General features: G+C 46.8%; 1 protein-coding gene across 1 annotated transcript; it reads right to left on the reverse strand.

Moving 5' to 3' along the window:
• Nucleotides 1–19,406: 19,406 nt before the first annotated feature.
• On the reverse strand, nt 19,407–49,204 carry fgfr2 (fibroblast growth factor receptor 2). The gene is made up of 18 exons (XM_068741064.1): nt 49,075–49,204; nt 42,867–43,124; nt 42,559–42,633; nt 38,930–39,099; nt 37,204–37,327; nt 34,459–34,649; nt 33,244–33,388; nt 32,229–32,240; nt 31,512–31,705; nt 30,267–30,406; nt 28,027–28,148; nt 27,091–27,201; nt 26,414–26,604; nt 25,779–25,901; nt 24,047–24,117; nt 21,323–21,460; nt 20,674–20,779; nt 19,407–19,571 (listed from the first exon to the last, which is right to left on the reverse strand). Exons 1-18 carry the CDS (start codon nt 49,187–49,189, stop codon nt 19,407–19,409), a joined length of 2,451 nt encoding a protein of 816 aa, XP_068597165.1. The 5' UTR covers nt 49,190–49,204.
• Between the last annotated feature and the right edge of the window lie 12,030 nt (nt 49,205–61,234).

Genomic DNA, 61,234 nt, shown 5'->3' on the forward strand with positions numbered 1-61,234 from the left:
TTTTACAGCCAAATTGTCTTCAAAGTATACACTCTGGACTGGCTCTGCACTGATCAAATAGTGATGCCCTCCAGTGCAGTCAGGGACAAAGAAGCACAGCTGAAACTATCCATAGGGCAGGGTACTACAAAAACACAGAAATAAACATATCATCTTGGCCATCTTCTCTAAATTCTGTTCATTCAGCATCCTGTCAGGAAACAGCAATAACTATATTCAATGTATCTCCAGCTATTGGGTGAATTGATGATTTGTTGGTGATTCTGGAAGAGGAAGCGCTGACTGAGATACATTTGGGGTGACCCAGAGAGCCTGGTCTGGACTAGACTCTGGAGAGATTAGACTTGCACCTCTGCTTTTTGTTGATGATGTAGTGCTGTTCTGTTCTAAGGCAACGGTCCCTGTGGATTGTTCCTTCTCAATTGGAGGTGAGCTGTTGTCTCCAGGAAGAGGAGTTTGCTGTTTTAACTGTGTGTGCATCTTGTGGTCATCCTCACAATAGATAGAAAAATCTATGCACAAGTAGATTGACACGGCATGGACGGAAATGCTTAAGGCCATTATCTATGGTCAATAACACTTAATGGGGCTCGAGTGTCTGTAGGGAGGTAGGCGGTAAGGCTAATGCCTCGTCACATCAAAAGCAGCCAGTTGACATGATTCAGGTGTCTGGTTGGGATGTCTCCCTTTGGTTGTCCGGGCCTATTCAATAGGGAGGAGACCCTGGGGCAGACCAAGAACTCACCGGCCGGATTGCAAATATCATTATAGTCCTGGATCTCAATAATATGAAACCTTCAGGTTCATGTGTTTAAGCACAATTCTGTTCAGAGTTGTTGGCCCACTTGATGCCCTTTGAAGTATGATGTCTTCAATTCTTACACATGGTTTTGGAAAATCTTGATTGTACAGACATAAATCATACGATACTCAGCGTGCATGTTATGTGGGATCAGTAAAAGTTTCATTTGCTAGCGTTAAGCTTCATGTGGATCGGCTCTCCCTGCGGTATACCAAAGCTCTGTGGGCATAACTGCTGTTTCTTAAATGAGAGACTTCGACTTTCGTCTAACTGGAACAACAAGGGCTCTGGTCAGAGTTAGAAGAGGCACAGGGATGCTGCCTTTGAGAGGAAGAAAGAAAAGAAAAAGTACATCCCGATCGTGAAATGATACTAAATCAAGCTGCAGGTTTTAATGGAACAGATGAAGCAATGTGGGGGAATTTTCTGGTGTCTGTAAAAGAAAAAGTAAAAATCAAATCCTGCTCAACTGGCTACTGCCTTCACATGCGAAGGTGGATGAAGCTGTGGACTTTATAAAGTCTCTCTTGTGTTTCAGCAATATTAGATGGGGGGGGGGGGGGTGAACATGCAGACTCAATGCAGTGATGACCAGGATGCAGTTTGCGGAAGTTTCTAGGGGCACGTTAAAACCAGGATAAAAGAAAAAACAGATGTAAGGGGAACATATCATCGGATAACCGTCCATTGGATACAACGAACATGCGACTGATAATGGAAAGACTCCACCAACAAAAAAAAAACAACAACAATTCTAATAGAGGAAAGCTGGCACAGACGCGGAATGGGAAGCACAAGAGAGCATGGAGGAAAGAACTTTCACAATTAAACAGCAAAAACAAAACCTACTCAACCAAAACCATGACACTGTCATTAAGTCCTTGGCTTTAAAAAAAAAAACTCAATCCAGATATCAACAGGGAATCAATATTAAAAGTTCAAGTTTCCGTGTTGTCGGGCTGCTTGACTTCATTGTCTTCCTCTACACAATTATTGTTTCCTCTTTCTGCTCCTCCTATGTGGCTGCCAGCCTAGTTTCTGTTATTTTAATGAGGCCACAAAATTTCAAGTTCCCCTGAAAACACTAGCTGGGTCACTGTGAAACATGTTATTGTGCTTTTGTGTGTCACTGAGAAGAGAGATGTTTGCCTTCGGCCTTAAAGGACACAATAACCGAATTCAATGAGGCCACGCCGCCCTGCCGTCTGGCCATATGCAAACAAGGACCCTGCCAACACCTTTGGATGAGCTCTGGTCCAATTCAATAACAGCGGGAACTGTGGCAGATGTTTGTTTGATTTTAACATAAACTCCATCCTTATTACCCTCGCCGAAGCGGAGGCGAGGGTATTGCAATTGGGTCCGTTTGTTTGTTTGTTTGTCTGTCTGTTTGTCTGTTTGTCTGTCTGTCCGAGCGCATAACTCAAAAACTAGTAACCCAATCGACTTGAAATATTTACACAAGCAAGGTTCTCTCCGTGGCTCGGTCCTCCCCGAGAATGGCGTTGATCCGGATCTGGATTCAGATTCTAAAATTATTTTTACATCTGGAATCGTGCCTGTGCTGTAAACTGTCACTTTAAGAGGGAGGGAAACGAATGGCATGATGGGAAAAAGAGTCCATAAAGTGTCTTGTAGTACGTTCCGGAGCAGCAAGCTAGAGCAGGTTTGGCCCCTCTGATCCGGAAGCCCTGTTTACTGTCTCACAAGATCGAATAGTCGATTGGAGGCGAGGGTCTGCAATCTCTGATTGTCGTTTTCTAGTTTAATTATGTATTTGGGAAGTGCTAATTTCTACCATTCTATTTAATTAAAATAATGAGCAAAAATATTCATCCATCAATTTTGTTGTAGACGAGACAACTTCGATCGTCTCGCCCACAGTCGCTTTATCCGCCTTACGGGTCACGGGTGTTGCTAGTAGAGCCTATCTCAGCTAACGATGGGAGGCTGAGGTAGGATTTGTGTGTGTGTGTGTGTGTGTGTGTGTGTGTGTGTGTGTGTGTGTGTGTGTGTCTATGTGTGTTAAAAATGCAATGTAGACACTGTACAGACTGGAAGCCCAGTCTAAATTATTACCTTTTACTTATTCACCTTTTACTTCTGGATATTAAATGTTTACAGTTTTGTTTTGTTTGTTTTTTTTGCTGTGCTGTCTGCACCTCATCATAACAGCTCTTCTCAAAGATCTAACGAATCGATAATGTTCGTGGTGAATTTTAACAAGTTTCTTTCATTCTGTCATTTTAAACTGTTCCTCTTATTAGTCCCTCCTGACTGAACTGTTCTAGAACTATCTAAGTACAGCCCGGAGAGCGCCAGCAGAACTGGCGCTCTCTCCAGGGAGAACATGGCTCAAGAGGAAGACCGTGCAGCACTGAGGATGGACGGTGAGGGCTCTGTTCCACACTTCTCCTCATTCTTCATCCCACAGTTCTATCTGTGACCAATCTTCCAGCCATTACCAGATCATCCGTCAGCAATAATGCCAAAGAGTGTCTGCTTTTTTCCCTTGTGGCGCACACGACTGCTATGACGTCATTGCTGTACACGCACACAAAAGCACACACTGACTCAACAGCTGCCATCAGATACATCAACTGAGTTATTTTCATGTTAATCATAAATACTTTATTGCCTCTGGTTCCCTCCTCACCCCTCATCAACCTATCCACCCGCCATGCTGCCTGCTCTGAAAAGCTCTGATTGTCCATTTTTGTTCAGCCCCCCCCCCCTCACTCCGAGACGGGCTCACCACCCAGTTGTGTTGTTATCTGATGCAATGGACCATTGGTCACCTCTTACCCCTTGAATGAATCAGGTCTCTGTTAGTTGACCTGACCATCATCCAGTTGGTAACCTAACACTAACCCAATATATTGCTGCTTCAGCCTCACTGAACCTCCGCCTCTGGCTGTGTGTCTGTTTCATGCAAGGAGGCTCTGGTTCAATAGCAGATACAATGGGGTGATGCATTCAATTTCAGTTGTGTTGATGCATGTGTCTAGGTCAAGTGTAGCTTTGGTTGCTCATCTCTCCAAAGCCACAAAAAAAGAGTGATGTTACATCAGCAGAAACAGAAGAATAAATGATAGATTCCTCTAAATTAACTCATATTTAAGAATTCCCTCCAAGATATTCTGATGTAATCCTGTCTCGTCCTGAGAAGCGATCGTAATCCTTATTTATGACTTCTCAACAGGGCTGCAAATATTTATCCATTTTACAAATCCAGATTCCATTAGGGGAGTAAACATAAATATATATCTCTCTTAAGCCTATTCTATTAAATCAAACAATGTGATGCTGACAAAGAGTTCAGCTAAGTGGCACCATATGGTCCACAGAGAGTCTCTGAGCTGTATTGTCAGCAGTATGCAGCCTATTTCTGGCACCAGCTTGGATCTCATCTGCCCCTCATCCCCAAACACATTGCAGATTGTGCTCCCACCAAACTGTGCCGGTTAAGCCCTAAATACAGGGCGGTTCGTAATTCATGTCTGTCAGAAATTAACTGATATGTTTAGGTTGGTGGAAAACATTTATTAAAGAGCGGAAATGATGAAAGCTTTGTTTATTGTAGGTGTCAATGATACACAAATGCCTCACACACACTTGGGTGATAGCCCCATCCCTTTGTAATTACGTTTATATTAGCACTTACAGCCAGCCGGTGGTGCAGAGGAGGGCGAACGTTTTTTCTTTGCGCTTCGTTTCTCTCTGCTAATGATGCACAGCACGTTCATGTAAATAAGTGTCAGTTTTGCAAGACTGTGACCAATTTATATAAGGCAGCTGTGATTGAATCTATCGTCTTTCCATAAAGGTTTGGTAATCCGTCGTGGTTCTTAGAGAACCATATGGTAAAGAGAAAGGTGGTATCATACGTATGCGGCGAGCATTTGGAAACAGATAACACAAACTGAAACTGCTACCTTATCGGGGGGGGTTGTGTGTCCGAATGATCCCAGGGGTTATGTTGTCGGGAGCTTTCTGCTCCTGGGGTCTTCCATGGCAAACAGGTCCTGGGTGACGGGTCAGGCTAAGAGCGATTCAAAAGTCTACCCCCTCCATCGGGTGCTCAAGGGTTCGTGGGAGGGATGGCGCAAGCGAGATTGACAAATGGGTCGGCGCAGCAGCTGCAGTGAAGCGGTCATTGTATCGGTCCGTCGTGGTGAAGAAGGAGCTGAGCCAAAAGGCAAAGCTCTCGATTTACCGGTCAATCTATGTTCCTACTCTCAACTATGGTCATCATGAGCTCTGGGTTGTGACCGACAGGACAAGATCCCGGATATCGAAATGAGGTTCCTCCATAGGGTGGCTTAAGACCATCACTGGTGTTAATAGTTTGCTGGGTTGTTTGTTGTGTTGAGAAATCTTCCTTATTTATTTTTTTATTACTACTATAGATCATTTCTACTGGTGTGAAAGATTTGATTCGGTGCTTTAAATACAGGAGGATGCCTCAAATGCTTTCTACCAAACTTGACGACACTTTTTAAGTGATTTTTTTTTCCCCTTTCGGTTATTACTTATTAAGCTACTCCTGAAATCTTCTAGAGGGGGTGATCACAACATAATACTAAATATCAGCAATCTAGAACTGTTACACCATCAGCCATCTCAGATGTGGAATAACAACGATGCTGTGTTGCACCTTTTTAATGTTTAATCCAAACTGTGATGCAGGCTAAGACGCAACAGTCCTGCATTGAGCAGGCTGTGCGATAGCGTCTCACTCAAGGCCACTCCAGACCATGTGGAAAGGAGACGGTGGGGATCAAACCAACAACCCTGCCGGTGGACATCTCTCCATCACAAGCCACCCTGGCCACTGTGCATGTAAAATAAAGGACACACAGAGAATGGCTCCACATACAGCCACTGGTTATAAAAACTGAACTAGGCAAGTTTCATTACGAATTCCATATGTACGTTAGAATTCAATTACCAAGACTGGGTCCGTTACCAGCTCTGCAGCTTTTGGCACCAAACTGTCTGCACTCTTTACTTCAAAGAGGGTCGGGAGAGTGAAAGTTAGACGTTCCCCGTGCTCCATTTTGTCTGAGCAGATCACATCTGCAGCCTGAGCCCTAACCATCAGCACCCGCCCCCCCCGGCTCACCCAACTTAATTAGGCCATAATTTTACTGTATGCCACAGTGTGCAGCTATCATGTGCATGGGGAGAGGAAGGTGGGGGTGAACTGGGATTTAGAAGTGGTTCCAAAAGTCCCATTAAAGGATTTCAGCAGTTCTCCGGGGTTCACAGTCATTCATCACACACAAATGTTGTGTGTCCACATAGGTCAGCGATCAGCGAATGTATTTAAAAGACTAACCCTCCCCCCCAAAAAAAAAACAAATCTGCAGCTCTGATTTTAAAAATATGGTGATGCCATCAGCTGTGAGAAAGTGTTTAAAGGCCTCTCCTATAGTAGGACACTGCAGTGAGTCCTACTGCTTGAAGAGTGCGAATATGGGTGGATAGATGAGCGTTGTGTGCTTCGTGCCGTTTTCACTGGAGATCGTCCAGTCGGTTTATTCCTGATAGAAACAGTGTGACATAAGTGTGTGCACTCACGTTCACTTTTCACACTCTCACACATTGTTCAACATTGAGACACACATTTCTTCATGCTAACAATTGAAATTATGCAAGCACACAACAAGGTATTTTCTCATATACACGCAAAAAAACGCTGGTTCATCCTATCTTGTCGGCATTACTCAGCAGTTTATTTCTAATGAGTCAAAAATACCGATGAAGTGAAAGAAGCCAAGACATCGCACCACAACGAGGAACGCGTCTTACCATTATTATGCAGTGTAATTCTTTCAGACGCAGCTAAATACCACACTGAAGCCACACCAGCACCAATTTCGGTCAAAATTGTGTCTTTTAAAGTAGTCAGACAATAAACAAGGCAGTAAATGACACCAGAGTTAATCGAGTATAATTGCTGTTGATAGCCCCTACACTTAATGAGTCTTATACATTGCATTCTGTCACAGATGGAATTTTACACGGTGTGAATTCAGAGCCAAGAATTCCGCACGTGTACGTGTGCATCCATATCATCCATGCATATGTTACTGCTTTTAATTTTCAAATGGTCACACATATTTCACAACTCTTCCTGATCTACACACGAGGAAGACCGAACATTCTTCATCATAAATATTCTCACATATATCATGTTTTTGTTCTAAAGCAAATGTTAGCCAATGACTGCTCATCTCATTTAGCATGTATATCCATCACAGTGGAAGACTTCCTTTTGCCCGGCTACGGGTCGGTCGGCTCTTCATGACACCTCCCGAATTTAATGGATTACATTTATCAATCTTGATTCATACCCAATGCATGCTCATATTTGTCTGAACTGTGACTGATGAAACACTGAGCTCCTCCCTCTCTATCCGATTATTTATGTTTTAAATATATGTTAGTAATCCCTCTCTCTCCCCCTCTGTTTGTCCCTCTTTCTGTCTCAGTCTGCAGGTCCTTCTATCCGCGGTGCTGCAGAACCTGGACCTGTGGCCCTCAACACTGATGGGCATCGCTAGCATTAGCATATCTCTCTCTCTCTCTCTCTCTCTACCTCTCTCTCTCTCTCTCCCTCCTTCTCAATCCAGCCGGTCAGACAGATGGCCATCCACTATGAGCCTTAGGTTCTGTCCAAGGTTTCTGCCTGTTAAAGGGAAGTGTTTCCTTGTCTTCGTCCCCAACGTGCTTGCTCTTGTGAGTCAGGTTGGGTTCTGTCTTTCCCTGCTACTCCTGTAAAGTGCCTTGAGATGACTTTCTATTGTGATTTGGTGCTACAGAAATAAAATGGAATTGAATTGAATTGATGAGGATTGTTACGATTATTAACTCTTCTCTGAATGAGTTTTGTCTTTCCCTCTGTGAATCCGCTCTGCAAATCCATTTATCTATCTTTGTATCTGTGGATGAAGACAAAAGAGGCGGTTATTTATTACTTGTTATTGCAGGAAGGTCATGTTTTCATGTGTGCAGTATCGCTATCATATGTGGTGGGTGTTTGCTATTAAGAAAATGGACTCGTCCACTGCATTTTCTGTGGAACTGCTTGTTTGGTGGTTTTGGTTTTGGTTTTGGTTTTGGTTTTGGTTTTGGCGCGGAGACGTTTACCCTCAGGTATTTGTTGTCAGCTATTTTGTTACAACTGCAAGGGTTCAGAGCGTTCCCAAGCCCGGGACACAGTGTGTTTTATTATCTGGACTCAATTTGGTTTCTGTCTTTATGTCGATAGCCATGAATCAATGCAATGGTGAGGGGGGGAAAGCAGAATTTCATCCAATGTAACGCACTATTTGCTTTGACAATGTTCATGTTGTTAAAGGGGCCTTAAACGCTGGAGTCATTTCTTGACATTCATTATGTTATTTGTTTTGACAACATAAAACTGCTCAGATTTTCGCACAGGAGACATGGAGGTAGACAGAAAATCTGTGGGTAAATGCGTAGAAAATGCATACACACACATTCACATTCCTTTAGTACTGCTGTTGTGTCAAATACAAACATTGTTTGAGCTTGCCTGCCCTTTGAAAACGATTCCGTTGCTTTGTGAAAGCAGGGTAGTAAAGAGAAGCATGGCATCCCTAAACTGAAGACTGAACCAAAGTATAGACGTACAGACGGAAATACAGTCGGCCACTTTATACACAGTTATATTTTACTTGAATAATGCACGTGGCGTTGTACGAATCCGATTTTCTGAATGTTTTTATTGTTCCATTCCTTTTATAGGGTCGTCTCCCCATGGCCCGACATAAACTCAGGAGAGGCTGCTGCTGCAAGACAGAATAAATCCCCCAGCTGAACACTAATTGCATGATTTAAAGCATAGTTGTCAAACACCTCCGAGAGGCCCCCACGTCGGGCTCGTGTGGACATTATACAGGCAGTCCAGAATCAGGACAGGAAGAAAATAAATTGTGGGAGAGAATGTAAAGGTGGAGGAGGGGGGGTAACGCCTTCCTGATTAGATTGAACAACCAAAGGCCCTCCTTTCCGTCCGCTGTTTTGCCATGTGGGTTTCCCATTTAGTCCCTCATGCCACATAATACAATCTGTGCTGTGACATATGGATCCCTGTACCGTGTGACCTCCAGAGCCGGTATCACAGCACTGTAGAGGGGATTGAGAGTGTACAAATAACAAGCCTGTCAGCATCCCTCTGGCCTCAAGGGACGCTATTGGTCAGTTTTATTGGGGTGACGACTGCAGTCTTAAGGGAATAAAACGGTCAGTGGAGTCACATTTCAGAAATGTTTTAGCATCAATTAAATTAAAATAATAAGCTTGTCCTATATCTATAGTTTGAAAAAAAAAACATTCTCCAACACATCAACATATGATTGCTTTGGTGATATCAAAGTAGTGGCTATTTCTTGGAACATAAGCGATGGAGAAGTTGACAAACCTCAAACGATGGGTTTCCATGGAAACAAATCTAAAATTCAAATGATCAGAAAGTTCAGCTGCGTCATACGTTGGTTTATAAGTGTGTAAAGTTTGTTGCCGCTAGAATGCTTAGTTTTTATTTGTGCTCCTCTCTTTCAGAGCCTATTTCCACAGAAACAACAAAACATTCCGTCGTTAGAGCATGCAGTGTGTGACACTACTCGCTGAGGTCAATGCATCGCCGTGGTTATTAGGGACAGATAGATGCACCCCCCCCATGTGTTAAATGTCAGGGCATAAAAAGACAGAAGAGAGAATAAAATCAAGAAAGCCAGTTTAGAGAATTTCCCATTTAGCAAGCTAAAACCTTCTGGAGATGCTCTCTTGTCACTCGCACTAAGTGCTGGTCCTGCAGGCGTTCTAAAGCTCCCACAATCCACCTCACCGCACACGTGAGGCCTGGAAAGACCATAAAGCCTTTTTTTTTACAAGGTGGCATGACATAAAAAAACAGAGAAAGAGGGAGGTAATAGTCGGGTGGAAAACCTGTCTCATTTGCACTCCTTCGCTTTCTATTGTTTGCGCTTGTACTGTCTCCTTGTATGCGTATGTGTGTGTGTGTATGTTTGAAAGAATGAAAAGGTGTGTGCAGTTGTGTGCTTGAAGCAGCGTGGCCGGCTGGAATGGCTGCGCTGGTGAGCCGCTCCTTGTCTGCCATCACCCATGTCCACTTACACACTCTGGGCCTCAGTGGGAACGAAGAGGGGATTACGGCTCTGACTGATCCTGAAGGGGCAAACACTTAACACTGCTGTAAACAGCAGGGCCGTCTGAGCGGGGCGCACCGAGTTGGGCTTCAGCGGGTGAAAGCTCAGAGACACTCTGACTGGTGGAGAGTAAACCACTGATAAACTAAAACAATGTTTGGCTTATGCCAGCCGCTTTCCCCCCCGACTGTTGTTAGTATTCTTGCTGGTATATGATCTGTGTATTCCAACAGTGCAGTGTCTCAAATCAAGATATTGCCGCAATATTTGATTTTTAACAAAAAATAATGTCACTTCAAAGACCTGCAGGATTTTAAAATGAATATCCAAAGTGGTACTTCATACTGTATGTACTTTTAATTTCTTTCTTGTTGGGCCTATATGAGTATTCTATCCTGTTACTGCACTTAGGCCTACTTCGTGTGCTAACACACTCACACACTCAAACTGGCTCGGCTGTGAATGGAAGCGTGTGATTTTGTTGTGTGCTGGCAGCATGCATGTTCTGCTAGCCGTGATGTTAGGCCCCTTTTTACTGGGATTACTGGGACGATGCGGCTTTGGCGTTGCTGTATGCCCTCCAAAAGCCCTTATAGTTTTCCTGTGCTTCCTCTATGCATTCCCTTGTAGCCTGGACTCTTCTGATCTATTACACGGCCTGATTCTACTACTGTATATTTCATTTTGTCTTGTACATATTCACCGATATTGCTGCCAGATCCTGGTACAATGTGAAGGTTAAACAGCAGTGACCACTTTTGTTGCTGGCTCTCTGCCCAGATATCTGCCCCCACCCCATTGTTTTTGCATTGTTCAATGTCTTGCTGTAAAACTAATTGTCCTACTGGAGAAAAATAAAGCTTAAATTGAAGTTGTTTATACCGTAATAAACTGCATTGGTGTTTTTATACACATATATATAGATCAAGCTACATCGCCATGTCTGTCGATATGATGTGTCTTGTTTGCGATTCAGACTCTGAGGTGGTCTCTGCAGGGTCTGGACATTTGTTCTTTTGTTTGTTTTTCTCTCCATTCCTATTCAGGGGGGGCTCCAAGGATTTCAACAAAATGGCCTCACTCTGGAAAATGGGATTAAAATAGGGCCTGGTCCAGGAGAACGAACACCAGCAATGGGGCTTAGCGATGTTTTTGTATGTCAGAGCTTCATATAAAAAGATTTTTGGTCCATGATTTGCTTGACTTGGGGCGGCTCCAGATGAGGATTTTTTTTTTTCTTTTTGTGGTAGGAGTTGGGGAGGGGGGGATTGGGGAGTTCAGAAACCTCCCCCACTAAAACACCCGCCACAATGTGGTTTGCATTTTTCCCCCTCATTCTGAGCGCACCATGAATTATCTCACTTTCCAGTTGAAAGGAAAACTTTTGGTTTCATCCTATATGTAGCCGTGTGGTTAAAATGCAGCATTCAGATCTGCACTATATGCATTCTAGAAACTAAATCTGAGGCCTGACTAAAGACCCTCGTCTGGCACGCCACACTTCCCTCTCCTTCATACCTACTTTTCCTGCAATGTAAAGGTCTGGATTCAAAACGTAAACACACCCAATGAAATAAAAAGTAAGTCCGAAGTCTGCTTGTCTGCATCTCTTTAATTGTGTTTGCGATAATATATATTGGAAGGCCGATTATTCCAGCTTGCCAGTGCTGCGGACGGCGCAGAGGTTCATAAACATAAATCAATCACTTTCGATGATAGTGACTCACCTCACCTGGTTCTTCGTTTCTGTCTTTCCTTCTTTACAACCTGCCAAATGCAACAGTGCACTCAGAAGCGAGCCAGAACATGCTCATGGATTTGTTTTAGAGGTTTCATGTGGTGAGGTTTCTGTCCTGTAGCCGATGCTCAGTGTGAGGCCTCTGCGACTCCCCCATGGGAACGGGCCTTAGAGTTAAGGCTCCATCGCCAAGGAATTTCAGCAAAGCCCCAATCGTTTATTTTTGCAGCCCTCTGTGCTGTGTCTCAACCAACCCCAACCAACTCAGCCCGGCTCGGCTCTGTGCAGCTCACAGAAGAGTTCAGGAAGGACTCGTCACACCAGACGGTCTCCGCCAGCAAGAGGGTCTGAAGGCCTGGCCGCTGGCCTAGAACCACAACCTCCGACAGGCTAAAGCCCCGGGTCCTTCTAAACCAGCACAAAGCACCTTTTCAGGGGCCCACTCTCCTTTGCTCTTCCCTCTTGCTGCTCAGCCAGGGGCCAGCCGCCTCACGGAGCCTGGAAGGGAAGCGCATTCACAGCAGAAACGGGCCGAGGTTCAAGCAGTGAATTCATATGTTCCTTGGACAGTTGGAGAAGACAAGACAGACAATCACGCCACGTGTACGTGATCCTATTTTATTGTGTCTTGAAGCACGGCGGACAATATGCCACTGATCAGGAACACATGATGCACATGATTCAGAGATTTGCTACTGCAGCTTTAAAGAGCACAAACCTTCCTGGAAAATGTGAGAAATGGACAAAAGTGAATGGGCCTTGAGGAGACGGATGCTAACCTGCGAGTGAACTCGAATCCTGCAGCATGTCTGAGTTCAAGCCTGCAGCACAACTTGGGCCGTTCGCCCCTCTCTGTGCATGCACGAACTGCCTCAACCAGTCTGCCCACGCCCATCATTGTCTCCGAATGAATAAAGCAACGATCCATGATGCTACTTCATTATTGGATGACTGTGGCAACTTTTGAAGAAAGAGAGGCACAGAGGCAAGAAGCTGTGGAACTATATAGGCCTTTGAGCTAAGTGATTAAGTCAGGAGCTATAATTATCCAGTCCTGCCTGGGCAGGAAGGAGCAGAGTCTTGTTGCTTCTCAACAGACGGGCAGGTATAGAGGCATGTCACTCACTGCCAACTCTTATTTAGTGGGTTCCTTGCCGGAGAGAATGAGAAACAGAGAGGGAGAGAGAGAAGTTTCCTTTCGACCTGCCCCCCCCCCCCCCCAAAAAAACTTTTAGCAAGACACAATCACTCCAATTGTTCAAGTTGAAGAGGTTGAGGGTGAACCAGGAACAAAAGAAGTGAGGTGGGGAGACGCAAACACAGGCTGAGAAAGAACCAACAAAACACTGAAAGCATATTTGAAATTGACAAATTGAGAAGTGGGGGGGGCAGGGATTGAGCTATGTTGGCTTTCAGAAAAAACAGAGGCTTTCTTAGCTGGAAAGAGGGATTCAGGTGAAAACGGAAGGAGGGTCTGGTGGTGATTTATATCCCATCCGTCACCATGGCATTGTCATGGTGATCATTTGTTATTTTGATTGTGAAAACAGGCCACCTGACAAAGGTAGGCCAACATTTGCTGCTGAAGTCTGGCAGGTTTTTATTTTCTCCGTTTAACATTAGATCTAGAAGTGTTGGGCGACGTCGGGTTAACAAGGAGAGTGTCCGTTGTTCTCAGCATGACTTCACGTTAAATACTAAGATTTGATCAATCAGTCATTACCTCCATTCTACTTCTCTCCTCATCTTCTTCCTTGTCTTATTCCACTCACCCCCCAGCTCCAGTCCATGTTACTGTATGCATCTGTATGTGAACTCCTGGGAGCTATTGGTCTCATGAACTGCCCCCCCCCCCCCCTGCACAGTTTCAAATGAACATAATTTATGGGCACTCGTCTTACAAGAGCCTTTTTTTCTTCTTCTTAGAGTAGCTGACAACGTGTGCATTGCCGTATATCTCCATTTAGTCTTTCTCCGGACACGGAGGCCAGAGAGGCAGCAAACGCTTTAGTGCCAACACCAACGGCTACCTTTCAGTAATAGACAGCACTTTCAGTGAAGCCCAACTTAGTTGTTTGCTGTTCATTATTTTTTCAAGACAGAATCAACAGCAGTAATAAAACCAAGCCACATAATAAATGGAAATAAAGTGCAGAGTTTCTGCAGTTTGACCGTGGATCCCTGGTTTGACAAGGTGCAAACAGCTGTTAGCTAAGAAAGACAGAAAAACAACAATAACTACAAATATTTTCTGCTTCTCTCATGGAATAAAACACTACTTTTACAGTAAGTCTCAACCTTCTGTCCCAAACCGCAAGCATTCATTGAATTTAATGAGCACTGATTTCAGAAATTAAAATCAATTTACAATGTAAGACATTTGCGCTTGTCAAGGAATGTTCTTCTCATGGTACCAATGCAAAAGTTGTTTCTAGGGACGATTCCAAAACGAGCAGATATTGACTGACCAAACAATTTCCCATGAGAAATGATTTGGCCAGACAGAAACCTCGGGCAGATTGGTGTGCTTCAGGATTCTTGGCTTTTGATGTCACCGATGATATCATCACTTCAATAACATTCGTGTTATGACTGGCATCACTGGGCGGGGAACACTATGACTTAATTCACTTAGCGCACACCCAGAGCTGGAAGACGTGCATCCCCATGTTGTTTTGCAATGTGGAATTCTGTGTGCAGAGTTCAACACAAGGCACTAAATGCAGCTTGTTGAACTCTGACTCGACTGTATTAAAAATGGGGCACGTTATTCCCCTGTCTCCTGCAAAGTCAACCAAAACAAAAACAGTCTGCTCAAAGATGTTGGTTCTGGCGATTCCACCGTTATCCTCCGTTACACAGTTGAGTTCCAGCACTTCTTTTTCCACTGATTACGCTCCAAGACCTCCTTCCTCAGTCTTTTAGACAGAGCAGAGTCAGCATATAAACAAACGGGAAGTGGATTCTGTGATTCACAATTTTGCAGACACAATTGCACCATTAGTGAATGTTTAGAAAATCCCAGAGGGAAACAAACCACACACGTCCACACTTGCACATGCATAGCAGTCCCACACACAAACACACACTTGACGTGTTTATCCTTCCATGCAGAACCAGACGTGGTGCCGTGAAAGGCCTTAATCAAACACAAGTAGTCCCCTCCTTCTTAGCAGCATTGACCTACCGATGAACCATCCATTATATGTGACTCTATGCAAAGGCTTGTTTGAGGAGCCAAGTCTTGAGAAATACATGCTTGGATCTGATTGGCCGACGGCAAAGAGTTTAGTGAATTTTTAGGGTGCACCCTAGAAGTCAGATGTGCTCACCCAGGAATAAGTTTGTGAAAAGAGAGTCAGCACTTTGTTAAACTTTCAGCCACCATCTCCCACCCTCTGGCCCTTCCTCCTCTCCCGGGGTTGGTGTGGTGGGGTCTTATCTCCAGCGAATGTGGGCTCCTCTGGCTTTACAAAACCCAATGTTGACATTCCAGAGGACCGAGCCTTGTGCAAACACACAGGCCTCACCAGATGTCGAGGCAAGGGAGGACCAGGCTGGGATGAAGGACATAGAGGAGGACAAGGAAGGACAGGAAGGAACAGCAGGATCAAAATAATAGATTTTGTGACAACAATGTCAGGCTACCCTACCATGTGCTATCTTCATTCTAGCTATCTTTCTACCTGGGGGGGGGGGGTGTGTGATATTAACAAGCCATATTCAGTTCAATACGTGCACTGCTGAATGAAAAGCGGGCCTGCAGCTACCACTCCAACCTGCTAAAGTCATTCAAAGCTAATATTTGAGGGTCATCGGGTTAATCTCGAGGGAATTAGGCCATTTTGGAGTAAACAGACCTCAAAATGAAAAACTCATTTCGGGCTTAGACTCTGCATGGTGGGCTATGAAGGGCATGCAAGAAACTGTCTCTGCTCTCCGAGTCCTTGGGGCATTTATGTAAAAAAAAGAAAAAGAAAGAAAAAGGTGGTAAATGCATGACAGCAATTCTGTGTGGCAAATTAAGGATCACTGTTTTTAATTTGGCCAATTTAAAAACTGCTAGGACATGCCCAACGATATAACATGGAGTTTATTGTAGTTTGAAAGGGTGTGAAAGAAACAGCCCATAAAAAAGAGTCATGCATTGCATCATCATCATCATCACTGATGGGTGATTTGAATGTGAATTCACCGAAACGCTTTCATGCTGTTGATGATGTCACCTTCTTGTGAATGCATCTATTCAAAGAGATTCTCCGATGTAAAGTTCCATTACAACACATTGCTCACATCAGATCGAGCCGTTTGTCTGCCATAAATGCAACAGACAAACCCTGTATTCGTCCCCCCCCCCCCCCCGCCTGTATGTGCGCCATCAGCCCTACAACCCAATAAACAGCCCTTCTGATAAACGTGTGCAGCGGCGTGGATATCCGGCCGCCTTGCCCTGCGCTCCTCCCCTTAAATGAGGGTGTGTGGCGCTGTGGTTTATCCCCCTCCAGTCCTTCAGGGCTGCAGCTACTTTCTTATTCAGTGGAAAAAGAGGGAATTGCTTTTTGCCTTTCCCCTCCAATCCACGTTCAGGTTCCGGAGACATGAGGGGACACGTCTTATAGAGGAACTGGCTATGTGTATGTGTTGGGGGAAGAGTGAGCGTATGTTTATGCAGAGCACGTTAAAACCTGATGGTAGAGGGGTTTGTTCAAGAGCATGCTGTTAATTAAGGTGAGGGGCTTCACCAACAGCCCGCTCGCCTTTCGTATCGGTAGCAATGACGCTTGGTCGGTCACTTTGCTGCTTTTGTCTCGCCTCAAATATTGCAACCAGATGTATTGCAGACAGCCGCGGTGCTCAGAGCGTGAAACCTGCTTCCTGTCAGGACCACTTTACTTTCTGCGAAGTGCCACCAGCATGTCCAGCCGTACTTATCCAATGAATTATCTCATAATCCATTAGCAAAACACATTTAATACAGACACAGATGGTTTCCAGGCACTTGTAATTATCCTGATTACCGACCTTTCAGTAGAAAATGTGTGAAATTACAACAACTGAACAAACACATTTGATTAACTTTCATTAGTGGCTTTACTTTTTTTCATGCGCGCACTAAAAGCAGACGGAGAGCATGCTAGCGCGCATTGCTGCCAGCCTCTTGTTGTTGTTATTGCATGTTAACATGCTAATGTTAGCCTCTAGCCTGAATGAATGCGTCCAATAGGTGCACCCTGGACGTTCTCATTTGGCGCTGCCTTTAAGGTAAGTGGGTTTGGAGAGGTCAGGGTTGGATGCAAACCCAGTGCCTTCTTGCTGTGAGGCGGGTGCTAACCACTACGCCACCAAGTTTGTATGTGTGGGTTTTCTCCGGTTTTCTCGCACCAGGAAAAAAAAGCATGCAATTCAGGTGACTTGATTATTCCAAATTGTCCATAGTGTATGAGGATTGGAGGATTGATCTCTGCTGGCATTTGTTATCGGTTATCAAACATGACGCAAACCTGTATCAGCATTGTGAAATGGTCAATCAAGTGTTCCTTGATGCCATGGCCTACTGAGCGGCTTTGTAATTGTGGTGCTATGTTGTAAGAACCTTAAAACTTTTATAAGGACAAGCACCATTATAAAATGTAAATGAGACAGCAGCTGCCAATATCGCTCACATTTGCTCACAGATATTTGGTTAACATACATCAAATTGGATAAACAAACTGCTGACGCTGTTAAATCCAATCTGGTCGGACAAGCCAAACAAAGAAATCCCTCCATTAGAGCGTATATAATCAGCTACAGGATTAGATCGGATTCAGACTGATCGGTTCACAGAGCCACAAAAGCATTGTCATGATGAGTGTTCATTAATAAAAAACATTAACGTGTGTTAATTCAGCATCGAATCATGATTAAAAAAATAAATATGTTATGGTTAAAGTAGTCTGAGATACAGAAAATATATTGAATACACTTTCAGGAATCCTTTCAGGTTTGCAGAGTTTAAATTATTCTACTTGCATACAAATTGAAGAATTGAAGCATGCATGAAAAACACTCCTAAAATACACCAGATCCTTAGTCATGTCTGCTCAGTCACATCAGATGCAAAGAACGAGTTATTTAAATGTCTCCAGTTTAATAATATATTGTTCCAATTTAAAATATTATCTCTACCAATCATTACAAAAATTCCCAAACTGTATACAAATCAGAGATTAGGACAAGAAAATCTTTCCATCATTTATTTCGCAAATGCAACGCGAACACTTGCAAAAGAGCATCTTAATAGTTGGTCCTGTAGAAAAAAACAAATAAAAACACTTGAATGATTTAACACTATGTCAATTTGTAGTCTCTGTTTTGTCTAAATGAGGAAGTGAATTGCTCGACGGTGTTCCCAAAATATTTCTCTTTTAATCGAAATATCCAGAAATAAATTTCATTTCCTAAAGCAAAGCTAAGAAAGAGTAAAATTACTGGATTGAAATTGGCACCAACATCTACATAACAAAGGGATTAGCTGACTATAAAAATGTACAGTATTTAAAATTTAACTTAATATTCACATTCGTATATAAAACTTACAAAACCTGGATCTTTCAAAACCCTCGAAAAAAAAACTATTTTCTGTCACTGCTGAAAGAAAATTTTAAATTACTGTAAATTTAATGGATTATTTAAGAATTATCTGCATCATTAATGTCAAAATTATGGACACACTGTTTTAATTCTTTTCTCCAGACTTTCATGATTCATCTAAAATAAAAAATAAAAAATACATAAGTCAATAAATTAACATGCTACCTCAGTCCCTGAAAGCCAATACTCAACTGTCTTACTGAGTGAGAATGTACATTAGTGTGTATCCTTGTTTGTTGGTGCGCAAAGAGAAATATAGGACACGTAATCTGTTAGTGTACCTGCCTCAAACTCCAAGTCGGGTGGGGGTTAATTTCATAGTCCATACAAAAAAATACGTCATCGTAAATATATAATATATATTTATACATATTTGAATATATTTACAAATATACCCAGCACTATACATTATACTGTGTAATTGTTTTTTCTCCAGAATAATTGGGAAGATTTATCAAGAGAACTGAAAAAAAGAAATGCATCATTATTACAAAATAAACAAGAGAGCAGCTTCTACGGTATGTGTGCTCTCCTTCTAATCCTCTCTCTTTTGTTAGTTGCCCTGTCTCTCACTCATTTTCCTATTTGTCTTCCTCTTCGCAATAAATGTTCACACATCAGTTCATACATTCCTCCAAGTGGAAAAACAGCCTTGGAATGCCAGTAACTGGAATGGGCAAGTCTGATTTCAAGAAACGCTTTGGGTACAAAAACGAGAACCAGAAATAACACGTCTGTGTGTTTATATGCCGGGACAGGAGTGGGGAGGGCCCCCCGGGTGAAAAAAAATCTGCTTTTCTGGAGGCCCCCATTCGTCTCGTTTAAGACCTCATGTGGGCGTGGCAGTATGAGTGATTGACAGCTACGCTGCCTGGAGCCCGGTCCGATCTTGGCTGTTTTGTCCGCCAGTACCCAAAGGGGTGATCGGGCCTGCAGGTCAGGAGGTTGTAGAAGAGGGTGTCCGTGATACGAGTTTCCTGGGCTGTTGAAGGGTAAAAGTGGGGCAGGCCGAGATTTGGAAGAGCTCATGGGCTCATGTTTTGACATTCCCATTGACGTGCTGGTACTTGGGGAGGCAAGGCTCATCTGGTAAGGGGTCGTGAGAAAACACGGAGTCATCACCAGACGAGCAGGAGCTGCGCGTGTCGGGAAAGCTGGGAGAATACTGCTCTGCCGGGGCGCACAGGTCCAGATACTCCTGTCGGAACAAAGGGCAATGAGGGATGATGGGATCGCTTACACTCAGACGCAAACTCCTGTCAGAAGAGTATGAATGCGTGAGAGCAAACAGAAGATATAGAGATACAGTAAGTAGAGCTGAAACCGACAATAAGAGCAGGGAATTTCCAGGGCAGGTGAAAGACTATCATCCCCATTATATTTATTCAACCCAAACCAATTCACCCTGGAAGGATCTATGGCATAGACAAAATAATAATCAGAATAATTTTGAACTGGGTAATGAACGCTGTAGAAAGACGCAGGGCCTCAAAAATCCCCAATTTAAACTAGATTTCTGTTGTTGCTTTTTCATTCGGTGCTGTGTTCTAAAGTTGTTATGGCCGTTCCATGTCGGCCAAGGACCATTTTCCCTCCTACTCGTTTTTCATAGCAGTTCTTAGTGCTGGTTGCAAGGGGGGGGATGAATTCTTGGGGTTTTGCAGAAAATGAGTGCTGGCTTCCATTTTCCCTTCTCAACACGAGAAGGCTCACGTTACTAAAGACCTCCACATCTGCCAGCGGTTTGGGGCAAAGGGAAAGTGGGAGGGGAGGAAAGGCAAGAAGAAGGCCTTTTATTACATTTCAAACGTTCAGCCTCAAACTTGGATTTCTTTTTTTTTTTTTTGGCATAAATTCATGACGTTCCAGCTCCAGAGCTGACAAGCTTTGACAGCATTCCATCCAGGGCCTCTCTCTTCGGGTCGGCACACGGATATCACATAAGACAGGAAGGGGAATGGAAAGAAACGCAGCCTGTTATAGGGGGCGAGGCCTGCATGTGATGATTGGGCAACTCCGGGCCATCGAGGCTCTGCTGCTCCGGGATCAAATCTTTTTCACTATTTAGTCAGCAACATGGCTGCTAATGCTCCCAGAGCTTTCAGCGGCATTTTATTTTTTATTTTTTGCTGAACCCTGAATGCACTGGCGAGAGTTCTTCTTTTATATCGCTCTGAAATGCTGGCGTCTCCTTTGCCAGGAATATGTAGGGCAAGCATAGCACGAATCCCGACCACCCTGAATCCAGAGACTTCAAGGAATAACAGTGAAGATGTTTGAAGGACGAAAGGGTGTCTCACCTCGTTGGTGTTGAGGGTGAGGATGCGATCCAGATCCTCGACTAGCTGCTTGAAGGTGGGTCTCTGGGATGAGATGGCGTGCCAACAGTCTTTCATCATCATGTATCTGACAGAGGGGAAAAAATCACAATGCGTTCATTCACAGTGAAAACAGGATGACGAGGAAACGAGCAGCGTAAATCACGGGTTGCTGTCAGCTTCGTTGAGGCTTGCCGAGCTTGTGCCACGCCTCGTCTACCTCGTCGAGATTGAACATTTGCCAGCTGAAATTAAGGAATCAAAACAACAGGTGTTTCATTTTGAAATGTATCTCGAGCGATAACAGAGCGCAGTCTGCTTCTGATCCCAGACAAGCCTCACTCTGTTTTCAATGTTTTTAAAGACTGATTTGTATTTATTCATTGTGTGTGTGTGTGTGTGTGTGTGTGTGTGTGTGTGTGTGTGTGTGTCATGCACTTCCATTGTATCTGTTTCTACTCTGTTCCCCCGTCAACCCTCTCAGCGTGGCACCGTAGCAGAGCTGAGCCATTGTCCACTGGCTGCAGAAGACTCCTCGTGAATGAGGACACTGATGCACGGACTGGATCAAAGATCCGATGGAGACTGGGAAGGCATCAGAGCGGGGAAACTGGGGCAAAGAAAGACTTACAGCTCATTGGTACAGTTGCCAGGCTTGTCCATGCGATGTCCCTCTTTGAGCAGCTTGAAGAGCTCCTCAACAGGAATGCCAGGGTAAGGGGAGCCCCCGAGGGTGAAGATCTCCCACATCAGCACCCCGAATGACCAGCTGGGGAGACGGAAAACGGGCACGCACGTCACAAATACAGTCAAGGATGGCAATGACACCACAGCATTTATATGAAACGAGAGTTAAAAGAGTTTAAAATCGCGTCGGACCCAATGGGCGTCACTTCTCTCAGGCGTAAAGACGAAGCGAAGCTCGGCAAAAGTTTGGAAACAACTTCGACAGTGTCGCCATGGAATCAATGCCCTCTCTCTGCCGTCCGGTGGCTTGTGGTGTGTGAAGCCGCTTCCAGCGCCATTCTGACCCTCATCTCAGAGCTGGCTTTTGTGCCCTGCTTGGCTGGTAACAGAGGCGGGCATTGTCCAATCACACCACACCAAAACAAACAGCAGACCACCCACAGCAGACAAAGCAGTGAGAGGACCGGAGATGGCTAGCGGCTATGAACTATTAACTGCTTCCTCATCCTCGAGCCCGTCAGTGTCGCTTGATGCCACGCTGCTGATCTTCGTCACTGTCACACATGAGAGGACTGCGGACCGGCACCGCGAATCGTCTTCGCACCGACGGCACGACTGATCCAGACAAAAGCTGCATTATAGGAACTGATGTGCGTAGACTCGTTCATCCGGCCACATGCCAGGTACGTGTTAACAAGGCACGGTGGGGCAGGTTCCAGTTTAATCAGCGCCTCTATCTGTTTACACAACCACCTCTTCTTTTTTTTCCCCTCTTCACTATCACTGCATTGTATCTCTCCTCTTGTTGACACACTCGTCTCTCCTTCCTGATTTACTCTGTAAACATCGCTCACTGTTGTTCTCTGCAGGCTCCCATCCACCTGCAGCCAACCCTACCTCAGCGAATAAACAAGCAAGCCAACCGGCGCAGGGTCGCGCTCCTGACCGGTCAATGACCTGACCAGAGTGGACCCATGTATTTCAGCAAACCAAAAAACAACAACAAAAAGTTACATTCATCCCCCGACGCAATAACAGTTCCTGCAGTTCCCGACAGAGTCGAGGCTTTGAGCTGGAGAAAAGGAGCTGGGGCTAAAAGAAGCACTGTTTTTTTTTTAGGGTGGAGGGGGGCAGGCCTCCACCAAGCCTGGCTGTGATACTGGTCCGGTCCGAACCGGTCCCCTGGGCCCGTTGGTAAAAACAACGAGAGGCATGGTTCATTGGAATTCATGTATTCATATAATCTGATGTCATGTATGGATCGCCTGGGTGTCTGGTGATGTTTGAGTGTGAGACACCCCCCCCCGCCCACACTCTGCTACCCCGACATCTCCTCAGCGTCTTTTTCCCTTCATATATTACTTGGCAAAAGCCAATTACTAAAAGCGATTGATGAAATATATTTAGCAGTGAGCTGATAGAAAGGACTACAGCAGCTCGTTCAGGCCATGCCGCATCAGCCGGCCCCCTCTACACCCTCAGGTTATTGACTAATGCGCTCTGGAACATGAAGGGCATTGTACATGCACACGCACGCGCACACATATGCACACACGGACAGGACAAAAATGAATTTTTCAAAGAGCTTAGCGGGACTAAACTGTTTGCTACTGGTGGATGACTCATAGACACGCAAACTCTCTTCCAGGGGTTAGCATGCGAGGCATTTCTCTAATTGCCACATTGAATTTCTGCCGCCAGTGTCTGGACCTGAAACTTCAAACAAGGCTGTCAGGATGCATCGTGCTCAAACACCAAAAAAAGACGGACGGCCTTCCTTTGTTCTGTTTTTAGAATGAGCAACTTTGGAACTGAAGGAAGAGACAGAGACGGGTCAGCAATCCGCAAGCCAGATGAACGGACACATGAGCGGCAGACTGACTGGATACTGATCACAGAATGCCTCTAAAATAACGTGCCACATGTGTACAAAGTGCTACAGTTGCATTAAGGGGCTTGAAGGAGGATGAGGGGCCCCTGCTGGAGGCCCAAAAGAAGGGGAGACTTTCCAGCCAAGCTGGAGGAGTGAGGAGGCGGGTGGGGGCACTGATGGGCAGCAGGCTACTTCCAGGGCCCTTTGAAGCCGGTCAGATTAGTAACATGGCATTGGCTACAAGTCTAGCGTGAAATCTTCACTTTTGCTACAGACCGGCCAGAGCTGGAGCCCCTATAGGCGGCTAGAGTGGAGACCCTATAGGCGGCCAGAGCTGGATCCCCTATAGGCGGCCAGCGCAGGAGCCTCAATAGGCAGCTAGAGTGGAGACCCTATAGGCGGCCAGCGCAGGAGCCTCAATAGGCGGCTAGAGTGGAGACCCTATAGGCGGCCAGCGCAGGAGCCTCAATAGGCGGCTAGAGTGGAGACCCTACAGGCGGCCAGCGCTGGAGCCCTGATAGGCGGCCAGAGTGGAGACCCTATAGGCGGCCAGCGCTGGAGCCCTGATAGGCGGCCAGAGCTGGAGACCCTATAGGCAGCCACCTCACGCTCACCAGCACCGCACCAAAACTCCCTGCTCCTGCAAAACAACCCTCGGAATCTGATACCGGGCTTCATGCAAAATCTTTAAAAGAGCAGCGATGCTGTGTTTTACAGTCTCAGGGGAGGTTTATATGCACCACTGGCATGTGAAAATGGATTTTTCAATCATGCATTGTTTGCTGTGGGACTTACACATCGCTCTGGTGCGTGTAGACGCGGTCAAACAGCGCCTCTGGAGCCATCCATTTCACTGGGAGACGACCCTGAGGACAGACAAGTTAGAGGTCAAACAAAACCGACATACATTGCAGCTCACACTTGTATTTTTGCATCGAGAGAGGACCTAACTCTGGATCTCTTGCTTGCTTGGTTGCTTTTTCAAGAAAAACCCTGCCAATGGTCTAACTTGTCACCAGAGGACACTTCAACCCAGCCAACCTTCTAACCCGACCACCACGGCATGTTTGGTGAAGGCTTTTCTTATCCACGATTAACGGACGGCAGGTCTGACACAAGTTAAATATCAAGCTGACACTTTCTCTTAACGCGGTTAAGCAACTATAATAATAATAATAATAATAATAATAATAACTCTTCAAAAAAAGAAAAAGAAGAGGTCATAATTACGTCAAATGAACACGTTTTAACATAGTAGCCATATCGTTGTGCTGCAAACAATACACAAATAATACACATAACCATTCCACGGGTTGGAATTTTGCATTTCTCATTTGTAATGAATCAATCAATCCACTTGATCAGCTGTTGTGTGTCTTAAGCGCCGCCTGGAACGTGTGTGTTTTTTACAAAAGCAGATTTAAGAGGCCTGGCAGAAACGCTAGCTTTTTTTTTTCAGACGCACTTGCTTAATTCCTGGCCAGAGATCTAAGCTTGAACTCATTGATTGCAGGAGGACCTCATTACTTCTGGAAAGGTGAATATATGTATGCAGCCAGGGTATTAAAGCCCTGCATTGATTGCTGGGGAGGAGGCACATTTACATTGTCGCAGGAATAGTGCTAATGAATGCAGTCGAGGATAAAGTATAGTGTTTGTCTCATGTGTGGCTAGGAAGCCAGGCACAGCTGACAAGGAGACCTTGGTTACAGGTCACCTTGACCTTTGCAGCAGAGGAATGGCAAGAACATTATCAACAGAGGAAGAACTATACGAGCTCAAAATACGAACAGCTACAAAGCTCACTACTACCGAAAGGTTTTAGATAAACGCATGAAACAAAGAATATACACCTAAAAAGGCATGGGGGGTGGGGGTGGGGGGGGCAGACTGCGTATGCAACATGGACATTTCGATTTCACAGGCTAATGTGATGGTTATTTAACAAGAATAAGGTCTCTGCAGGTTGTTGTTACTGTCACACAAACGTGGAACTACAATGGCGGCTCTGTCTAGATTGTGTTAATGTCCTGATCCCCATTGTCACTGCGGTTATTGTCCGAATCGCCATTGTCATCAGCATCATCGCATATTGTTGTTTGCACGACAGTTCTCAGCGTGACTGTGCGTGCGATGAAAAGCCATCCACGCATGCCAAATGGGGACGTGCTTAGCGGTGCGCTGTGGTGGGAAAGAAAGACACCGCTGGGCCGCTATACGGAGACGTCAATTAAGTTTGAAGCCGCTTCCCTCGCCCTCTCACTTGGTCTCTCTCTCTTCCTGGCTAATTGTTGAAGTGTCTATGGAGCCAATGGAAATAGAGATGGAGGGTCTCCCGAAGCGCTACATTCATAGACTGCCTGGGAACCTGCGGCTCCTGCCAAGACACCAGCCGAAGAAAAGAGAGCGCGATGGAAAGACGAGGGAAGGGAGGGAATTAGAAAAAGAAAATGGAGAAGTGGGTGGACCAATCTCGCGCTGCTGCTGCCGTCAAACCTTTGCACGCCCCTCAAAGTGTTGGACTCACGTTGGTGGTCTTTTTATAGTAGTCGATGTTGTGGACGTCTCTGGCCAGGCCAAAGTCAGCGATCTTCATGATGTTGCTCTCGGTGACCAGGACGTTTCTGGCTGCCAGGTCTCTGTGAATGCACTGGGATGAGAGGCAGAGAGGAAGGAGTGAATAGAAGCATAAATAAACCAGCCCTGGAACAGGTGCATTCTCCATTTGGAGCAGTATTCAAACGTTTGCAGTGCATGTAATCTCCCGCCCTGAGGTAGCGCCTCACTGCATAGCATGACGCCACCACGGCTCTCGCCATGAGCATGTGTGGATAAGTTGGGATTCCTGACATACTCTGCTGCAAAATTTGCTCAGAGCGGCTTCTGTTCGTTGCTGCGCATGTGCAAGCATGTGTCTGTGTGCATGAGAGACAGTACGCTCTGTCACATTCCAACAGTGAGAGTGAGCGTGAGGCGGCCTTTGGCTAACGCGGGCGTACCCACATTGTGAAAACCTCACAACTCTTCGACACAGACGGGCTTTTGTTGTGGAATGGGATGAGACAATGCAGGGGTTGAGCAGGGGGGGGGGGGCTCAGAGAAGTGTTTTTAGGAGGCATGTAGTCCCACAGTGAGCTTCCATTGTAAATCCTTCATGCTTACCTTCTGGGACGCGAGGTACTCCATGCCCCTTGCCACCTGATAAGTGCAGGACACCAGATCTTTGAACGTGAGCTGTTCGTCTGAGACTCGGGCAATATCGTAGGAATACTCCATGCCGGGAGGCCGGCGGGCTCGGAGGTACTCCCTGAGGTTGCCCTTGGAGGCGTACTCAACTATCACATAGAGGGGACCTGCATCGGAGAAAACAGAAGCATCACCTCCTGAACATCGTCTTCAATTATTGTTAACATTTAAGAGGCATGCCAAATAGAGCTACCTCTCCTTCTGACTTTAAAAGTCATGTTTGTTTGTTTGTTTTTTTTGGGGGGGGGGGGGGGGGCGCTGACAAAAAACAGAAATGGAAATTGCCTCCCAAATGGCTAGATTTTCCACCATGGTTTCCAGCAGTTATAATTCCCAAAGACTCAGAGAAAGTTCAGACTCATTTTCCACATGGACTGAAAAATGGTGCTTCAGGTGCTAACGAGAACCCTAATCACAAGGGAGTGGGGGGGGGGGGGGGGCATCTTAACTCGTATCATTTATCAAACAAGGAAATGGCTTTATCCTCTCAACATTTACATTTTTTATTGTAATTATATTGAAAGAGAGGGCTTCAAACACAACACTCAAACAATCAACCCTAAAAGAAATGCATTGTGCCCTGTCCTACTCACCATCTTGCGTGCAAGCCCCCAACAGATTAATGATGTTCTTGTGTTTGCCGATCATCTTCATCATTTCCATCTCTGACACCAGGTCAGACAGGTCTTTCTCAGTGGCGTCATCTAAGAACACAAGATGCAGTTTAGATGTCAGAAGCAAAAACAAAAAACAAACGCAGCCTTCCCTTTAACCCTCAGGACTCTGCAGCATCATGAGACAACACGTTATTTTGCAGGTGCTTCTAATGAAGTGCTACTGACAGGCCCGTGCAGGTTGAGATTCTTACACACACACACACACACACACACAAAAACAGAGCCATCCTTTCATTGCCAGGGGAGAATAATTAAAGACGGCCATTCTGGGTTCATTATCTGCTGCACAGACTCCTTCTTCATGGGGCTGATTGAGCCAGCAGAACTGTCCAGACAGCCAGGATAACATTTCCCGCATTCCTTACCTGAAGTCATTCTTAAGAGCAGATTTCCATTGTCTAGGTTGGTTCACTCGCCTGCTGCCGCAGCTAATCTAACCTCCGCCCAATCCTCAAATCAACCTCGTGCCCCCCCCCCTTCCCATGTGTTCATTAACCACAGAGGCACTACTCATGTGACTTGCCTCTTTGTGCAGGTGCGGACTGAGCAACAGCCAGCTGCTGCTCTGGGGTCAGGTATGTGACTGCCCACAACCCTTACCTACCCACGGAGCTCCCTCCACCCCATCGCCCAGCCCTCACTCAGCAGCCACCAATAAGGAATAATAATGACTGCCCCAGGCTCCACCTCGTACCTTTGTTGAACCCTGAATAAATCGCTTATAAAATGCGCTCAGGTTTCCCCACGAGGCATAATGAAGCTCTGTGCATCGTATCCCAGTGGCCTGATTTGAAGCACAAGTCAGACGTTTAATATTACATGTTCCTGTACAGCAACAAGGAGCCCACTCACCTTTCAGCATCTTGACTGCGACTGTTACGGCCTCCTTGGGCTTGTCCTTGTCGATGCCCAGGGCCTCTGCCATTACGACTTGGCCAAAGCAACCTTCGCCAAGGGGCTTGCCCAGGGTTAACCTACAGCCACATGGGCAGCAAACACAGACGGGGTGAAGGCAAGGAAACAGACGGGTTGCTGTTACATCGATGAACCTGATCTGAAAGAGCGCATCAATTTACTCCCTGCGCACAAGTAAAGAAGGAAGGTAGGTGTGCGAGACGGAGTGAAACCAGGCACCGAGCCAGTCTCTCAACCTCGCCCAGTGCTTCTCCTTGACTCGATCGCTCTCTGTTTAAGTCAGATTGTGTCGGTGAGAGCTTTATTGGCGCGGCGGCTGCAGCTGGTGCCAGGGCAGTAGGTAAGAAGGCAGACCTGGCAACGGTAATTGCCCGACAAAGCCAAGGAGAGGGACTAATGTCTAAACTGTTTACCCGGCCTTGGCATGTTTCAATATACACTCTTTACAAGTCATTACACAATGGCTTAGCTTAGCCCTGACCCATTAGCCCGTGGCATCGAGCTGATATACAGGTGGCCTGACAACAACACGAAGGACTATTTTATTGTATGTTACAAAAGCAAAAAACGATTCAAGCACAAGTTGCAGCACCTATCAGATCCGTGAACTCTCACAGGATTTTAGCGCGTTTCCCTTTGATTGACAGCTCTAAGCCCCGCCCCTATGAGCCAGCAATCCCAGCAATGTAAATACATCGCAGACCACAAAGCCTGTGACCTGAGAACGGCGCCCTGTTGCAGTAACACAATCCCCGCTCTGTCCACACACACTCACCACACTCAATGGTGACCATTCTGTCCATCCAGCCACACATAATCAATGTTGTTTTTCCCCCCCGCACACACACACACACACACAGAAACCACAAGCGTTAGCATTCCTCAATGTTCTGTGATCCCAACATGATCCCGCAGGCGCTAGAATGACAAATGGACAATAAAGACCCAAACAGAAAGACACAGAGGGATTTATTCAACCCAGACGTACCATCCTGTCTACTGGGCACATCAGCTAAATCCGATTAAATTCATCTGAAGCCTTTATTTCATAATTAGGGATGGTCAAGATGATGATCAAAAATTCTTTTCACAGTCCATCCATCTATTTTCTGCGGCTTTACCGCTTTGCGGGGGTCACAGGAGTTGCTGGAGCCTACCCCAGCTTGTTATGGGCGAGAGGTCGGGGTGCACCTCGGACAAGTCGCCAGCGTGGCCACCACAGAAAGACAGACCACCGCTCGTGCACCCACTCACACACTACAGACAATTTGGAGCGATCAATTCACCTAAACTGCATGTTTTTTTGGAGGAAACCGAAGAACCCGGAGAAAACCCAAGCTGGCCCGGGGAGAACATACGAACTCGGCACAGATAGGGTTTGAACCCAATACCGTCTTGCTGTGAGGCAACAGTGCTTACCACTACGCCACCATGTGTTTGCAAAAGCGTTTCTGATCATGACTGGGAAATAAAACCCAGTCACTTTTAAACCGTCATAACTTTTCTGGCCTATTCGAACCATTCCTCAGCAACGATCTCTGCAACCGCGACTACCCGAAGCCCCGGCGGCGCTGATTCTGCAGGAATACAACTCCAGGATCTCTCCGATTAAAGGTGCGAGCACAAACCAGCAATTAGCACAGCTTCTAAGCCATTGGAAGCATATGTGTGGGTGAGAATGTGACACAGCAACGGGGCACCGTGCCAAGTCCGGGTTTTTTCTACTGCATCACCAACAGATGAATCAGGAGACTTCATCTCTGCTCTCACTGCCATTAGGCAGCCGTTAGTCTCCATTGTCTGCCGGCGAGCAGCGTGAAAGGAACGCTTTCTCCAGAGGGATATTTATCTGATTGTTTTTGCAATTGAGATTTAATCAAGCAGATGCTCACTGGGTCATTATTTTGGAGTGTTAGACACTGATAGCTGTATTAAAGTTAAAGGGCAAGAGTCACGGCTGCAGTGCTGAACGTTGTCCTGGAATCCTGAGCGTGCTGATGTGAACACACCTTCTCAGATTAAATTTGCAAGCAACTTGTTGAGGGTTGTTCGATGCAGGAAGTGAAGATTAACATAATTATGCACTTTGTGTTGTTGGAATAAAAACCTGAACAAAGAAACATCACAGGTCTGGACTCTGGACAGAGCGTCATCGCACGGTAAAGAAACAGACTCACCTATCCCGGGAAAATTCCCACCGCGGGTCCTCGGGAAGGTCGTACTCGGGGATCGGATCGTCGTGTGCAGAACTCCGCCGTGTTGTGATGCGTACCAGTGGCGTACTAGAGTTCATGGAGGAGCTTGAGTCGGCCGACACCTAAAGGAGGAGACGGATTGGCTGATCACCACGGTCTGAGGTCAAAGGTCAGCTAGAGCTCTATGGCATCTTTAGAGGAGTAGATGTGTGACTGACCGCAGTGCTTTTACTGAACTCTCCAGCAATGTAAACGGGAAATGTGGTATATTTATATCACATAATATTATTATTAATAATATAACAATGTATTATTAATAATATAAGAACATTATGCACAATATTATAACCTTATCATATCATTTATTCTTAATTATCACAGAGTGTGTCTTGAGGCCAGATTTGACATTTCTGTGACCATTAAACAAACAACAACAATAAATTTTGATGAATGTCTCAACTATTGAACCTCATATTCTTTGCCCTGAGGGCTCACATCTCTTTTCATAGCATAATCTTACCTTGATCTCGGTTCATTTTCTGCACCATTTGTCTTACAGTAGACACATGGCAAACACAGATGTGCTGCGACTTCAGACAGCCGTGCTAACTCAGTAAGTAAATGCTGCCGGAGGTCGTCCGGCTGCGTGCTTTTCATTGTACAAAAACAGGATTTTTTTTATTTCGGTTCTCCTTGCCAATTGCAATTCTTGTTCATTCTTCTTGTTTCATCAGGGGGGGTAATTCAAGAAAGAGCCCGATTCCAAAATGTATTCATGGAAATGAGAAAAGCAAAAGATGTATACTTTCCTAAATTGCGGAAAGCACGTCTTCACAGCTCTGCCTTTGTATGTAGAAAAATCCCTCCATCCATCCATTTATTTTCTTGCGCTTTGCGGGTCACGGGTCTGCCGGAGCCCATCCCAGCTTGCTATGGCTGAGAGGCGGGGTACTTCTCGGACGCGTCACGGGTATCATTGAAAAATGCCGGATAGTATTTGAGCTATGTCTGTACTTTGATCCAAAATGTAACCAGAACATTTTAAATAAATAATTAAATAAACATAAAAATAAGTAACCACTCCTCTTCCTGTATTTATAAGTGTAAATGATCTACAGTCAGCTTTCTGACATTATATTTCTACAGCATATCTGCAATGTGTGTGTGTGTGTTTTCTCCTCTAGGCGTGTTAGATGCCATTAGAACTCTTTATCTACTTTCTGTTACCTGGCGCCGCAGAGGAATCTGCTTGCTCAGTTTGTGGACCGCCGGCTGGCCCCCGAAGTCCGGTTTCTTTGCGGTGTTCCTCATCCGGCACACCACCACGATGCCCACCATGCAGGCAATGAGGAAGACGCCTGCACAGTATATTGCAATCTCCACATAATCTGGGGAAAGGGGTCCGGGGGACTTTTCAAGGGCTGAGGAAAATAAACGGCAGTGAGAAAGAGGTTAGGCAAAGAAAGTAAGAAGGCGCACATACACACACACACGCAGTAATATATGGCTGACAATAGGCACACATGTGTATCAGATGGTCACACGCGCGCGCAGAGAGAGACTATTGGCTCATGCAATCGCAATCGGGAGGCTAACAAAGCAGACATTTCTTAGCTTCCTCTCTTCTCTGTACCGGCAGCCGATCTAACCATCTAGCGATCCTCGCCAGCCTGAACGTCTTTTAGGTCTTGCACGTAAAATAAGGCAGAAAAATACACACTTCAGACTGCCAGCAAGGGAGAGCGGTGTCCTACGCGGTTGTGTAAGGTCTGAACTTCCAGGAGAGGACGTGGGCTGTGTCGGTGTGTGTGTGTGTGTGTGTGTGTGCACTACAGTATAGAAATCAACTGTTCCATAACGCAAAGCAATCCAGACCATAAACAGGCTCTATTGTGCAGGCCGGCCAGCTGGAGCTGAATCTACACGTTGGAACCTTTTTTGTGCGCCTCGTATCTGCTGGTCCAAAAATCACAGCGCAACACTCGTGAAGCCGCAGCCTCGAAGACGCCACTGGTGCAGACGGAGCGCAGAAAGGCCCATAAATATTACATCTTGCTCCCAGAGGAAACGGCTTGCGTGTGATCATTGTGCTGTATCGTTTCCAGACTTACACTAAACCGTCCTTTAGTTGCTACATAAAGGGATGGCAATCCCGTGGTTGTCTGTCGAGGGCTGCAGAAACTCAGCTGCTCTCATTGATCTTCATTTATTGGCTTGAGCGGACAATGTCAATGTTTACCCTGGAGTGGACTGACAAGTTCTATGAATTTGATCCTTTGGTATGCATAATTATGGCCGACACAAAAACAGGATAAAACCAGCTGATAAATGAGAACGCATGCATTCACTCAGTGAGTGTGTGTGTGTGTGTGTGTGTGTGTGTGTGGTTGTGGTGAGGGGGTTAAGGTCGGCGCTGATCATTGAGAAAGCTGAGCCAACTTGAAGGAAGCGTCAAGCTTCACCTTTCCATCTTTATTTCAAAGAGAAATAAAGATCGTGAAAAGGCCGATTATCAGAGCCAGAAAAGTGGTGGAGAGGATTTTGAGGCATGTGTGTGTGTGTGAGAGAGATTCATGACATGCAGACCCAGGAACAAACTGTGACACTGAAAGAATGAAAGGAGTGGAGGGAGGAAGAAGGGAAAACAAAGGAGAAAGCAGGAGACAAACTCTTGCCTCCTTATGGAGTCTGGAGATACTCAGGCCGCTCAAGGAGCTTTTCTTTACCGTTGCCAGTCCAGATAACATTATATATAAAATACTTTCTCTAATGCTCTATTGACTTGGAATCAGGCCATGTGGATTCAGCACAGTAATCTAATATTTGAGTGGAGTATCTCTGATTCCGGAGGGAGAGCCCTTTGGCTTCCTAGAGGTCAGTGAAATTATATTAGCCAGCCTTTTGAGAAAAGGTTGAGAGAAAAAAGGACAGACAGAGGACAGTAAAAGAGTGTATATACCTGGAAGCACCGTCAACCAAGCAGTGTGATAGGAGATCCCAATAGAATTACCCGCCAAGCACGTATACTCCCCAGCATCTTCAAAAGTTACATTGGGCAAGTAGAGAACTTCTATCTCCTTATCTGTGGTGTTAACACCTGCGGTCTGGGGAGAAGAAGAGGAGGAAGAAGAAAAGGGGGTGGGTGGGGGTGGACAGGATCCAAGATAAAAGAAGAGGAGGGGGAAATTGGGAGGACAAGTAAGAGAGACAGAGAGAGAGAGAGAGAGAAATGAGACCCCTAATACCAAGAATGAAATAGGAGGAGCTGTATGGTGTCCATCACTGAAGTCCCATCCGGAGTAAAGGATGTTGAGAGTATCCATGGATGAGGGGGGGGCTCCGTAAGCAAAGACACCCAAAAAAAAGAGAAAATAGAACGAGTACACCCGAAATAAAACCCCCAAAAGGCTCCCGTCACCAACAGAACCTGCCAACAGACGGACTGGACACATGCACAAAACACACGGCAGCACCATCTTGACGCCGCTTAAAAGTGAGACGAAGATGTGGCTAAGAAGGGAAAGGGAAGGCAAGGTGAGGCGCTCGCTGCGACAATGTCAGTGTCCAACCGGCGCTTCCGTGGCTGCACTAGTCCCAGTGGGGAGAGCAGCTGAAAGACAAACGTCTGACATTAGAGGAGACCCGGGGAACACCAAGAGACGACCAGCGGGAGCACCACAGCGGGACAGGTCAGGGATGGAGCCCAGGGAGTCACACCAGGGGAGAGGGGAGGTGGGTGGCGTCAGGTCTCCGTGGTTACCTGGGATGACAGTCAGCCAGCCCGAGTGGTTGGCCTGCCCTATGTAATTGGAGACTTTACAGATATACTCTCCAGCGTCGTCCTCCGTCACGTTGCTGAGGGTGAGCATCTCCACGTCCGAGCTGTTAATGCCCGAACGCTGCAATCCACAACACACACACTTGTTGATGAGCGTGCAAAAATCAGACCAATGAGTGGCATTAATGAGACGAGCAGACATCGTTACTACAGCTACTGTTTCTGGATCTGCAAGAGAGACCCGGAATCATCACCGAGAGACAGTATGGACAAGGAAAGATAAAAAATAAAAAAGAGAAAGAAATTATTATTAGCTCCGTCTTCAAATTCTGAAATTAATTCCAAAGCAACTGCAACTGCAGGAGACATCAAATCAGAAGAAACGCAGGAAATTACCTTTAACACCCGGACATAGGGGTGCCCATCAGGGCCGTAGCGGCTGCCATTCTGACTTATGTGTTTCAGCCACTGGATGTGAGGTTGAGCATCGCTGTAGACCTTGCAGACAAAGCGAGCGTCCTCTCCGACGTGAACGGTGGTGTTGGCTGGGAGACCGGCCTGGAGGATGGGCCGGTGAGGGGATCGCTCTGTCGAGAGAAGAGGAGAGAAGGTGTAAATAAATCAATACAACTTCTACTTCATAGTCAGCGAGTTTGAATGTTTCGCAGGAACCTGATGTGTAAAAATCTGCTCCCTCCGCCTTGTCTCAGCATGTAGAGACGAAGCCAGGCGGCATCTATCGCTGAAAGCTTTGCAACAAGAGTGGAGGAGGACTCTCAGACAATAAGCTGTTTACAGTAAAGATAAGTGAGAGTTTACAGAAGATGACGTGCCAGTCCGGGGCAGCGAGACACCTTCACAGCGTCCCCTCGTTGCTGACCCGCTGCATTCTTCTAAGAGCAAACATTTAGCCTGCGAATCCAAACAGAGCAAGACCTGTTGAACAATGGCGCCTTTCAAACACCAGCCGGCCTTGAAAAACACACTGAGGATCCCACCAGCGCACACACCCACACCCACACACACGCACGCACACACACGCACACACAATCTAAACTACACTAGGCCTGGGGTGCTACATTGCCTTTCCAAAACAAAGTCTAAAGGTAGGTGCAGTCAATTCATTTAGGAATGTGTGTGTGTGTGGGGGGGGGGGGGGGGCTGCTCAGGGTTGATGGTCATGAGTGAGGCAGCAAGATGAAGGGAGTTGAAGGCTGGTTTTAAAAAGCAGGACTAAAAAGGGAGAAGGAATTAGATGGGTGAGTGAGGGGTAGAGAAGGAGGGAGAGTGTGGAAACAAGGAGGCAAAAACCTCTTTCTGAAATCTGTCAGATCAGATGATTCCCTCTCCTCCTTCAATCTCTCCTCCTTCTCCTCCTCCCTGCACATTCCCACGTCTCACTTGGTTTCTTTTCTCTTTTCATGCTGCCCTCATTTTCATTACTTTCTCCTATTTGTCTCACTGTCACGAAACGTTCCCTTTAACAGGGAGATGCAATCAATTTGACTCCAGAAGTCTGTCCACAAATGCCCCCCATCAAACCTAACACTCATCCAGAATGAACGTAAAACATATTATAGTTCAGTTCTACTTTAAATGTCGTGCTTTTTCATTCCACAGCAAGTGGAATTTGTTCATTTTCCAATTGTGCAGATACGTTTTAAAAGTAGAGTGCATGTTTCATTATTAAACCAATTTTCCCCAAAACTTTGTGAAATTATTTTTTGACAAATCCATTTTCTAACAACATGGTAATATCGTCCAAATTCACAAAACAGATTTTGCACCCTGGACAAGTCGCCAGTTCATCGCAGGGCCACAGATAGACAAACGTTCACGCACACACTCACACCTACGGGCAATTGAACGTGTCCAATTCAGATAAGCTGCATGTTTTTGGAGGTGGGAGGAAGCGGGAGAACCCGGAGAAACCCCATGCAACAACGCTACTCGCTGCGCCACCATGCTGCCTTAGAATGCAGTTTTCATGCAAATGAAAGGCTAAACCACAACAAGAAGTTGCTGCTACTGAATTCTGAATTCTTAAGTTGGTACACTGGGTTCTGGAGTCCTGAGGGCCAGGGAGGGGTAGAGGCACAGTCAGATCACAGCATGACACAGGATGGCATGGGGCTACCAACAAAGTGTGCATCGCAACTGGGTGCTCTGAGGGTCCGAGCCCATGTCTGGTTCGAGTCCTCGTTTGTGTCGAGCTGTCATGTGCATCAGCTCGTGAACGACCCCATCGCAGGCCCCACCAAGAGAGGTCAGTCTGAACCAGAGACGGCTGGTTGCTCTTGGTTTCAATGGCTGATCCTGAGGACATTTGGACAAAAGCAGACTGATAAGAAGCCATTTGTGTCTCTGTTTCCCTTCTCTTTCACCCCGCTTTAATGCAGGAGAGTGAAGCAAGAGGCTGCAGGGGCCAACGACTGCAGAGCCAGACAGGGAGGGGGTTTACTGCTTTGCAATAAAACAGAACAAAAAGCAGAAATATGCAGTCTGAAGGAGAGCTTTAGCAAACTCCGGGGGGTGGGGGGGGCAGAGCAGGGGGCCTCAGTTGGGGAGCATGTGTGTAACAGTGTATGTCAGTATTTAATCTCCATCTTACTTATAACCATGGAGACATTCAAAAATAAGACTACTGAGGCTCGCCGTAACCAGTGGACTCTGCTCTGGCGCCCGTCGCTCTGGGTTAGCCGCCCAATACGGACCAGCCTTCAGAGGAAGGACTTTGATGATCAAATTGAGGACAAAGTTGCTCTATGCGCTCGGAAAACACACACATTGGTAATTCGTTCAGATCCCCCCCCCCCCCCCCCCTGCCTATCGATTCTGCAAACAGAGCAGAAAAACTCTTTGCTTTCTGCACTCCAAAGGTCAGAGTGAGGGGCGATAACTTTTGTGATGTGGGTCAACTGATCTGTCCTTCAAACAACAAGAAATTGTCACTCTGTCTTTATATTACGGACTATAATTGGACATCGCCACACATCAACCCATCATGACACGGACGTCTGCACCGAAGCTGCTGATAGGCCAGAACTCTTTCCTCTGGACAACCCTGTCTCCGTCCCGCCGCTCCATCTACGCCTATGTCTTGACTTTCTCTCGAGTGTGTGTTTTGTTCACGGTACTGACCCACTACATCCAGGGTGTAGGTGTGGTTGATGGCTCCAAACTCATTCTCCACCAGACAGGTGTAGTTGCCCTTGTCCGACGGCACCACGCTCTCCATGATCAGGGTCCAGTGCTGGCTGCGCACCTGAGAGGCAAGGGTTTCTGGTTAAAAACGTATGAAGCCACACTCCAACACACAAAACACACACAAATGCAGAGAAGTGCAGGGGGCGGGGCTTTAACACGAAGAGCCAGGATTTGGTACAGAGAGTAAAATATATGTGCTGCCAGCAGAATGTTTTCTTCACTTCTGCAAATCGCATGGAATCATTCCATGGAGTTCTTTAGCCAATCCCTGTCGAGTCGTGGAGATGTGTGGTTATTCAGAATTTGCTTGCTCAAATATGTTGCCCTTGCATGGAATCCACAGGTGTGAGCCAACAATAGCGTTCCCCTCTGCACACCCACGAGACAGACTGTTGCTTTCGCTTACAGTTCACACAATGGAGCGATTGTGCCGCGGGGCCGGTAGCTCAGGTAGGAGCTTTGTCCGGCGTGTGTTGACAAAAAGAGATAAATGAGTCGCCCGGGCGCATGGCGGCCGGACAGCAGCGTTTAGTGTTGAGCCGGGAGCCTGCTGAAAGCTAACGGCGCTAAACGTTTCCTGCAGGAAAGCGTGTTTTCTCGTCAGGCATCAATCATTGACCCGGAACCTTGGACTCGTTTAGCATCGATGGATATTTTTTAGAAGGTTTATTTTTTACAAAAGCGTGTTTAAACTGACCCTGTATATCTGATACGAAGCAAACGCGACTCAATGTGGGAGACAAAGAAGGGAATTTGAAAGCAAATCTGGAGATACTGGAGTCTGAATGAGAATGAAATCTAAATAAACTCCATCACAGATGAGGAATTCTTTCCTCGTTGGAGCTGGTTGCAGGATTTTCTTATACAATGAAGAAATAAAAACCGGCTCACGCTTAGCTTCAGCTTCCCATGACGTGGGGAATCAGGAATTTTCAGCATGCATAAATCAACTCGGACTGTTTATTTCCCAGCGTGAGACGAGGGAAAGAGACAATTTTACAAGTTACGCAAAGTTCTTTTGTTGAAATTAATTGCGTATTGCAATTCGGAGTCTTTTTCAGTCTACCACTGACACGGTAATAAAAAGACACCAACAGAAAATGTCTCTCTGTCATTTTAAGTCAGTTTGCACTTCTTCCTGCACATCGAGCTCCTTCAGTTCAAACTTGGGACGAGTGTTTGTGCATCGCATTTCACAACAATAGAATCACAGAGTCATCTCTGACCAAAGCCAGAGGGACCTGTTCTCCCTGACTGAGTGTGTTCTCAAATCATTTCAACCCTGACGCTACCTGCTTCCTCGATACATTACTGTCTCGGGGGGGGGGGGGGGGGGCATTTAATCCCAATCCTGCAGCTGGTTTCTGATTTCTAATTCTTGGGAGTAAAGAAAGATTCCAAGATACAGTGAGCGGCTCTGCAGGGTCTCCTTGAGAGGGGAGGTGCACGGATGAGCAATTCCAATTTCACACCATAAACCCTGTCTCTGTTTCCTCGGTCTCCTCCCAGCTATCCAGTGGAGGGTGAAAACGGGGTGGAAAGGACAGCCAGCGACGGACTGGAAAGAGGCTTTCTGCAAACTGCAAAGGGGGACTGTGGCACAAAAAGAGCGGCGAAAGAAAAGAAACAAGAGAATCTCGACGATTACTGTCCGTCCTACCTTGTACCCCCCCATGCGGTCCTCTTGGCGGAAAGGCCTGCTGTTCTTAAGCCAGCGCAGTTTGGGCCGGGGATTGCCTCCTGCAGCGCAGCGGAACTTGACAGTGTTGGCAGCTGGCACTGCATGCAGCTTCTTCTCCATCTTTGCTGACGAAATCCAATACGGAGCGCCTGCAACCAGAGCAGTCGGTGTTCAGCCGGGGGTGCGATTTCCTAGTCAGGCCCTCAGCAGTAACGCTGTGGCTTCGGGGCCCCCCGGGCAACACCGACGGATCAGTCCTCTGCATAACTCAACCCATAGCTCCAGAATCACACAGTTAAACACACACACACACACACACATTTTCCCTGCAGACTCCACAGGGTGTTGCCGAAGGTATCAGAAGAGAAATGTGCCAGGGCGTTACCAACATGGCACCTGAACCATCACATTCAATTTCATCTCATTGCACTGAGCAGCTCTGTTTTCTCCCACTTCTGTGGAGCTGCCTGCAGCGTGGCTGGATGTGGACACCAGGCCAGGGACACTTTGATAATCGCTAAATGGCTATCAGGCTTAATGAAGGACTTTAGAATTCTCAAGGTTTTCCGGTGCCAAATCATAACCGTTTCTCTCTCTTGAGTTATCGCCTTCCTCGTGCTTCGTCCTCTGCCCGACTCCCCGGGTTTTCTCACAACCAGCAAGCTGCACTTTCCTCCGAGCCCTCCGGCCGCTCTTTCTCTCTGCACCTGGGACCGTGATTGACTAAGCATATGGTGCTCAGAGGGGAAGAGAAACATCAAGCAACGGGCCAAACATTCCGCCACACCATCACTTCCTCTCCAAACAGCAGGCGCACAAGCAATAGAGGGAATACCCACAGATAAGAACGCAACTGGCTTAATGACCTTAAAACATGAGTTAACATCTCAAGAGGATATCGGCCTCCGGCGCCCGCCCTCCACTCTCTTCCCCCCGCCTGTGAAATCTGCATACTATCAGACGCCTCCCATCATTTTCCCTGGCATGCACAACCGGACAAAGTCACACATACGCCAATAGCAAAGTCAGGAAACAGTGCTCTTCCTTTTTGAATGGACGCAAGCCTTAAGTGTCCTTCGTCCTCCTCCCGCTCACTATCAGTGTTTTCTTCTCAGTCCTCATTCCCTGTCGTCGCTCCATGCATTCAGACACAGATAGATAGACTGGCGGGGTTTGCAAGACCATCTCTACTAGATGCCCCCCCCCCCCCCCCCGACCCCAAACTGGCAGCCGGGTCAGAAGAGGAGGTTGGGACATGGAAGCGCTTCAAACAATACGACCTCCAGATGAAGTCAAACTGGCCCGACGGCCGTGGACGGGAGAACCCCCCCCCCAAAAAGCCCCGCGCATCGGCACCGCCATTCACGGCTGTTTATACTAAGCTGGCCCGGGGTGAACTGAGGTTATCTAACATTTTGTGTCTCGAGGGGGAGGGTTTCTCTCAGCGACCCTAAGCTGCGATATCCTGCTCTTTCCTGCCTCTCTGAACAAGCTGCATTGGGCACTGGCTTTTACTAACTAGTACAAACTCATTTAGTAGTTTTAAATCTCAGTAAACAAGTTGTTCATGAGCAAATAGAAACACGCTTGTTTACATCTTTACAATAAATGCACCTTTGGTTATGACATCATTTCAATCAAAAGCTTTTTTCTGTTTCTGTTTTCTGACCTGAATTATATTCATTGCTTTAATTAAAAGTGTGAAGCTTTAACTCAGAAAGAACTCACAGCAACAACGAGTCATCAGCAGGACTCATGACATCACTGCTATGCTCCGCCCCCTCCATCCTTCACCTGAGCTCCCCCGACAGAGCCCTTCCATGTCTCCTCCAATAACAACGCTCACTGCCGATGATGGCCACTCCCTTTTCAGCTTTTCTCACATTTGTGCTGTTCAGTCTTTCATCCGATGTCCAATCAGACGGTTCTGTTTTGTGGTGAAAAAAACAAAAACTCTATAAAGCTACACCCTGCTCCCCCTGCTCTCGTTCCCTCCCACGCCTCCATGCACCTCCTCCCTTACTCCAGTCCTCGGCCTGAGGCCAAGGCTCCACGCCATCAAAGAAGGACTGGTACTGATCCAACAACCCCCCCCCCCCCCCCACCCACCCACCAACCCGCCCCTTTTCTTCTCGCTTTCTTTTAATAATAATCTCGCTTTTGAAATTTCAGAAACACACACAGCGAGAAAATGCGACTGCAGTGCCAGGACAGCTTTCCATTTGTTTTCTAACAGCTTAATACCGCCAGAGCGGCTGGATCCTTGCCCCTCTCCCCTATTTATTTTCTTTCTTCCCCTCTTGCCCAGTTCTCCCATATTTAATGGATTTCAGGCAATTACAGTCATCGCAAAAGTAGAGGAGGAGGACTCGCAGTGGGAGGCGGTGTGTGTGGAGAATTTTAACGAGATGTGGAAGCCCTCATCTGTATTTCAGTGAATATACGGGCATGCAAACACATGCATGTGTTCATGTGGCTCCATAAATACATCACTACCCCAGGTACTAGAAAACCATGTGCAGATAAGCGAGAGTAAAAACTTTCTCTCTCTCACACACACACACACACACACACACAGGTCCACTGGGTGGGAAACTGGTTCCATCTGGACGTCTTTCATAATGGCTGAGTCCAGCTGACTCGTGAGACTGCGGCTCCACGAGGCCTGACTACCTGAGGGACGCCAGCTAGAGGAATGTCAGGAATCTCTGTATTCCCTGGAAAAACAGTGCGATGCACACGCCAGTCTGAACAGCAGTCTGAACAGCAGTCTGAACAGCAGTCTGAACGCCAGTCTGAACAGCAGTCTGAACAGCAGTCTGAACACCAGTCTGAACACCAGTCTGAACAGCAGTCTGAACAGCAGTCTGAACAGCAGTCTGAACACCAGTCTGAACAGTAGTCTGAACAGCAGTCTGAACAGCAGTCTGAACAGCAGTCTGAACAGCAGTCTGAACAGCAGTCTGAACGCCAGTCTGAACAGCAGTCTGAACAGCAGTCTGAACACCAGTCTGAACAGCAGTCTGAACAGCAGTCTGAACAGCAGTCTGAACGCCAGTCTGAACAGCAGTCTGAACAGCAGTCTGAACAGCAGTCTGAACGCCAGTCTGAACAGCAGTCTGAACACCAGTCTGAACACCAGTCTGAACACCAGTCTGAACAGCAGTCTGAACGTAGAGGCTTAATTACGAATCCTAAGGTGGAAAACAGCAGCGATGAGGGTGCAACGCAGAGCTGGCATTTCTAAACGATGTAGATAGCAGCAAGTTTCTCTGTTTGGTCATATCTGAAGCGCTAATAAATGGCGACAAAGCGACGTGGATTATTCCACGCAGGAACCAAGTCTTTGTACGCATTGCTGTTAGAGACTGGTCGTTAGTTTTGTAAACCATTTTTAAGTTTCATGAGGAGATTCTATCTTCATCATTGTGAAACTATAAAACGTTTGCTGATTGCCGTCCTATGGCATAGCATTTCACAGCCAGAGGATTGTGGGAGGGAAGCACCAACGGGCTTCGAATGGCAACCCTGCCATGCTCAAGGGTACTATGGGAGCTGATAGTACATCGTCAACGCAGTCACCCCTTGTTTACGTCCGCCATACTCACTTATCTGTTCTCCGTCTGCCCCAGTGTCTTCCGATCGTTCTGTATCATCCTCATCATCCCCCGACGATATGGCATCTGCACAGAGTAACCACGGTTACGACCACCCTCTCGCTCAACCCTCGCACTCGCATGCACTGTGAGGAAATGCCTTTTTCGCACACATCTGGTCGTATGGTGCTGCAGTTGCGCACACACACACACACACACCAGACTAATCATCTCATGGCCACTTCCTCGGCTCAACCAAGCTCTTTCCGCCTCTGAACCAAAGTCCGTCCCGTCCTGATCCTGTCTCCTCCCTGACTCACCTGTGACATTCACTATGAAGCAGACCGTGTCTTTGCCCACACTGGTGCAGGCGTACAGTCCTGAATCCTTGGACGTGGTGTCACGGATCTGCAGCACCTCCTGCTCTATCAGGGTGCGGTTGTTGGTGCCCAGAGAGCTGCCGTCTTTGGTCCAGGTGATGGCCGCCGTCACCGGGAGAGGGCAGCTCAGCTTCAGCAACTCCCCCGGGTGCACTGAGCACACCGTGGGTTTAGAAATTTGGTATTTGTTCGATGCTTCTGCAGAGTGAATGGGAAGAGGAGGGGGGGGGGGGATTCGAAGGGAGAGGGACAAAGGGCAGAGTGGAGGAGGAAGAGGGTGCACAAGGAGGAAAGACAAGTGGGAGAGGAAGAAACAAGCCATAGTTTCAGAAACAAAAACACCATGTAACCCCAGTGGATGCACGTTTCATCAACGTAGGCAAGAGGAGCGTTACAGAAAAGAGGAGGCCCGTTGTTCTTTAGCGGTCGCTGCAACTTGTCGTCTCCACAGAATCTCAGTTAGTCGTTTGAAACAAAGCCCTTGGAAAACACCATTATTCTGTAATCGAGTGTGCAGCATGATTGGCGCTCACAGACAAGAACATGCAGATATGTGGCCGTAGCAGCAATAGAAGAAAAAAAAAACAAGTGATGCCTGGTGAGCCCGTGGAGAATCGAACAGCACCGTGTTGAGCAGCATCCACACTAACTACCCGTTCCCCTTTATCACGGAGTCCATACAGCCAGGGGTCGTAGGTGAGAAGGAGCAGCACAGGCAGACCCCGGCAGCAAACGAAGGCAACACAACTCCAGCACGTCTGGCCGTCAGAAAGGAAAGCAGTCAGAAAGGTCCAGGACAGAAGCGGTTGCCAGACAGGGGAAGGGAGAATGGGGGGGGGGGGCGGGGTTCACTCTTTCTTTAAATGTTCAACTAAGCCTAAAAACGTCACCTGGCAGTCGCCTGACTCTTCTGTTTTCCATCTCTTGGTTCTTGCCACGGAGGCTCTATAACCCCGGCACTGGATCTGCTCGCCAAGGCAGACGACAAGAAACTCTGCATGACTCCAGAGCGAATAAAACGTTCACTTCTGGGAGAGAGTCCAAGTCAGCGTGCGAGTGCATGTGTGTGCGCCGCGTCCTCCGGCTTGTCCAAACGCACGGCGAGAGCAGCGCAAATGTCTCATCAATGTAAAAGTGGGATTTAAAGTGCCGGTTTGTGAGACTGCTCGTCGGCAGCCGCGCAAACGCTTCACTCCAACCGCATGTTGGGTAAAAACGGGAAATACATAGGAGCTGGCTCCTGCCGTGCACACACCATAACCGGTCCAACACACATGAACACATGCACTGATACGCAGATGTGTACATTCAAATGGAGATGGATGCTGACATGCTTGGAGGAAACGCTGAAAAAAGGTTTTATGACCGCAGTGGAAAAACATCCAAAACTTTTTTGTGCTTCTTTTTTTTTTTTTTTTTCCTCAAAGGAAGCTGAAGGACAGGGGAGCAAAAGAAGAAAGGAATGAAAGGATTTAAAAGGAGCAACAACGGAAAAGCAAATGAAGAATGCCCGATGAAGGTGAACCTTGTTTCTGACTGGATTCTAATATAGGTATAATTATAGAGGAAGGGATACGCCCAGCTTTTCCTGCACCTAAATATACCTTCTCAACAACATTCCATCCCAATTATGTGCATGTGTTAAATGTGTAGGGCACACACACTCACACTCACACGCACACACACACACTTGTCTCGACAGGAAGAGAAAGCCATCACACGAGGAGGGTGCGCCCGCCTCACGACGCTCCCTTTGGGTAAGTAGACGCACAGGTACACTTCCTGTATTGTCCTTCTTCTTCGGAAATAATTAACCCCCCCACCCCCCGATGCTGAATGTGTGATCTGGTAAAAGGTGGTGCTCTGGTGCTGACTGGTCGGCGCTGTCTCCACCACGTTTTACGACATTGTTTACCAGACCTCATGCCGCTGCCCTCGTGTCGATTTTTTTTTACAGGATTCAGCTTTTCCTTCGTTTTTACTCGTATGATTGCAATAATTCGGCGTTGCCATGACTACAGTAAACACAGCAGCGCCGTTATCTGCAGGGGTAGAAGGTAGATGACTTCAAGATGGAGGGGCCCCAATGAGATTTAAGGAGCAACCTGACCCAACACACACACACACACACAAGATTCTCTGAATTTCAGCATAATTAAGGGAAAGGAAAGGAATTGAATCTGTCTCTGAAGGTATATCGGAATGAAGAAAACACACTAGTTAGTTCTGCCACGATGGTTTTCTTTCCTCTACTGTCTCCATCTGCCCACCCCCCCTCCCTCTCCTTCCCAATTTCCACACCTTTACACCCCTCCTCCCACTCCTGACCTGTTGACCTGACCCTGACCCTTAGCAAAGCTGTCGACACCTTCAGCCTGTCTGAATGTTTATGGGAACCTCCCTCTTCTGGGCAGGGACACACACACACACACACGACACACACACACACACTCACACACACTCACACACAACAAACCCTGTCCACTCTGAGAAAATAAAGCCATAGAGATATATCTGAATGCATGCAGGCATCAAGCAGCAGGAAAAAGAGGCCGACACGCAGGGTCAGAGGTCAGAGGTCCACGCTGAGCTGCAGGTTTTTCATCTCTGAAAACGTTCATCCTGTTCTGCACCATGGGGGGGGGGGGTCCTCTCCAGCACACATACAACATTTCTCAATTTCTACCAGACCTCTCTCCAGTCTTCCCTCCCTCATCATCGTTTTGCCTCTCTTCCACTGAAGCACATCTCCATTTCAAAGCCAATCTCTCGCGACCTCTGACAGCTTACGAGTGTCTAACAGGTGCAGTAGCTTCAGGTAGATTCCTCTCCTCGCACTCATGGTTGCTGTAAATGCTGGCAATAATTAGTCCTGCAGCCCGGGCATCTGCAATCCCCCCCCCCGGTGATTCACGCGGGCCCATCCGTTTGTCCGTCTGTCTGTTGCAGCAGTGAGGTTGGCAAAGCGGCGGCGTAAATACTCTTGTGAATTGATTTCTACAGACGCGGATCAGACTGCACCTCCTCTATCGCGCTCTGCACTGCAGGGTCAGTGGATGAAATGTAATGACTGCCGTCTCAGAGGCATAAACACACGCACGCACGCACACACACACACACACACACACGCACACAATACCAAATGACATTATCTCTGCCGTCCTTCTTATCCCTCCTTCTTTCCTTTCCTCTTGGCTCTGCATCCTGCTCACGCAGCCAAATCCCAGGACGTCTCTCCCGCTTTTCTGATATCCTTTCACACTCAAATCCCTCCTCAGCTTTTTTTTATGACAAAAGAGAAGATCCACAAACTGGCCCCTGCAAGTCCCCATGGCAACAGCCCCTCCAGCCCCCCCCTCGCCAAGACATTCCTTGAGCCCAATCCGACCCACTGGCCACCCCTTATCTTCAAAATCCTCTTAGCGTACGGCACCAGTGACCTCAGATTAGATCCTCCGTCTCAGAGATGAAATGAGCAGCATGTTTGAGCTAAGGCTGCCGTTAGCTTAATCAGGTTCATTCACTGTCAATAAACAGCAATGATCACCACGACCGCAACTTCCAGAAACTCCAGCTGGATATCGTCGACTGTCTTGTTTGGCGAAAAGAAATCAAGTCAAAACTCAAGTTACAATGAGACAAAGCAGAGAAGACTCGGCAGACGGGAATGACATGTTCGCTTCTTCAGTACTTCTTGTTAATCATCAGCGGTTTTCTCTGTTGATTGACACCCAAAGTGAAAATGAATGGGAGGCTCAGTGCTTGAACAATACATGAAGAGCGATGCAGCAGGAATTAGGACTAGAGCAGGTACCACCGAGTAAACATTAAACCTAATCTGAAAAGGGAACGCGGCTGATGCTTTACTAAAAAAAATATCGGTTTGATATTCTCCGAAGTTGCATGGTTATTAGTGCAGATGATGTATTTGCATTCCGTGGCCTTAGCAGGATTTCTCCAGCCTCTCTGCAGGCTCGGGTTCCACTCTGTCCTACAGCAGACGGTCCACTGAGACCTGAGGCGCAAGCTGGCACAGGTAGCAGCTCGGCCGCTTATCAGACAGGTGTGAGGTTGAGTGGTGGAGCGGCGAGGTCATTTCTGGCACGTCAACCCAGTCCACACACACACACACACACACACACACAGCACCAGCCAACAGCAGCCTAATAAAGTCATTGTGTGAAGGCCATATATTCAGCCTGACCCCCCCCCCCCGTCACGCCACCGGCCAACACACCGCATTTGTTTCGAGTTCAGCTCCATTGCCGCTGTAACACACGGACAGACGCCGTCATTGACAGGACAGCTGACGCTTTTCTACTGTTGCAGCTTTCCTCTGTCACTGACGGGAAATAACAGCATGGCCTCCACGTGCACGTCCGCGTGCACGTACTGACACACGACAGCAACCGAGGCGCACCACGATCACGAATGAAGCCGAGGTCATTTCTTCTGACACACGGTTTGGTTAAAAGCAGAATCCATGCATCAAATAAGCGTCCTTTTCCCGGTGCCCTGCGTGAATATACAGCCACATAATACACGCTTTATTTACTACACCGCTCATTTGCGAACGTTTGTCTGCCGGGCTCCACGTTTGGCTTTGGGTTCCAATATGGCAAAATGTCACATTTATTCTGAACTGCAGGCAAAGGAGGCCCGAACTGACCGCAGAGAATCCCAGCATGCGTTATGCGTCTACGCCCACACACGCCTCCTGTGTCCGTTACCACTGTTATTCAGCCCATTCAGAGTGTTGCAACCAACTGTGCAAGCGGCGGCTGCGCAGACAAAGCAAACACGCCCAGATACTGAGGTGGCTGCAGGAGCAACAATAGGTGCGTTGTGGAGACCTCAGCTATCGCGCTTGCTCCACTCCTACTCTTGCAGCAGCCACGGGTAAATAAACTATCGATCCGTCGCTACGCTGCCGATGCACTCGCATGGCGCATGCGCAAAATCGCGGATCGAAGCAAACCGGATTATTTTCCCATCCCCACCATGTAGCCCTTCAGCTGCCTGCAAAGCCATGTTTGCCACGTGTAGCAGAGAAGCTGACATCAGGCCTGCTTCTCTGTGGCCTATTGATCCCTCGCCATGTGACCTCCCAGTCCTCGCCATTTAACCTCCAGTCACATGACTTCACCTCTGCCCGGTGAACACTATCAACATCAAATATGCACAAATGCTCCGGAGGAGGTTTAACTGCGGAAACCTCCTCTGCCTTCTCTAACTTAATGTCCGGGGACACGAGGGGCCCTGAACACACCGTGTGGAGCCAGTCCGTCTGGAACTACAGAACTCGAGTTGGAGCGCTCCAGCGACCTCTCGGCCTTGGGGCAAAGGGAGACAAGATACAGGATGTGCTGTACGTGTGTGGAGGAAGAGGCGGATACGGGGTAATTAGCTTTAACCGGCGATGCTCTGTTTCGATCTCATTTATTATTAGCACGCTGATTAAAGGTCAGGAACAAAAGGTTTTGGAACGTGCATAACCCTCCATTAAAAAGGACTCTAATTAGCTGGCCAGACTGGAGACGGAGAGTCCTCAACAGGAGGTAAAAGGAAACGCAGCTTTTTCAATGTTCAGTAAAAAGAATATCGCTGGGAAAAACTTTTAATCCACAGCCTTCTCAGAAAAATGGACAGTTGTGATTGGAAGCCCGGAACGCTGCATCCCGATTTCCGCCTTTCCCTCCCTCTTAGTGCTTCTTTCCAGGCACGCAGGGCATGAAGGCAGCGCCAGCACAAACAGCGTCCCACCCTCTTTTACAGATCTGCCTTGTCCTCCCACATGGGGTCACAAACCAGCCTTTGACACTCTGATACATCCTAAACTAGCACACGCTCTGGCCGATAAATCCAACACACACTCGATGGTGTGTGTGATACAAGAGCCCCAAAGTCCAACATGAACTCCTTTCATTCTGCGAGATTGATTTCAGCAATGTTTAGATGTTTTCTCTGCCAGAAGTTTGAATTACTTCATCAGTAAAAGGTCAAAGCGGAAAATTCAGTTATGCTTTTGTCCGTTTGAATGATTGAAACTTCTTCTTCTTCTTCTTGCTTGTCCCATCAGGGGTCGCCACGGCAAATCAAACTTCTCCACTTCCACCCCCCCCCCCCCCCAGGTTCTCCTGCGTCTTACCTTCAGGTTCCAGAGTGGCCTCCTCTTCCTTGGTGGCGGTGAGGGGAGGTCGGGCCACACTGACTGTCAGCAGCGACAGCAGGACGGCAGCCAGCAGCCAGGCCCACGAGGCCATCCCGTTAGATGGAGTCAGTGCTCCCCATGCCCCTCTTCGCCACCTCCCCCTGGACACTGATCCCATCTGAGGGGGTCCACCCAACCATCAACTGCTGCCTGGATGGCCCTGTCACTCAGTGGAATTCACCCAGCTACCTGGGCTGAGAGGGGGGGCAGGAGAAGACAAGGAGAGAGTCAGTTACTTTAAATTAGGAGCTGTTCATAATCATCATCATCCTTCCACTTATTTGCTTCACATAGTGAGTCAGAAAACTGACGCGACCTGCAGCAGCACCGACAGCGAGTGTTTCAAAATGCTGTCAAACGAGCTTTGCCACAGACATACCAAAGCTGTGAGCCGCAATCAGCGCGCCGCCGACCTGCGTCTGCCTTTACGCACGAAGCTGCACTTATATAGGCGCTTATAAACAGATCAGCGTCCCCCCCACACACACACACACACAATCTGATGCGTAAAAATGCAGCATCTACGTCACTCTTTGCAAAAGTGTTTTAGATTAAATAAAATACAGGCGTTACGTTTAAGGCAAAATATTTTTTAAAGCATCCCAGTCACAGAAAAAAACAACACCAGCCAAATTCATTCTGTTGGAGATGCTTTATTCCCACGCGCAACAGACGCGCCAAACCTGTTGCCCGCGCTGCCGCGTCGGTCTTAATTATATTTATTAGTGTGTCTTATTGCATTTCCATAACTTAATTACGAATCCGAGGCTTTAACTGAAACGCAATATTGTAATATCGGGAGACAAAAGCCGATCTGATTGGCCAGACACCTGCGGCGCGACAGTGGAGGTTTGGTGAAGTCACGCGTCCCTGCGCTCTTTCAGCCCCCCCCCCCCCCCCCAACAAACGCAAAGATTGACTTTAAGAGAACAAACTCTATGATGTAATTCAACCCTGTTCGGCGAAGGACGTGCGCATTCTGACCCGGAGTGGAGCCGTTTACGTTCATTCTAACACCCTGACTTTCTCAGAGAAATGCACTAATTTGATTTCGGTTTGCAGCTCAACCGTGAATGTTTAATTAAATGAAAGCAACCATATCAGCAAACCATTACAGCCAGTCTCACTCCCGTCATTTGACATTAATTAAAAGTGTGACAGGTCGAGGGAAAATGAAATACGACTGGACCGCCCGATAAAACACACCCAATCCAAACAAAGTCCCAAAAAACCGCCCAGAGCTGAAGCTGAAGACTCTAATAAACACTTTACTTTAAAAAAAAAAAAAAAAAACACTAAAGTTCTTTTAGTGTGTTGTTCGAGAAGAGTTTTGCTCCACATCAGCGGCGCAGCCTTTATTTAAACCAGGCTCTGAATGATTTGTTTTTTTGTACTGATTGAATTTTCTTTTGAAATTCAAATCATTTGGCTTCTCCACAATAAGAGCTCATTTGGAGCTTCCTGGAGATTTAAGGCTCCGACAACCAGGGAGCGAAAAAAACAACAACTGTGGTCACGGAATAATTGGCACCATAAATGCAACGTAGAAAATTAAGCCGCGTAATAAATAACCAGGATCTTTTGTTAATGGGCCCTAAAAGTGATGACGCAAGGCGCTGCGTCCTTCCACGGCTGCTTCTAAAATAAACAAGAACAGATAATAAACTAGCGCTAATGAAGGATGGAGAAAATGTGCAAGTAACACAAACTGCGTGTTTTTAGGGCATTAATTAAACAAAATCCCGAATCATAAGTTTTATTAACAAACAAAAAAACTGTGCACATAATACAGATGTCCAAAAAGGTCAACAGTGGGAGTTGCACCAAAAAAGCGCAGCGCATTTCTACTAGAACGCAGCCTGATGGTCAAATCCTGCTCAGAAGAGCCTGTGGGGAACCTGTGGGGAACCGGTGAGGAACCTGCGGGGAACCGGCGGGGAACCTGTGGACGCAGTCAGCGCATAGCGCATACACTCACCAGGAGGAACACAGTGGTGGAGATGAGGCATGCACAGATGAGGGCGCAGAGCGCATGAACTGAATCCAGAGGGAGGAATGCCTCCAACTCCACAATGCACCCCAAAAAAAAAGAAAGAAAGAAAGAAATCGGCGAGGCGCTGCCTTTTTCAATTTACTATTCCACAAGCTGTCGGCATCAACGGAGATCAGATGATATATTCCACATCCGACTGGGACCGTGCGCCGATGCCATGCGAAGAAATCCGAGTATTCACGCGTTATCCTTCAAAAACAGCTCGTAAAAAAACATCCCGCTGCCCCCCACCCCCCACCCTCCACCAGAAACTTTCCTCCCCGTCACCAAGTTTCTTTTCGGGCGCAAAGCATCTCCCAGTGTTCACAAAGTTCTCAGCTCCGAAGAAGATGTTCTGATGATGAAGAGGAGCTGTCCGAGGCCGCCGCTCATAGAATCCATCAGTGCGCGTCCCGCTGCTGAACCGCGCGTCTCGTCCTCCTCGTCCTCCTCCGACAGTCTGCGCGCTGCGTCTCAGACGCTTTGTCAGATTGACTCGATCCTTTTTCCTCCTCCTTGCGGCTCCACGCACTGCCCTCCTCCTTCACTATAGTGGGTGTCATTCCCTCACAGGCGCCCCCCCCCCCCCCGTGTAATTTGAGCCGCTTCCTGGCCGCAGTGCCTTTGGGCCCGGCCTTCCCTCCGCCCATCAAACTACAGCGCTTGCCTGCCCGCCTGCCAGCCCTGCGCTCAACTCGCACAATCTGGCTCCAACGTGCGCGCCCTTGTTCCACTGCGGAGCAGCCTGCCCCCGTCGAAACAGCGCCCCGCAGCGGCCACGGCACGACACGACATGAGCGGGACGAGGCGCAGACAAGCAACGCATCCACAAAAGCATGTCAGTTCATTTAGAGGCTGGAGAAGGAGATCTTATTTTATATTATCCGTTTGCAACGCGAGACTAGAAACATAAATATAGAGCCACGTCTGGTTCTGAAGTATCTTCAGCAAATTGGACTTCAGGTTATAAAAAAAGACAACATGTAAAGAATTATCCATCATAATAAAACCGGCACGCAGTTTGAAATGCTTGCAAAGTACAAACAGCCGACACACAAGTGGCTTATAACCCAGGCTGTGTATGTAAGCGGCACCATTCCCTGCATCATACTTCAGTTCAGTTTCATGACGAGATCAACTTCCTAACTTCATGTAACACTCTGCTGAAGTGTCTCTCCGGTGCTTTGGAGCAGAGTTTTACTGTTGCAGTGTGAAAACTCTCCGATGATCTTAAATCCAGGATGTGCTAAAACGGCCATCCTGCAAGACGAACAAGATTTCTACTTGATGCTTAAATCAAGAATACTTAAACCAGTGTAATTATTAAAATAAAGTATGGATCCAAATTCCTTTTCACCTGCAAAATGAACCCAACGGGTCAATATGGTTGAAATACAACACCACAAACTTCTCATTAAAAGCCTGCAGCATCGGTGCTGTGAAATAAATTTTACCGTGAATCAAGGGCAAAGAATTTAAGGTTAAACAAAAGTCGAATGGTGCTCTCTATGATGAAGTCTGCAAATGAACATTTATCCAAATGAACAGAACGTACACACACAGCTCCCCCCCCCCCCCCCCCCCGCAGCTCCTTCCCCGCCTCCTCAATCTCTCTCCTGCATCATCGTTTCAAGATTTCGTGCTCTGACATCATTGGAGGGCGAACGGTTCTAATCTCCACAGACTTTTAATCAAAAGAGAAATCTCTCCCATTCTTTGGGAAAAGAAGCGCTACTAACCTTTTATCTGAGGTGGGGGGGGGTTCCTGTGATTAAACGTGAATCTCATCTGCCACCCCCACTGAGTCTCCCTTTCTGTCTCACTCATTCCACCACACAAGTCTATTTACAATCACCCAATTTATTTTCAACTGCTCAGGCGTCTCTCATTTAAAAGAAAGCTCATCGCGGGCCTTTGACTGAGAAGAGGATGGACTCAATGCCTGTGCTCTGCGGTTTCCTGCACCAGCCTGTCATTGTCCCTCTTCATCGCCTTTGGTCTTTTCTTCATCGCCTTTCTTTCTTCAACAACAGAGGCCTCAGTGCCTGGAAGAGAGAGTGACCACCTGTAGCTTGTCACCTCTTTATGTGATCGTAGTGATTCACTGTCATTGTGAGAGCTCATCAAGAGGGCAGCAGTATCCTCACGCTGAAGGTGATAAAACCTGTTAATGCTGTGATGACTGAGGCGGTGAGTGATGCTGGGGGCCGGACCGCTCACCAGTCATTAGGCATGCCTCCTGCTGCTATGCAAATGTGACATGCCATTGAAGTGAGCTAATCAACAACTAGCCGTTACCAGCCTTTGTCGGTGAACCAGCTAATTGTTTCACATTAATGTCCTCCTATACTCTCTGGCATGTGTTCAGCTCATTGTAACGTGGCTCGGATGTTTCGCTCTGCAGAGTTGTGCGTACGGGTTGGCTTGCATATAAAGGAGTGTTTCTTAGGTCTAGGCTTTTTAAAGGAGGTTGGTGATTGGTTGGGGTTAGGTTGGGGTTGTTTAATACGATCCCAGAGGGGAAGAAGATGCCAGAGGAATGGAGGAGAAGTGTGCTGGTGCCTATTTTCAAGAAGAAGGGAGACATACAGAGTTGTGGAAACTATAGTGGGATAAAGCTGATGAAGACCTAAACTTAAACTTTACATTAAAAATTATCATCTCGCTGTCAGAAACGTCCGTAACTGCGTCGATGGCGAGATCCAGAGCTTTTCCTCTATTTTTGCTCCTAGCAAAATGTCATTTTGTACAATTGAGTTTAAGACTAAATACCAGTCAAATTAAATCCAGTCTTACCTTTGAGTGTAGTAGGCATTATCAAGGTGTTTTTGACTTTTCTGTTGCAGTTCCAGACAAGTCAATATTAAAGAGCCACAGACAAGAAAACATGTTTTTCAAATCCCAACAGAGCTATACCACAACCATTATTTAAAAAAAAAAAAAAAAAAAAACCTTCTGTCTGACTCTGACTGCTGCTCATAGCACAAAGCAGACTTGTTCTCTTTTGAAGACAATTTTTTTTTTCTTCTTCCTTGAGAGTGCTGCTGTTAATCATGAATGGCGGCGATATGTTATTAAAACGTCACGGTGGAAATCCTAGAAACACCCCTTCTTCTTCTCCCAATATATCAATGACACTGTAGAATTAAAACAAAGAGTCACATCCTGTGCACAATACAAAACAAATGCTGTGTGTGTGTGTGGGGGGGGGGGGGGGGATGCTGGCAGGAGAAGTAAGGAATACAGTATATACTTGCCTCAGGGTCTAATTTGAACCATATATCGTGGCGTCTCTGAGGCCATGTGGTGACGTAAGCGGCCTCCGACTCAAAGTGTGAGAGGAAAGTTTGGGCGCTCACTTTGAGAAAAAGTCCGGAATCGGAAGCAGCGGTGATCGAAACGTGTTTGAGAAATATTCTCATTCTCTTATTCTCCTCTTCTGGCCACGTTGCCTCTACCTAGGAGGCCGCCGCCCCCCGTCTCACACAGGGCAGTCCGTCTGCTTCTACCCCCAGGAGGCATAAGTCAGCAGGTCGTCCTCCTCGCTGTCACTGATACGCTGTAATAACCTCGTCTCCACAGCCAGATCTCCGATGACCTCTCCTCCCACTCAGCTGGTAATAGAGAGCAGGAGGAGGGGGGGTGGATGGAGGGGGAGTGGAGGGTCAGTCATCCAGATTCCTTGCATGTTTTCCCCGCAGAACTTCAGACTGTTTGGCATTGCTGGGATGCCTGCAGAATGATCTCGCAGAGCAGTTCAGTTGGATGTGGAGTACGAGGGGAAAGGTGAGGTTCCACCTTCGAATGAGGGAGTTTCTATTCACTCGACTTGGGTAGAGCGGCGGCACATGAAGCAGAAGCTTGAAGCAGCTCCTGATCGAAACCTGCGCTTTCCCTCCCACCTAACTGGCACCATTACTCCCAATAAAAGCAACACATTTTTCCAGGGAGAGCTCCAGAGAAATGCTGAGTGGAACCGACAACTTTAGACCTCTCCATGAAATGAAGAGTGAGTGGAGCGTTTTCTAGGTAGTCTAACATTATCAAGGATTTCTCCCTCACAGTGTCTTTGTCTATATAGTATCGCTCTATAATACTGTTAGAGACTTTATCCCTAACGTTAGGGATAAAGTCTCTAACAAATACACACTGAAATCTTTTCTTCGTTTTTTCTAAAAGTTCTTTGTTCACAAAAATCCTTATGCACAGACATACACACACATTAAACAGGTAATTTGGTTAAGAGAACAGATCGCCGCTGTCATTCCATGACTCATACACACGTTACAGGTCAGGAGTTCAGCCTGTGACGACACAGACCAGGGTTGGTTTTCTCCACGAGCTAACAGTCACCAACAGTGAAATGTGCAGTCGGAGCAACAGGGGAGTTTAGGGTAGAGGTTGGAGTGCACCAGGGATCAGCTCTGAGCCTCTTTTTGTTTGCTATGGTGATGGATAGAATAACAGATGGGGTGAGACAGGAAGCTCCTTGGAGTATGATGTTTGCAGATGACATTGTGATCTGCAGTGAGAGCAGGGAGGAGGTAGAGGAGAATTTAGAGAAGTGGAGGTCTGCTCTAGAAAAGAGAGGAATGAAGGTGAGCAGCAGTAAAACAGAGTACATGTGTGTAAATGAGAAGATTCCAGGGGGAAGAGTGAGGTTACAAGGGATAGAGGTAAAGAAGGTAGAGGACTTCAGGAATCTCTGATCAACAGTGGAGAGTGATGGAGAGAATGTGGACAGGAAGTGAAGAATCGTGTGCAGGCAGGCTGGAACGGGTGGAGGAAAGTATCAGGTGCGCTCTGTGATAGGAGAGTCAGCAAGGGTTTGGACATGTCCAGAGGAGAGACGGGGACTATATCGGTAGAAGGATGCTGAGGATGGAGCTGCCAGGGAACAGGACTAGAGGACGACCCAGGAGAAGATACATGGACGTAGTGAGGGAGGACATGAGAGTGGCTGGTGTTGGGGAGGACGATGCAAAAGACAGGGTGAAGTAGAGAACGTTGATTTGCTGTGGCGACCCCTCAGGGGACAAGCCGGAAGTACAGTAGGAGTAGTTCAGTGGCCACAATTGAAAACTAGGTAACACCGCAAGCAGAAAATAAACCATTAGAAATCTACTTTATTCTTGTGCACATTGATATAATAATATTTCCACAATTGTTGTTTGCATGGAAATATTTTCAGCAGCTTCTTCATAATGGTTTCAAATTAAGTTTATTTAAAAGAAAAAAGAAAAATCTGATCTGATTAATTCCTTTGTTTGTCGGATTAGATTCTCTTGTTCATGCAGTGTAGGATGCGCAACCTGTTCCCGTTTCCCCCGCTGCTGGAGGGAGTGAGACATCAGCGCTGACTGCAGTGATCCCTGCAGGAAGTCGGGTTAAACGTTACACGGTGCTCACGCCCAACGTGTTCCACGTAACCAACAGCGTCTGCGAGTCACACCTGATGAGAGTCTCGCATCCACTATAACCTCTTGCCAGCTGCACCGCCGGCCGCTGTACACAGAGCCGATACCGTCTTTGAGGGAAATCCTCATGGACCCTCTCTGAAGGCTGCAGGGTGTCTGACAGGCTCTCACAGCAGTATGAAAGCAGGTGTGAGAATGTGCACCGTCTGAGGAATGTCACCTGGTTGATCTGTAGAAAACGCTGGCTGGCCCAGGCAGCGATAAAGTAAAGTAAAAGCAGAGAATAAATAAATATACGACGGTGTTTATTTGCAGAGCGCCACCTCGATGAATTCCCAGCATACACACACCTTTCACTGTGATTATAGTTTGAGGGAGGCCAGAGAATAAATCACAAGGTCAGTGAATGGGCTGTCTGACCTTTAACCCCCCCCCCAGGCCGAGAAAAAACCTCTGCTCTATGTCCTGATGTCATCAGCAAGTCATTACCGCCGAGGCTCTCAACACCTCCACCATCCCACCCTAACTCACCCAGCTGGGCTGCTATTGGACGATCCCTCTGCCCCCCCCCCCCCGCCTAAATCACTCTGCAGCGGCAGTTACAGACTTGACCTTGGCTTGGTGCTGTTTTTCATTCCCCACTCCCACATTTAACTCTGTTTATGGTTCCTCTGTATCGCCCACTTCCTACGTTCCAGTGGCAGGAGCACAAGAAGCAGTAAGTAATGGGAGCAGCAAACAATATATCGCTTATGGACTTCCAAAGAGGCTGTCCACCCAGGAGATGTTTGGACATGTGTCAGCAGCCCTTCATGTTTGTCCTTCTCAGGTTGAAAACGTTTAGTTAAAATGAGAGGCAGGCATTGAGCCCTGACCTTTGACCCCCCCCCCCCCCCCCATCACTTCTTCTGCATTACATCCAGAGAGATAGATAGAGGGAGAGAAAGAAAGTGGCAGAGAAATAAGTCTCATTAAACATGCAGAAATAACACGGCTGCTCAAGTGTTCAGTCTTAAAAACGTTAACTTGCTCAGATTTTCATGTTGTTTTCTACGTCTGTATTTGCGAGACCTTTATTCCTCATTGTCGACATGGTTACCGGCCATACTCGAAAACAGAGTGACGGCTTGCGAGTCAGTTGGCGTGACTCAAAGCTTCAGGTTGCAGCATGCCCACCTCTGGAGCATACATGGACAGATTTACATTGTTGTCTACAAAATATTTCTGCGCTTGCAAATCCTAAGCGCGCTGTTGAGCAATGGCATTCCCCCGAAAAACCCATCTCTCAGCATATAGCAGTTTCCATTTGTCCCACCCTTTTGCCCGTGGCAAAGACAGAAACCCTGAGCTGTGCAAAGCAGGCAGTTTTAATAACTCCTTCTAAGCCCTGTAAAATAATCAAGTACTTATGAAAGCACCTGGACAGACGAATGAACCTCTTGACAAAAGACCTATTGACTATTTCATGTATGTAAGGGATTTAGCCTCCACCAACATTGGAGCCAGGAAAAGTCTTCTCAATCATGTCTTTACATAAACAGACGGGGATGCCTGGACACGTGATGACTAATGCGAACTTCTCTTGTTCCAGTTTAAAACTGCACCGGACAAATAAATTAATCAGGCTCCTTTCAAAGCACTTAGCAGTTTGGGTTTAGCATCAATCACGCTAAAATCACTCTGGAAAAGTGGGGCAGGGCCAACAAGCAAGTCTGTTCCAACGGAACAGCATTTTAGTGAAGACTGATGGAATTATAATGTGGTTTGTGTTGAAAAGTCAAAGATGCTTGGAGAGCGTTTAGATACCTCCGCCATAGAGGTTTGTTTCTGACGGTGTCTGTCTGTCTGTCTATCTGTCTGTCTGTTAGAATGATTACTGAATAAACTAACGGGCGGATCTTGATTAAGAAAGAAAAAAAAGGGGGGGGTCTGATTCCATTAAATTTTGAGAGTGATCCAGATACCTGGCTGGACACCAAAAAAATGTATATTTTTCCATTTGCTTATAATGGAAGCTTTTTTTTTTTATTCATATATTGCACTCAATTCCCTCACCGAAAATCACAGTCATAAAGGGATCTGATATGAACTATCATGTAAAATGTCTTCTGGATCTGATCCAGAATGAGGTCAGGAAAAAATCTTCAATTTTAACATTGAAAAAAACCCTAAATCAGTTAAAAATACACATCAACGCTGATTCTCTTTTACTTTTCATGGTTGGTGTATAAAGATACCAAGAACAATTTAGAACCTTTTGGTGATGTACCAGATCACCATGTGGACGGTGTAAATCTAATTAGGAGGGGAACGAGCTGCTTGGCGAAGGTCTAAATTACATAAAAGGAGAATTAAAAAATATTGCCTTCAAAAAATAAAATTAGAAGATCTAGTTTTCAACTCAACTAATTGAACGTACATATACAAATATTTATAGGTTGGTATAGGTCTGCATAAGTTCACAAATGAAAGGAAGCAAGTCGTTTAATGCATTTTTAATCCATACCGAACCCTCCTCCCGTGTGGATCAGCGTTAGCTTTGATTGAAGCGACCAGCGGCAGCGTGGAAAAACATGGCTGTCACTAGTGTAACAGTGAAAGTCACGAGGACTCACCTTGTAAACTGATGCCTGAGAACGCTGACGTTCACACCGAACGCCCCTCCCCGTCCCGTCCCTGGTTCTGGGCTGACAGCTAAAGGTTAGGGTAAAGCTGCACAAGAAAACTCCCCCATGCAGACACACATTAACAGCCATCTCAACCCTTGGCATGTGCTAAAAGGGAGGGGAATCTATTGTCTTGCATATTATTCCAATTATCTGTCGTATTTGTCAAATATTAATATTTCCTCCCATGTCATAACTCCCTGCTGCAATGGAAATAACACAATGGATATTTTTTCATAAATTAATGTTGGCACCCAAAAAGCCGCAATAAGTCCGGCAATAAATACAGTCCTGTCAGAGGGGGTGCTAGGTTGAAGGACCTCTGACGCTGAAGCACGGCAAAAAGGATGAGAGGCAGCGGTTTGTGTTTCAAACGTCTTCTTCTTACATGCGTTTGAGGTTTCGTACAAGTGGGAGGAGCTTTTTCTTTCCTAAAGAGACCTTCAAGTTGTTGAAACGCAGCTAAAATATGCAAAAGCAAAACGATGGAGGAAAACAGGAGCCAAGGGAAGAATATCAATCAGAGGGGAATGGAACAGAACAGAAAGAGCAGGAGAGAGAGAGAGAGAAGGGTTGAAAAAGAGTTGAAGGAACTCAATCCAGCGTTCCACTGAAGCTGAAAAAACCCCAACGGCGGTGTGAAAGCATGATGATGATGAATATATTTATTAGATAGAATGTTAGTGTACAAGTACAGTGAAACAGTAGCATGTATTACAGTACAAGTACAGTCAAACAGTAGCATGTATTACAGTACAAGTACAGTGAAACAGTAGCATGTATTAATTGGATTATTGATTTCTTAGAAATTGAGGATGGAGCTGCCAGGGAACAGAGCTAGAGGTCGACCCAGGAGAAGATGCATGGACGTAGTGAGGGAGGACATGAGAGTGGCTGGTGTTGTGGAGGATGATGCAAAGGACTAGGGTGAAGTGGAGAACGTTGATTTGCTGTGGGGACCCCTCGGGGGACAAGCCGAAAGAAGAGGAAGAAGAATTGAATTCTTATAAATGCAGCAAACGTGTTTATTTATTTTATTGTGTTTAAAACAACTCAAAGTTTTCCATTCATGGTTAAATCAGCCAGGATGGTGATGAAATATGAAGATGATGATGATGATGATGATGAATATAATGATGATGATGATGATGATGATACCAGGTCTTAACAGGGTCACTGATGGCAGTCCTTTCATTTCCTCTGCCCCACACCTTTAGCTGCTGCCATCTGGGTGTCAGGCTGCTCAGCTGATGTGTGAACCCTCTGCCCTTGTGTCGGGGTCTGTCAGAGGGTGTCAGACCATGTGCTCCCTCTGAGGGGGGCACAGGGGTCCTGGTGGGCCTTGTAGCCTATGACCATGAAGCCTGTTCCTCCTGACCCAGAGCACCCACCCCCCTCACCCCAAGCAAGACCCATGTATCCAAATACAGATATGCACAATGCCAGGTCAGTGGCCACTCAATCCATTAACACTCTGTTAGAGCTCATATGAGCCCAAGGGAGCTGCCAGACAGCAACAAAAGCAGCCTTTACTAAACCTCCTTGGATCACCAATATTTCTCCAGTGTTTTTGAAGTCCATGGTGAAATAGCTCCATCCATATCTGACTTCCTGAAAGTAAGCAGCAGGTAAACGTCCAAGGTTCACACGACAAGAACTTTACCCTAAAATGCACACACACAGTCAGAACTGGGCTTTGAGAGTACGAGTGTGGGTGTGGGCCCCATCTGTCCCTGGTGTCTAGGCTCTGTCTGTGGGGAGGGGGCCTGGCGTGACGTTTGAATAGGCCAGTGGCAGAGCTAAGAGAGCTGTATGCACACGGCCTCCACGGCTAATCTGCTAATGTATTCCAGAGGTCAGGAGGGTTTCGCACCCAATCAATGGAGGGATTTACACAGCTTTCCTCTGGAATGTGCTCCATCCGCACGCCGCTCTGGGGAAAACATCCACCTATATACTTTGCCAGCCCATCCAATTTGCTG

The sequence above is a fragment of the Brachionichthys hirsutus genome, chromosome 7 (genome assembly GCF_040956055.1).
Source record: "Brachionichthys hirsutus isolate HB-005 chromosome 7, CSIRO-AGI_Bhir_v1, whole genome shotgun sequence".
NCBI classification, from domain to species: Eukaryota; Metazoa; Chordata; class Actinopteri; order Lophiiformes; family Brachionichthyidae; genus Brachionichthys; species Brachionichthys hirsutus.

Coding starts and splice junctions, on each gene's coding strand:
- fgfr2 (XM_068741064.1), bottom strand. CDS start 49,189: ATGGCCTCGTGGGCCTGGCTGCTGGCTGCCGTCCTGCTGTCGCTGCTG. Junction 37,328..38,929: donor ACCGCATGGGGGGGTACAAG/GTAGGACGGACA, acceptor CTTGCCTCTCAG/GTGCGCAGCCAGCACTGGAC. Junction 25,902..26,413: donor AGTACCTCGCGTCCCAGAAG/GTAAGCATGAAG, acceptor CTCTCATCCCAG/TGCATTCACAGAGACCTGGC.